This window comes from Paramormyrops kingsleyae, chromosome 3, assembly GCF_048594095.1.
Source record: "Paramormyrops kingsleyae isolate MSU_618 chromosome 3, PKINGS_0.4, whole genome shotgun sequence".
Taxonomy (NCBI): Eukaryota; Metazoa; Chordata; class Actinopteri; order Osteoglossiformes; family Mormyridae; genus Paramormyrops; species Paramormyrops kingsleyae.
Window position 1 is genome coordinate 37,485,635 of NC_132799.1, and position 71,401 is coordinate 37,557,035.

The window sequence follows — 71,401 nt, forward strand, 5'->3', positions numbered from 1 at the left end:
GTAACTCCAAGTCAGATTTGCCTTCGGCTTGAAGTTCTGCAGCAATCCACCATAAATATTTATATATCAAATATGTAACAACCAAATATTAGACACTGTAGGCAGTATACTATTTTTTTTTTTTTAAAAATTCACTGACGTATTTCCGCTGCATCAATTCCGTCTTATGCCTAACATTTAGGCATAGATGTACTTTTAAGGACTGTTCTGGTAAAGTGAATGACGTAACCCGCCTTTTTGCGACGCCCCTGTTGCCATAGAGATCTTGACGTCCCCGGGTTAGGGTTGAAGGTTTAAAGTAGAAAGAAGGTGTAGCCAGCTAGTTAAGTAGATTTTGAATTAGTAAAGGGGTCGTTATATTACCAAGTGTGACAGTTGCACCGCTGTCTTCCAAAATATGGATCTGGGCGCTATTTTGTCGCACATCGAGGACGGAGACAGCGACGAAATTGAGAGGCGCCTGCTGCAGTACAATCAGGAGGTATGCCGCCTACGCCTTTCTCTGGCTGCTAGCTGTCAGTGGCGCCTAACCTGTTAGCTAGCTAGCCTGGCTTTTAGCCGGTTAGCCAGCTAACCTGATGTTTAATCTACTTGCTAGCTAGGTTGGCTTTTAGTAGGTTAGTCGGATAACCTGGCGATTAGCCTGTTAGCCAGCTAGCCTGACTTTTAGTAGGTTAGTCAGATAACCCGGCGTTTAGCCAGTTAGCCCGGCGTTAAACCTGTTAGCCTACTAGCCTGGCTTGTTGCCAGTTAGCAGGATAGCCTGGATGGAGATCGCAAGCCACGCAATAAACATTTCTTCAAAATGTTGAATTCGGTCTCTTTTTCTGTCCACAACTGGTTTTAAATTCGGCGAACTGGTGTGCTTATTAGCAAGGGGGTGTCTGTTATTAGCCTTGGTATGAGTGTAACGAGCTTGCAGAAGGATTTGCGTGCATGGGGCTGCGGTATAAATCCTTCATAACGCTAAAAGTAAATTATATGAATCATAATACCCGTGGAAGGTTTCCAAAACCCACCGGTATTTAAAATCTGTTTTTGATGGTTTAAAATTATGAAAAAATAGCGCTGTGCTCCATACGGTTTTCAAAACACAATCGTGTCTGTAATCTGCATATAACTCTCATTCTTATTTTCACCAGAACACGTATTATACTGCGCATGACATTTTACATAATGCCAGTCACTGTTATTGTTTTTGCTTTTCCCCCCCCATCTTTTATAGAATAGTCGCACCTTCACTTTTGACCAAAAAGAAGAGGACAAACGAGTTGTAAGTTGTTGACTTAATTCAGTTTTAAAACGAAACTGCCTTGACCGAGTTGGAACCGAAAGCTGTCTTCCAGTCCATAATTTCTCATACTGTTAGCTCATGAAAGTTTGGTTGTGGGTCCCTTAGGTGGCTGATGGTGGGCTGTGTGCTAAACGCTTTGTTTTGCTTCTTACTGCCCCACAGAGGCTATGTCAGGGTTTGCTGACTGTTCTGGGCAGACAAGTTCAGCCTCGCTGCCAGAAGGCCTGCCTGGAGACATTGCGCATCTTGTCTCGGGACAAGCGGGTACTTGCACCAGTGGCCACAAGAGAGGGCATGCTTGTACTGGGCAGACTGGCGGGACTGGAGTCCGCGGACGAGATTGGGGGCGGCCCAGAAGATGTACAGGTGTTGGTGGAGGCCCTGAAGTGCCTTTGCAACATAGTTTTCAATAGCCAGGAGGCCCAACAGGTGGGAGCCGACATCCAGATGGCCCGGGGCCTCTGCCGGCAGCTGCAGATGGGCCGCGCCTGCTGGCACGAGGTGGAGCTCTTCTCCTTGCGCCTGATCTTCCTGTTGTCAGCCCTGCGAACTGACGTGCGCGACAGTCTGCGGAGGGAGCTCTCCGCCGTCAGCGTGCTTACCCGAGTGCTAGAGGACACTCTGTGCGTTCGCTGGGTGGGGCCCTATGAGGTCGCTGCACCCAGCCCCATGGCTCCTCCCCTCTCAGCTGAGGCGACTGAACGTACCATGGAGGCTCTGAAGGCCCTGTTTAATCTCACACTGTCCAGCAGCACTGAAGAGGTGAGATGACCATCACGTAGCTACACATTCTGTGCATGATTAGTTATTACTCTGGGTTACTCATCCCGTGAGCTGAAGATCTGCACCCATTTTTGTTCCAGTGGAATATTTATAAATTCTTCGCATCCGTTGAAGTCAGCCACCTGCTTTCTGCTGCAGTTGCAGGGGGAGAACTTGCTGGGTTCTGCCCAGTATATGGTAGAGGTTTCTGTAGAGAGCGGAAAGAACCCAAGTCAGTTCTTTGTTTATGTTTAGCTCCCTTGCAACAGACTGCTAATGCAGCACCAAGGAGGAATCGGGCCTCACCATACTGCACACCTTTCAGTTAGCAGTTCATTGTTGGAGTCGCTCTATGGGTTTTTTTTTTATTTCAGTTTTCATTGGCGTGTTAAAGACAGCTGCTTAAATTATCCCATTGTTTTCAAAGCCTGAACCTGATGGGTTGTAGGATACAGACCGATTCCATTGTCTGTTTTTCCCCCACATGAGCTGTGTGCTGAGTTTTTTTTATTTTTTTGGTATTTTTTCCTGTAAGATTGAAATACAAATGGACTTGTTCTAACCAAAGGAAAAAACTTTCACCTAATATATAATTCATTGATGTGACAGTTCTTTTTTCGTTAATGTATTATGCACAAATCCAAGTAACAGAACACCGCTTTCTCTGGTCACCAGAGAAATGGGGCACAGATCTCATGAACTGTCAGCCTTTCCCTTTCTAAACCTTGTCCTAACTGATAAACCTCTTAATAGTACCAAAGCTGCCTGACCTCTGTTAAGGCTCTCCTGCATATCTTGAGCTCATATTAATTGGCTGAGAGGGATCAGGAATGCCGTCTGTTGTCCTTCCCACTTCTCCTTTATCCATAGCATTTAGCCCCAAGCGTCTCCTTAGAAGGTGCTGTGCGGATGTTGGGATTTGCGGAAAACTTGCATTTTGCTCTGCTGCTGTTTAACGAGGTTGTGCAGGAAGTGGTACCGCAATCACCAGCACTGGACCATATTTCGCAATTTTAATTCTGCAGAAATAAAGATCTGCCTTGGGGGCATTTTAAAAAATAGTTATTTGATTTTGTGTTATGTAGTGTTACCCCTTAACTAAACAGGGTTGCAAATCGGTCAGATGGTATTTCCAGCTTTTATTGTCTTCAGTTATTTTTAATTTTCTAATTTTGACAACCCCATGATTTTAAACGGAGTTGTCATTGTAAAGAATTGTCAAAAAAGTGATTGTATTTCAAAGACGAAAATGAGAAAGGAATTGCAAGTGTAAGTAATATCTCTGGACATAAGTGATACTTCTGTACTTTGTAAATGTGTGACGCAGTGAATGACCATACAAAATAACCTAAGTATGTGTGTCATAAATATATTTTTAAGTTTTTGAAAAATGTTGTCCTCTAAGGAGCAGCAGGATCTGAATTCAAATCCGTTTGGTACATAGAATTACAGTTCACATGTTGGTGTGAAATGTGGGATTGATATGATGGGATAGCTAATTCTTTACATAGATCTTATCTTAACTTGTCCCATTTTAGCTGAGGAATCCTCAAAATGGTTCTGTTAGCTATTCTCTCAGTTCTTGTTTGCATTTCAGGTCTTTGGTTACCCAGGTCTTTGAAGGGGTAGCCATCTTAAGTTGAAGACCCTTATGGTTTAGGAATTCAGGATTTGTCTGCTGTCTGCCCTACAAGATTAGTAGATGAGCAGCAGTAGTGTTTTTTTTTGTCTTTTTCAAAAGAGTTGGCACCAGTTCTTTAAAGCTGTGGGTGCCAAGATTTTTTCTTTTCTCCCATGATGCCAGGGATGTATTTAATGTATGGTAATGGCAGGCTGTATGTGACTTAGCCATGGGAAAAGGTTTATCTTAATGCTTCAATTTTCAAACGTTGTAGTAGGTAGTCTGTGAGAGTCCTTTTTTAGCAGCACAAGGAATTAAGTGTTTTTGTGTTTGTAAATCTGTCTTCCAAGCGGGTCAGGGTCACAGACGGTGTAGGACACACGGCAGCGGTCCACCCTGGACGAGATGCCAGTCTTTCACAGGGCATCCACGCATAGTCATGCTTTATGCTAGTTACCCTAAATCCATGTCTTTGGAGTGCAAGAGGGAACTGCAGTCCCCTGTGAAATCCCACACACACACACCCCCCCAGAGAAGTCTGTTTGCTTAACTATTTTTTGGCTGCAGTAGGAAACTCGCATAATACAGGGAAGATGCATAGACTCGTACATAGCATGGGGGTATATAAAATTTATGATAAATGTATCATCATAATTATATGCTCATGTAATGCATTTAACCATATGTTATTCTGACACCACAAAGCTAAATCATCAGTAGTACTGTTAAACGTGGAATCAGCCTCCTTTTTATATTCAAGTAAACTGTCAATCACTAAATCCCCATAGTTCATTCTGTGGGTACGAGAGGCTTGTTGTAGCCTGCAAGTGTGATAGTCAGCTAGCTGCAGTTATAGTGTTTAGTGGATATTTTATAAAGCTGTGTATTGCTGTTTAAGTGACGTGTCAGCACTAGTCTTAGTTAGGGCTACTGATGCCTTTCAATGTGATGTCAATGAACATCCCAGGTTTTGGCTGAATCCTCCCCTTCCTTACCTGACCCCTCCCCAGCCTTCCCCTGCCTCATCCCTGTATCCTATCCTGCCTATCCCGCCACCCCCCTCCCCCCCCGCCACACACACACATTCTGACTACTAAATGTCAAACTGCTCTAAGGATCACGTTTTACATCCTTCGTTTTGATAGGATGGTGCCCACCAGCTCCGCCGCATCTCTGCCATCATGCGGCATGTTTTGATGCTAAAGGCTCAGACAGACGACAAAACAGAGGAAGCTCACAGGTTGGGACCCTTTTCTCACAACAGTACGCATCCCCAGACTTTGCATGCAACTGCGATCGCGCTTCTTATACTGACGCTCTGTCCAAAAAAAACAAGATCTTTCCTGTTATACAGGCTGAAGTGTCATACCAGTGCCACATATATAATAGATACTTTTTGCAGTCTTTTGCTTAATTTTTGCTCTACATTATGCATCTGCTTACAGTAATTTTATTTTTGAAATGGTGCCCTTCTTGGCTGATTTTTCTGTGCTATCCGTGCTGGGACAGAACTTCTGGAATCAAGATCGACGCAGAAAAATCCGCTAATAATATAATGGCATAATGACTTTTATTATCGTTCCCTTTGCATCATTTAACATCTGAGCCATGATTTTGTCTGGTAATGCTTTAAGGGAAATGAATTTGGGTTGCAGCTGAAGGATTTGAGCAAGGAGGAATGCGTGAGGACGATTGTGAGGGAGTGTTCACATGTCAGTGCTGTAATGGCAGTGGAGGGGGGGTGTCAGGGCGCTGGCTGGCAGATATGGAGGGGAAGGGGGGGGGTGGGTGTCATCTTGTAGTGATTAATGACGTCCCTGACCCACCCGTGAGTGGGACCGTGTGGATTCCACTGGCCACCCTGTGAGCAATCGGGCCGGCACCCTTTGTGAAGCCTGTCCGAAGCCCCTGGCCCTTTGAGCCCTGGGGAATGGCCCCAGCGACACGGTGCGGACCGAACAAAGGCCGCCGGGACACCGGGAGCCCCGGCTGTGCTGTTCACCTGAAAGGGCTAAATGGAGCACGCTGGGATGGGAATTCCTCAGCCAGCAGCACCAATGACCCCAAGCACCATTCCACACTTTGTTTCCCTCCCTTTTAAAAGCACACACTGCGTCTCTCAATGTTTTACTGGACGCAGTGGTTTTATGACCAAATGTAATTTTTTCAGGATTTTTCTTGGAAAATACCCACTGTCAAACATCTAAGTTTTGCTGGGTTTTTCTTTTTCATGTTGACATTCTGTCACCAGCACCCACTTCTCTTTTCACATGGTACATAATTATGTGGGATTTTAATTGTATGATTAATTTTACCGATTTACTTAAATACCTGCATAGATAGGAAGCAATTCATCGCTTACTTGTCTGTTTTTGGTTTTTAGTGTGTAGTTGTCATCATCCTGAGGAGTTGGCCATCATCCTTCTGTACATGTGGTTTGGATGGCGTACATGCTGCTCTCTGGTCACCTAGTGCTGCCTGTGTGTGACGTCTCCAGGCCAGATCCACACAGGCTGCTGTCTTGGAGGGTTTTAATTTAGTCCTGATTGACACCTGACGCACCTGTCAAGCTACTTGAAATAATCTACATACTTTGAGAGCTTCCAGGACTGTGGATGGGTACCAGAGGCCGGAGCCTGAGTGGGCAAGCCTGGCATTGATCTACCTGAGGTGCTTATGGCTTTGCCATCGGATCAGTTGTTTAATTCAATAAATATAGGTATTCATATACGTCTACAAGATCTTACAGGATGAACCTACAGAACCATGGCAGTCCTGGAAGATGGTTGCCTGACTGTGCTCTGAATACAGGCTGCCCTGTCATTCCAGCTTATGAAAGGCTGCTTGCTTTGCTTTGTTATGTTTTATTATGGAGTCATACCATATATAGCTAAATATACTGAATATGTTTCTGGTGGGAGTGCATTGGTGCGCCATTCAGCCTCTGTCCCCCTGCTCGTGTCTCCCCCCTCTCCCTCTCTGGATGCAGCAATGCCATTAACCTGCTGAGCAACATCACTGTGTCTTGTTTGGACGTGCTGATTGACGTACCAGTCCAGGATGGCCAGGCGCAGTATGAGGGCAGGAACATGGAGGCAGTGTGGGTGCTGCTGAAGTTCATGGAGAAGAGGATAGACAGGGTAGGTGTTGTGCCTGGGGGTGTAGCGTATGGGATTCCTGGCATTCCCATACAGGGCAAGCCTGCTCCTCCCACACATCCCTTGTGTGTCCGATTCCGCACAGGGTGCGAACTATAAGGAGGGCCTGACGCCGGTGCTCAGCCTGCTGACCGAGAGTTCGCGGCACCACCGAGAGATCCGGAAATACATCAAGGCCCAGGTGGGCTAACGGACACCCTCTCAGACCCTACGAAACAATACCCCCTTAATCTTTCTCTGCATCACATCAAGTGGTACCGTCCGATTCCTGCAGGTCCTCCCCCCACTGAAAGATGTGAAGAACCGGCCCGAGGTGGGATCCACGGTGCGAAACAAACTGGTGCGCCTCATGACTCACGTGGACACAAGTGTGAAGCAGAGTGCGGCAGAGTTCCTCTTCGTTCTCTGCAAGGAGAGCGGTAAGAGAGCCGACCCCAGCACCTAAGCCGGGCTGAGGGGGGACATGGGATGGAAACTAGCAGGTCCCAAGCACATTCTACTGCTATTATTTCTAACCCTCAGTTAGAAACCCTCAGTGTCGTGACTGGCTAATACAAACTGTCCCAAAGATTAGATGGATGTGGTTGTCCAGATGCGAAATATAGGAAAATGATGGCATTTATTAACATTTTTGGACACTAAAGAAGAGACGTATCACATTCATTTGTCTCTTGCTGTGATGTAGAGTGAGTAATTTGCAGATTGTGAACACACTGCTCTGTGTCTCGCAGTGGACAGCCTACTGAAGTACACAGGCTACGGGAACGCGGCAGGACTCCTGGCGGCCCGTGGATTGCTGGCGGGGGGTCGTGGGGAGGGGCAGTACTCTGAGGATGAAGACTCTGACACGGATGAGTACAAGTCAGCCAAACGTTTGTGAGCATTAGGGTTTGGAGTGTCCTTTTTGAGAATGTGTAATTTAACATAGGGCTACGTACTGTGATGTAAGTAACTCGGAACTATATCATGCACACTATCTGCAGATGATGAAAAAATATTAAGAAGCCTTGGGGTCAGATCTGAACATGTGCTAACAGTTTAACAAGAATAGAATATTAAAGATGTAAGGAATGAAGATGATGGACATGAGCTCACAGAGATTAGGAATATGATTCCACATTGCATAAAGTAAACTGTAATTTTCAGCATTTGGAGAGAAATAGTGCCACATACTGGATTGGACTGGATTGACTGGCTTGCTTTTGGGTTCTTGAGCCAGACGAGTGTGACTTTGGTTGTATGTTTTGGGCCATCGTCTTGCAGTCTTCTCCCGGGTCTGTTGTGAATTGCATATGGTCTTCCTGCCAGATTTCTCTGTTTCCATTTTGCCTTCTGTCTTCATAAGTCCTGATTGGGGGGGGGGGGGATGCCTCCCCGAGTTGCCACTAACATGCTTTACTGGGATTGTGTGTGGTGTTTAGATTGGGCCATATATCAGCATCAAGGCCAAAAGGACCAATCTTGGAATGATTAGTTTTGTTTGGTCTTGGTGTCCCAAATACCTTTTGGACAAAAATGGTTGTGTGTGTGTGTATGTCTGAGCTACAAAAGCTCTGGTTTTTACTAAAATGTCCTCTTCTGGGCACATTTTCAGGTGTGCTGTTTTTCCCCCATGCCTTGATCAAGGACATTCATTTGGGCATTTTTACTTGGAGCTTTTCCTGCCTGCCTGCCTGTCTGTGTCTCATGGGGTATAGAAAGTGCTTTACAGTTTCACAGACATTTTAAAGGAAGAAAAAGAAAGAAATTAGAATAAGACTACAATAAATAGCAGTAAGCACAAAAAATGTAAACATGGAATACATTTAAAAAATTTAAATAACAATAATAAAATACCACCAAGAATGTGGGACTTTAACCAGCCACATTCTTGGTAGGGGCCCCTAGCACACACCCGGGCCTAAATCCTATATGCCTAAATCCTAATTGGTGCTACAATTTCATTTAGGGTGATGTCACGCATACAATCTCTCATTGCAGCAGAAATAACATTTGCGTAGTGTTTCATCGTAACAAACATCCCGTTAATATTCCTCCTCGCCGAGTTCACTCGTCTCCTTGTGTCTTCTCAGCATCAATCCCATCACCGGCCACATTGAGGAGCCTATGCCAAACCCCGTGGAAGACATGACCGAGGAGCAGAAGGAGTATGAGGCTGAGAAGCTGGCCAGCATGTTCGACCAGCTGTCGAGGTGCGGCTCGTGGCTTGGGCGCCGTCTGTCATTGGTCCATCACCGTGACTTTTCTTGATATTGTGTCTCTAGTAACATCCATCACGCTCCTGATCCATCTTTCTGACTCCCGTGTACGTGTGTGTAGGTTCCTTGTTCATACTGCTTCGATCAAAGTTTGTGAAACAAGCTCGAGGATCACTGTACGACTGTTAGAATAGAATGTCGATTGGTGTGAATGGACCACTTTCCCACATAATCATTCAAGTGATGCATATGCATCTTGGATCAGAATTAGTGACTTTCCAGTGGGAGAAGCTCTGTGTTGTGGCTAACTCAACATGCGCGCAGGTGGGTGAGCGCGGGTCGTTCCTGAGCGCGCTCCCTGCCAACCGCTTACTCAAAGCAAGAATTCTCGCATCTGTCCGGCCAAGAGCCACTCCTCAATTACCGCCGCCCTTGCCGAGCCACTGCATTCAGCCGGAGTCAATAGAGCCGCCCGGCTTACCGGCTCGCGCTCATTACAGGCACTGCATTAATTACCCGCTAATTGGTGCACGTGGTGGGCTGGGGAGGCAGCTCCCTTTATGTCTCATGGTTCCTTTTTGATAACATATACATATCGCCCCTTTGTATCTGACCCTTTGTCTGACAGAAATGCCAAACAATGTCCACTAACAAGGAGAGGACCTGGACACTAGCTCAATTAGATGAGGGTTTCATTGATTTGGAAGGCAGAAGAGGGCAGCGGCTATTGTCTGGTGGGGAGAAGCGGTAATGAGAAGCACGTGTCGGGGAGAGGTGGACCCCCCATCACCGGCACCAGCATCACCCCCCCCCCCCTCCTCACTGTGCTGGTGTGCAGTCCTTCGCCAACACCCTGCTCCCGCCTCTTGGGAGACCTGGTGCAGGCGAACAGGAATGTGCTTCACCTGCCTCTTAATTGCAGGTCGCAACCATTTTCCAATGACTTTACTCGCCCCCCTCCTTGTCTGAATGGGGGAGGGCCGCTAGCAGAAGCTACGGTTTGAAAATGGCATCGTCCCCTGGGCTGTTTGTATTCCTGTGGACCCACCATCTCCTCTGACCTTATTATGGCCTTGATTCTTTCTGATCTTGTTTGCTGACAGATGAGAAATCAGAGCTCTAGCTTACTGTTGCCTCACCTTTGGGACCATGGTTCAAGTCTCCGCCATGGCTCCATGTGGCATTTACATGTTTTCCCTGTGAATTGTAGTAACCAAATATGGATGGATCAGAAGCGTGGGTGCTATTAGGATGATGCCCCCTTACCCTTGTCGGAACTTATTTTATATATTTTACATTTTTAGGGTCCAGGCTAAGGTGTTCACTGACATCACAAAGCTTTTCTCGCCTACCAAGCTTTTTCTTTTAATTTTTTTAAAATCCCCATGAATCCTATTTAGGATAAAGAGTTAGATGGAGGGATGCATCTCCTTTTGTCTCATACATTTGATTTGTTTCCATGTTTTATTAACAAAAATGAGGAAACCCCCCCCCCTTCCCTCACGTACAAAACTATTGAGGTTACCTTTGAAAATTAATCTAATTTCAGTTTTTCACATGACTTCCAAATTGGCGCAGGATATGATGTCAGTGCAGCATCAGCGACTAACTTAATAAATAATCTAGCCTACGGAGTTCTCTTCATAACGTCATGTCTGGGCCAGGAGTGGAGGTCATTTGATTTCCGGCCCCACAGTGGAGATTGCTCAGTGTTCTGCAGCTAGGTCCTCTTGGATGTATGAGGGTAAGCAGGGGCAGAGGAACAAGATGTGAGGGGGCAAGAAGGAGCAGAGGAACAGGAGGTGTAGGGGGCAAGGAGGAATGAAGGAACAGGTGGTGCAGGGGGCAGGAAGGAGCAGAGGAACAGGAGGTGTAGGGGGCAAGGAGGAATGAAGGAACAGGTGGTGCAGGGGGCAAGAAGGAGCAGAGGAACAGGAGGTGTAGGGGGGCAAGGAGGAATGAAGGAACAGGTGGTGCAGGGGGCAAGAAGGAGCAGAGGAACAGGAGGTGTAGGGGGGCAAGGAGAAGCAGAGGATGAGATGAGCAGGATCATAGAAGCAAGGTAGTGAGGGACTGAAGCAGAAGAATAGGAATTGGAAAGATGATTGCACTATGAACATTACAATAGTCTGTGGTCTGTTAATGATCCACTGTTCATAAAGTGGGGTGTGGTGGAACTACATAGCATTTTATGGTGATTTAACATGTACCTGCGGAAAGTGTCCACAATTCCATCTTTGTAAGCTATGCTGGGCTTTAGATGACTTTGCATTGCTTTCATTTTACCGTTCGAATGAATGCAAATGATGGCTTTGATTGGGTAATTCGTTGATAAATCTTAGGCTGCGCTGGTGCCACACAGTGCAGATATAATTGGATTAGCATTGAGGGGCCGCTGCAGCTTTGAAGAGATTAGAATGAGCGCTGATCCTGTAATTAAACTGCCGGGAAGAATGGCCACCGGGCTGGGGGTGGGGGCCTGGGGGGGGCATCCAAGGGTCCTCAAGCACCTCTGAGGCGGATGTGGGGGTAAGAAAGATGTCTCCCGGAATAATGGGTCCCATTTAAAAAAAAAAAAAAAAAAAAGAATTGGAGGAGGTTAGTGGGGGTGCGAAACGCCAACAGCAGCGGTAAGAGACGCCTCTTCCAGCTGCAGGTGGATTGCAGAGAGGGAGCAGCACAGAGGCGCAGCCCCCACGGGTGCAAAGAAGTACACCTCCTTTATGTGGACTGACACGGTGGCCTCCCGCAAGCCTTTCAGATCACTTCAATTCCATCCTCTGTGGACCGTTAATTGGCTTCAGAGGAGCAGATGCCTTTGTCTGTTCCGTCTTGTTGGTACACACTTCTTCCTGCAAGTAGAGTTTTGTTTGGCTTCGCATTTGTTAGCTGAAAGCTGCTCACACATCTGTAGCTAATAGTCTTTTGAAAGCTCAAGTATAGTGAAATGACTCGCTGATTATTTGTTTTTTTTTTTCTTTCTTTTTAAAGAGATCAGTTGTTTTTAAAGATATAATTTTCTGAAGCATTTCTTCTGACAGGAACTTGTATTCCTTAGCAATTTTGGTATGTAAAGTGTTTGATATCACTTTATGTTCACTTACCATATACTTATTGATTTGTGTTTCCAGACAGGAGCTGATAAAACCGATGGGTGTAAGGCGAGATGGCACGTTGGCTCCCCTAGAGGAAACAGTCAGCAAATGCACTGTGGACAGCAGCAGCTCTGACTCAGACTAAAACGGAAATGCATGACTCCTCAGTCCTTCCCATTCTTAAACGCAGTCTCAAAAACAGGAAATTGGGAAATAAAACAAAACTGTGTACATGTCGATTAGGAAATGTACCCAAACAGAGGCCTGCATATATGCTGGAAAACTTCACTATTGGGCATGATAGAGAATGATTTGAAATGTTTAAAAATACCTGTTTTATGATCGTTAATAGACGTGTTGTGAAAAGTATGATACAATAACCAAAGGTCAAAAGATATTCTGACCAAAGGTGAAAAGTGATGTTATGACTTCGGCCCGACCGATTTTGGAGACCTTTGGAACGAAAGCATTCCTGCACATTATTTGTATGTACCTAAATAGCAGGGGTGGGGTGGGAAATCATTTGTTACAGATTCTTTGAGATTTAAAATTTGAGTTTCAATATCCATTTAAATGTAGGTTACTGTAATTATATGGGTCACTTTTGTTCTAATATATTTGCCTAGTTGAACAGCGTGATTTTAAGAGACCGACGTGTGAGTCTGGCTTGGTGCTGTCATGAATGAGCAAGTGTGTTTGCAGAGACTTTTCCACCACCATCTCAATTTAAATCCAGACTTTGCGCAAACTTTTTATTCTGTTAAGTAAATGGACATCTAGACATGAGTACAGCTTCTTGGTTTTGTGGTCCGGTGCAGTTTCAGTACACTAGAGAAACTAAATATGTTTTGAAATGGTTAAAACTATAAACTCAATGCAGAAACAGTTGTAAACCAAACATGAGACGATGTGTCGGTCGACGTGTCTGAATAACAAACCCTGAGATGCTCATTTGCACTGTAAAAATGTTAATTCAAAAGAATAATCATAATGAACTTCTGAAATTATGTTCTCTACTACCATAAGAAATTTACAAACGAGAGGAGGCCATTCAGCCCATCAGGCTCGTTTGGGGAGACCTTAATAGCTCAAGTATGGTTTGCGTATCTGTAGCGTTAAACACTCGTATAAGCTTGTATAAGAAATGTATTATTAGTTTTGTTGCTATTCTGAACTGAAAATGATGTAACCAATTGGCACACAAATACAACCCTTTAAATGCTATTCAGCAAACACTATTAAAAAAATTGCGATACATATCGAATGGCAAATATCGATATACTACTGATTGAGGACAGATCTGCCACTTGCCACCTCTATGGAATACTGTTGAAATTAGCTGTGTATAGAAAGAATGAAACAGGATATATATTGTACACAGCAGCTCATAAGTCTTGGGAAAAGTGTCTTTTACAAGGGTAAATGTAAGTAGTTGGTACATGAAATCATGAGGTTCAATTTAACACTGACTAACCACCACAGGCTTAAATTCTCAACTGCTCACTCACTCTTACCAAAAATGTTTGCGTGCGGTACAGTATAGTGTGTCATAGATGGTCAAATAGAATTATTACAAAACATTATGTAGTTTTGTTCACAAAACCTTTGTATGGGCAACTTTTTATATATTGATTTTGTTTTGCATGGTTAACCCTGGGTTTGGGATTTTATTCTTGTTTTTTCATAAAAACTGTTTCAGTGCACTGATAAAGCCCTTTTTAAAATAGTGCTGTAATGTGTGTTCATTCTAGGCTTTATCCGAAGTAGTGTATTTTCTATCCATCAATGAGCCTCATTCCCCTTCTGGCCAGGGGTGTAGTTCAGCTCTCTTCTGTAGTACCCAGGAGCCTGACAAGTCCAGTGGCATTTTATTTGAGATCTCAGCTGCTGAAGATAAAGGTTACTGAAAATAAACAGGGCTAAGCCTCTGTACAATAAGCACCATAACAGAACATACAGAATTCACAGTCATCTTCCCACATCTGCATTTTTCACTGGAAACAAAACAATGTGAAATTGCAGCATTGCTGTACAGCTCAATTTCCAAAAGAGCTGGGATGCAGTGACAAATGTAAAGAAAATATACAAATCCATATTTAACATCAAGACAACATCAAATGTTGAACATGAGAATTTTTTTTGTATGAGAAATATATGTCCAATTTGAATTTGATATCGGCACCACGTTTCACAAAAAATTGGTACGGGGCAACAAAAGACTGGAAAAGTTATGTAATGCCATAATGGAACATCTGGTCGAATATCTCATAACTAATTAGGTTAATTGGAAACAGGTCAGTAAGATGACTGGGTGTAAAAAGAGCCTCCCGGAGAGGCAGGGTCTCTGTGCAGTGGAGATGGGGAGAGGGTCACCACTCTGTGCAGTGGAGATGGGGAGAGGGTCACCACTCTGACACACTGCGTGGGCAAACAGTGCAATAATTTCAGAATAATGTTCCTCAATGTGATATTGGGAAGAATTTGGAAATTTTATCATCTACGGTACATAACATCATTAAAAGATTCAGAGAATCTGGAGAAATCTCTGTACGCGAGGGACAAGGCTGGAAACCACTATTGGACAGCCATGATCTATGGGTCCACTGGCAGCACTGCATCAAAAACACAGGATTCTATAATGGAAATCACTGCATGGGCTCAGGAACACTTCAGAAAACCATTGTCTGTAAACACAGTTCCTTGCTGCATCCACAATTGCAGGATGAAACACTACCATGCAAAGAAGAAAACATCTACCGGTAAATATGATCCAGAAACGCCGCTGACTTCTGCGGGCCTGAGCTCATTTAAGATGGACAATTGTCCTGTGCTCTGATGAACCAAAATTTCAAATTACTTTTGGAAATCATGGACATTGCGTTCTCTGGGCTAAAGAGGAGAAGGACCATACAGCTTTTCATCAGAGGACAATTCAAAAGCCAGCATCTATTTTGGTATGGAGGTGCATGAGTGTCCATATGTTGGGTGGCTTGCATATGAGAAGGTACCATTAATGCTGAACGATATACAGGTTTTGGAGCAACATCTAGTGCCATCCAGACAACATCTTTTTCAGAGAAGGCCTTGTATATTTCAGCCTGACAATGGCAAACTGCATTCTGCACATATTACAACAGCCTGGCTCCGTAGCAGAAGAGTCCGGGTGCTAGACCTGTCATCCACTGAAAACATTTGGCACATCATGAAACAAAAAATACAACAAAAGGAGACCCTGAACTGTTGACCATTTGAAATCCTATATCGGGCAAGAATGGGACATTTCACTTTCAGAACTCCAGCAACTGGTCTCCTCAGTTCCCAAACGTTTGCAGAGTGTTGTTAAAAGAAGAGGTGATGCAACACAGTGGTGAACATGCCCCTATCCCAACTTTTGAAAAGTTTTGCTGGCATTAAATTCAAATTGAACATAAAATTTCTCAGCATTTGATGTAATCTTTGTTCTATTTTCAATTAAATATGGGTTCATACGTTTTGTAAATCACAGCATCCCAATTTTTGGAAATGGGGTTGTTTATAATGAGTGAAACCTCCATATGAAAATCTAGTTTAAAAGCAATTTTTATTAAACAGTCAAGTTATTTACTTTTACATAAAAATAAAATACAAATACGCACCTACATTAAGTCCAGCACAAAAAAAATATTAAAATTCCACGTAATATGGCAGATTGCAATTAAACCTCTGAAAACAGTTTCTGTCCAAACCCAAGTGATTGCCCTACACACACTGACAGCTCTCAGCCTCGCCTCTCAGAGAAAATGCCCAAAGTTAACTGTCCCAGGCAGGATATTGCAGTCCTTTGTTGTGGGACAGAAGCATTTATTAGACTTGTGGAGATAGCCAGCACCCCCCACCCCCCGCCAAACTGCCGAGGTCACAGCGCCTGTGAAAACACACAGCGGGGCCTTGCCACACTCAGGAGGCCGTGCTTCCCATGCTAATTTAGCGCCGTCCGCCCCGAGGTGGGCCCTGCCGTTGGCTCCCGCTTGTCGCCACCTCCCTCTCCTCCTTATCGGGCCCCTCGGTTCTGCAGCCTTTCATCCATAATGGGCTGCAGCACAAACCCGTAAACTTTCCCACCTTTCAAACTGCCCGTGTTCACTTATCAAATTTTTTTGGTAGCCAGTAACCTCATTATTCCTTATCTGTGTTCTGCAGTCACAACTAATTTTCCGTTTCAGATAAAAAAAAAAAAAAAACTACAATCATTTTCTGACTGGAAATTCTAGGTCCTTTCTGGACTAAAATCAACATAGAAAACAGTGTGACTTTGCAAAAATTTTAAGAACCTCACAATTGCATTGACTGGCCAAAGTGCCAACACAAATTAGAAATGCAACAATTACAGAGAACACATACAAAAAGAGAATGCACATGATCGGTGTCACCATAGGAACTGGATTTTAAGAAGAAAATATTGGCACACGAGTACCCTCAGACAGCACAGAGTTTGTTCTCTCCTGTCCAGGGCCAGGTGGCCAAGCTCAGCTGCTGGGGGCAGAAGATTCGGTGCTCTTGCTGTCCGCCTCTGAGTCGTCGCTGCTTTCGTCGCCACTACGGCCACTGGCCCCGCCCCCTGGGTGCTTCACCTCTGCCAGAGTGAGACCCCAGCCGCTTGCAGAGAGAGCGCCACCTGCCTTCGCAAAGTGCACAAGAACGGGAATGAGAAACACTTCATGCTCACATCTATTTAAATCTATTACTATCAACTTCATTTCAAGGGTCAAGTTTTATTATCATATGTCCCGAGAAACACAGTGGAATTCTTGTCCTACAGTTGCAAGGGAAGGGGACAAGTTCATGTGGGGACAATAAGACAAACAGCAGTGCATTAAAAGACACAGCAGTGCAAGTCATAAGTGACATTTGGGCTCCCTTTCACATTTAAATAAAATAAATGATGACTGATCTTCACTGAGAAAATGAACAAATTAACCCTTTAAGGACTTTTCATTTTACTTTGCAGAAATTCATTTGGGTTGTTCCCCGATACCTTCTGCTCCTCATCTTGAATCAGGTCACAGATATCTTGGTGCCAACCCAGGATCTGTGCCAGCTTTCTGACAGAGTCCAGCAGGTCCCCCAGCTCCATGTAGTCCCCTCTGCGCAGTGGAACCCTCTGGAAGGGGCCCACTGGGTCCCGGTTCAGCAGCAGGCGGGGAACCGTGGACCTCACTGTGTTCACAAGGCTGGCAAAAGGCTCAATCTGCAACAGGAAAAAAGCCAACTCTGTGTCAACACTAGCATGGCACACACACACACACACACACACACACACACACACACACACACACACACACACTTATAAAAGTGTGAATAAACTGTACAAGATAAAAATGTTGTTTTGTATGTCCCAACTTCGTTTTCCACATTTGGAGTAAAACAATGGCCAATTCTCCAATGGTAAACAATTCTTCAATGATGACTGAAACAAAAGTAGGAACAACTGACCAGGCACTATTTGGACACAACCTAAAATGCTTAATGACTTTCGTAAATGCAACACATCTAGAACCATTTATTGTTCATTTATCTAAAACTTATCTAAATAAAAAGAAACAACTTTTATATAGATTTACACTGTAACCACATCTCTGTTATAAATTAATGGATGTTTCATAACAGGAATACACAACCTCTTTTAAAGATTAACTGCATAAACATGAATAATTTCATGTCATTATTATCACTTATAAACAAACTTCAACATCTGTAGCACAGGATTTAATTTTTTTCCCCTCCTTCTAGAATACTGTACAATAAAAGTATTCAGTTAAACTGAAGCAGTTATATTAATTATGTCTGGTATTTATCTTCTTATGTGAATTCTGATGAACATCTTAAAATTCTCTATCCCTGATTTCATTGCCAAAGCCAGGGCACTGGCCTGTATTTCCACCAGCCAAGTGGTCTTCTGTAATGTAAAATCATTCAAGTCACTCATAAGAACCTGCAAGGATCACCGGACAGAACAACGGCACCGTTTAAGCCAGTCAGCCGTTGAAATGCATACAGCAGCTCACCTGCAAAGACGTGCCCATGATGATAAGCAGGTCAGCCTTTGGAAAGTCTTTGATATGCTGGAAGTAGCTTTGGGGGAGATCCTCCCCAAAAAACACGATATCGGGTTTGACCGTCCCTTGGCAGAATGTACACAGAGGGACCCGGTCAGTCATGATGAATTTCTTTAAAATAAAGAGAGGGGGGGGGGAAAAAAACACTTATTTGAGTCATATTAGGCTGAATACGATAGATTTTAGCATAGTCTGACATCAGCAAATCGATAGAGTTTTCAAAGCAATATGAGGTAACTACACCCTATGCAAAGAATACCCAAGCCCCCCCCCGCCCCCCTGCAGCCCCATACTGTATAAGGGGGAAATTCCTAGAAGGCAGTGCCCAGATTTTCGATTCATCAGCCTCAAAACTTTAAAATCATCTAATGATCTAATGTGTGAAGAGGAAGTGTCACAAATTACAGACGAGATATAGCCTGTGCGTTCCTCCACCTTGGCTTCTTCAGCTGGAAACGGTGTGTAGCACAGGTGACAGGAAGCCGAAGCAAAGCTCCCGTGGGCCTCCACGAGCTTCTCCTCCGGAATTCCACACACTAGGTACATGGACAACACATCAACTGATCAATAATTGGTATCTATAAATTGTCCATATCAGGTCTTCACTATTTTACAGGGTCAACCACAATGAAGAGGGTCCTGAGGAATTAGTTTGTTTGAGAACTTGCAGAAATTCATGTTCCTTCAGTGAGGCTGACATGAGTAGGATGTCCGGTGTGTGGCCCTCACTCTGCTCCAGGCCGTCGATGTTCTGCGTGTACATTCGGAGCAGCAGGCCCTTCTGGTGCAGCATGCGGATGAAGTAGTGAACGTAGTTTGGCCGGTGGCGTCCAGGGTAGAGTTCTTTTGCCAAGGAGAAGAAGGGCCGTGGGTCGTTGGAGAAGAAGTCTATGTTGAAGATGGCTTCAGGGAAGGGGGTGTGGTACCTCTGGAGGTTCGCATACAGCCCAGTTCCCGGGGTTCTTTTTGGAGAAAGTCAGACGGTTAGGACATCAAAGGAGAAGGTGACGGAAGAGGCGGGGGACATGATCGCATGTGTACCTGAAGTCCGGGATGCCGCTGGCCGTGCTGATTCCCGCCCCCGCCACCACCAGCACGTTGCGACATCGGCCGAGCTTCAGTAAACGGGCTACAGAGTTCAGGGTGCCCCGGGGGACGGCTGTACGGATGGGTTTGGAGGCCAGCCTAGGGGGGCTGCGGGAAGACTTCATGCCTGGGGGGGTTCTGTGTCTGGGGGGAGCAGTGGCCTTCAGCTGTCTGCCTTTCCTGATAGAGCAGCAACACCACCATTCAAAAACAAGTAATTTATTCAAATAACTGGTTAATTAAGCCTCTTACTTGTAGGTCAACACTGCAGCGGAACTGAAAATGCTGAAAAACCCAAATAATGGAATTCCTACTGGCAAACTGGAAATCAATTTTGGTTTGATAGGACACTAACATGTAAGACGATGACGACTGGATCCTGAGTGCATCATTTTCACTCTCTATGGACCTATAGATCGGAATATATATGGGTCCTTCTCATTGTTTACCATAACATACCAATTAAAAAAAAAAAAAATTAGTTTGAAGCCAGATACAAATTATACAACTTCAATGCCAAATTTCTGCAATAAACAAAAAAATATTTCAAACCCAGGGCAAGGACAAATTGTACATTTTTAACTCATCCTAACTAAAAAGTTAAGGTGATGTCAAATATTTTGCACAAAAAACAAAAACAAACTGTATTTCACTGTAAGGTGTTTTTCAAGTTCCTCTTGTTTGCACGCTGACTGAACATTTTTTAAAAGCAAAGGACTGTGGGAAAAGTACCCATGAGGGATGAAGCCTCACCTGGGCAAAGTGGCCTCCTGCTCACTCATGCTCATTAGACTGAGGTCCTGGGCCAGGGCCGAGTCGGCCTGCCTGCCACGCGGGGCGCCCTGATTGGGGGCCATCTGTGGGCCTGCTGATGCATCCTGTGGTACGGTTGGGTCGCCCTGCCTAGCTTGGGCAGAGGAGCTGCGGGTGACCCTGGAGAGCGTTAGCGGGACGGGTCTTCGTTCTTTGCTTGGTTTGGCCTTGCTCATGCTGCCCTCTACGAAGGAAACAGTCCAGATCTGTGAGACCACCCATCATGTTTGATTCTCTGTCACCATAAAGCTGCTCACAATGACTAGAATGAAGACATTGGCTTATTCCAAATCGACAAACATTTAATAAATCATAACTGGGTCATCCTTTAATAAAAAGAAACAACTTTTATATAGATTTACACTAACCACATCTCTGTTATAAATTAATGGATGTTTCATAACAGGAATACACAACCTCTTTTAAAGAGGTTAACTGCATAAACATGAATAATTTCATGTCATTATTATCACTTATAAACAAACTTCAACATCTGTAGCACAGGATTTAAATTTTTTCCCCTCCTTCTAGAATACTGTACAATAAAAGTATTCAGCAACGTATGAACAGTGACACTGCTTGGTAGTTGAATGTTACTCTTGAAAAACACTGAAGTGTAACACATTCTTACACTTACTTTAATCCTTTATACATACACACTAAAACACTGCTATCATCCAAGGATTTCAGGTATTCGATACAACACAAGAAATTACAAGGTAAACACTCTCGCTCTGTAGATATGAAGCACAAGGACTGACATATGTACTGCACAATGCATTTTTTTATTTTAGAATTATGCTGGTTACGAGAGCTTTTACTGTATCTCTTCTTATTAATGCATCCCGGTAACTAAAAGTATAATTAGAATGCATTATTCCTGTAAATCAGTTCTTTTTAAATGTCTAACATTTATTTTGCATATGATACAGACCACCGTGCCTTAGAGATAGAGCATTAGTAGTAAAATACAAGTAAGCACAATCACCTTGGCTAAACAGATATTAGTCTTGCAATTTACTGTGGAGACTTCACCAGGCCTTTGCTGAAGGAGTAAAATGCATCCAGGATCACAAGTCAGGAAAGTAAGTGGGCTTCATGGACATGCCAGGCTTCCTGAAAAAATAAAATGATGTACTTCAAACAGCCAGGCAAAGTTAACGAGGCAATGCTGTTGACTCAGTAGTTCTGAGTCTGTTTTTACACAATACCATGTAATTTAGTATAAAGTGTCTGGATCAATAGACATTACACTAATATATTACATAAATTAGCCACAAATTATTGTAAGATTAAAATTGAGATGCACTTTATTGAACCCACAGGAAAATTCTGGTGCATAGCAGATTTCCGGTGCACAGACGAACATACACATAGTGCCAGAGAGAGAGTGCAAATACAGTACACATAGTACAAACAATCAACACCCAAGTAGAACATCCTAAAAACTAAATGATATTTAAATACAATAAAATAATAATAATAGATAAACAGTTGTATATGTGCCATTGAAACAGGTAGCAAGACCGGATGCTTCCTGGGGCGCTGTGGCTGGGGGTGGGAGTGGCCTGTTGGGAAGAGGCTCTGGTGTGTCTGATGGCAGCAGGTAGAGACGTTCCTCAGTAGCACTTTTGATGACCAAACAGCATTGCGTTTCTCTGCTTGTCATACTCAACTTTTATAATAAATCAAGAATTATCAGCTATTCAACAATAATCAAAAATAAAAACACAAGCATGCTTCCATAGAACAGTCCATCAGTTTCATTAATTTATTTTAATTGTCACTACTACCCGGCCAATCTGCCTTAGTACCATGGCTTGAGTCAGCAGACAGAGTCTAGCTGACCTCGCTCCAGGCAGTTCTGAGCTTCTCTTCTACACACTTAAAGAAACATTTTGGATTTGAGGGCACCTCCCAACAGCTACCTGACCCATATTTAAAAAGCCGTTACTATACAATCATTACAATGCACATTTGTTTCTCTGCCACTGACCAAAGAAAAGCCGAAAATGTTTTAAAACCGTCACCTCCACACAAAAGGTAATAGCGGTAATATATTTACACCCCCTTACCCCCCCACCTCCTTTGGTGGCTTTTCAAGGCTGCTATGCTAATACAGTCCACAGCTGTGGCAGCTTTATAGTTTAGGGTGGGAGGTGGAGGCAGGAGGGTTGGGAGGTGGGGGCTGGTTTGGCGAGTGAAGCGAATTTAAAATAAAATAAAAAAAGGGGGGGGGGACCCTAGATTGACTGTGTGTCAACAGATCTAGCTGGGAATGAAAAGGGGGAGAGTCCTCAAAGGTACCACAAGCCGAAGAACAACGGGTTGGGGGGGGGGGGGGTGACGAGGAGAGATAAATGATGTGGAGGTGAAATTCAATAAACGGGTGCGGAAGAGAAGGCGGACGGTATGGGGTGGAAAGCCCCCCAGATTTGGGGGGGGGGGGGGGGGGTCATTGCTTACACTCATGGGCTTTTCTGTGCCTTCAAAAGACTTCCAGGAGGAATGAGCAAAACTGGCCGGGGGGAGAGGGTCAGAGCAGACAAAGAGCTACAAGCCGTAAAACAAGGCTAACGTCAGAGCGTGTGAAAAAAGATAACAAAACCTTTTCAGGGCACCTTATTGCCCCAGGGGGGGAAGGGGGGGGAAGGGAAGGGAAGGGAGGGGGGGGTCATTAAGAAATTTTAGGTGACAGTGATGATGACAATAAGCCCATCAATATAGTGCAATAAAACATTTACTTTGGAGCGGGACAGTCAGCTGATAGGAGGGCTTTATGTGCCTCAGCGGAGCAGAGAGATCAAGACACTACAGATTAGCGGCAGAGCAGGAATCATATGAAAGTGTTAATTCCGGGGACTATATTAAGAATCATGATCAGCGTACTATATTATAATAATGTAACAGTAATAAACTATATTACAACTATATTATGAGCCAAATTGTAAAATGTATTGCGACCTAAAATGTTATACATTACTTGGAAAAAAATAATAAGGCTCTTTAACAACATAGCGACAGGAGGCAGCTTGCGGTCTTTACGCCCACTCATCCATCTATCCATCTATCCATACGCTCATCCTGATCAAGGTCACAAAGGGCTGCAGCATAGGGCACAAGGCAGAACTATACCCTGGACTGAATGCAGGCCATAGCAGAGCATACGCATATACACAATCACCCACTGCAGGAAACCTGGAGTAGCAGAGGAAACCTGCGGGGATGCGAGATGACAGAAAACCCTTCTGAGCCACCATACTGGTACCACATTATCAGGCAATAAATAATTAACATCAAGGTTAATACATGACTATGTATTATAATGACATTGCATCAATATACTAAAAGGCAAAGTGGAGAGAATGATCAGGCTCTGACTGCATGAAATGTGTGTGTGTGTGTGTGTGTGTGTGTGTGTGTGTGTGTGTGTGTGTGTGTGTGTGTGTGTGTGTGTGTGTGGGGGGGGGGGGAACCATTTCTCAGAACCATGAAGGAGGGAGCTCATTTGGTAAACATTATTAGCACTAACAAATCTTGAAGAGTGGAAGTTTCCCCCAAACCACTGTAAATGTCAGACAAAAAAGGCAGTAAATTGTCCATGCCTTGAGGTGCACTTCTGATGAACGTGGGAAAATGACAGCCCAGACATTACATTTTTAATTTTATTCCTATTATTTCTGAAAAGTGAAGGCTATCCAAGTGGTTAACACTGCATACTGTGGCAGGAGCAAGTCAATGAAGCGGCTGGGCAGGACACATTGGGACGCATCACACACAGAGAAACACACACGCAGGCTACGTCAGCGCAGCTGCAGATTTGTATACTTGTAAGTCACCATGCATAAGACAGTAAACAATGCAAAGAGTAGCTAACATGCCCGAATGGTGGTTCTATTTTTTTTTTTTAAATATATATTTTTTTATATATATAGTCTGCATGAGAGAAAATGAATCTGATATTTTACACATAGTGCCCAGCAGGCCAGTGGAAAACAAATGCTGAATAATACACATATAAATCTTTCAGCAACAACTGGCGTATGTGCACCAGACCGACGATCAGTGAAATTTAGAGGACCAAACTATATATCATTTTTGTGCACATTGTTAGGATTGTATTTAAGAATCTGCACTTCCTCTCTCTCCCTTACGCACTCATCTTCCTTAAATAACGTTACACCACTAAAGGATGACAAGAGCAAATATCTGAGTCTCAGTTGGTTTGGTACAGTGTACTTAAGTCTATGTATAAGATGGTCTTGAAATGAATAAATAGACATGTTTGTCCTTGCTGGGACGATGAGCTTAAACATGTCACCTGAACGCCCCCTAGCACAGTAAGGGGGTAGAGCAGTCGTCTTACTAAGAAAGACTTAACTAGCTTGGGCAGGGGGCTTAATGACTTCGGGGGGAAAAAACCAACACGGTTGCCAGGGCTGTGGGAAACCATGGCGAGAAGTGTAGCAACGGCTTGTCAGCAGCAGAATGAGCCGCCAACAGCTGCAAGGGCTGGGGACTGTGCAGCGCCGGGCCCGGCTGGTCCGATTGTTGGCCCTGATGTAGACAAATTGACTCAAATTAGTTTAGCATGGGCCGCCTGGCAAAGGGAGCACAACTGGGGAGGCTGATGGCTACCTCAAACCCAGTCACAAGATTATGGACGAGACCAGGACTATGTATTCCTGGATGGAGGGATCACGTACCATGTAACAAAGTGCTCCTTCAAGATCAGAAAAAAAGATAAGCATTTCTCCCAACATTAACTCAAACTGAAGCTTGCTCCCTAAGCCGAACAGGAAAAGAAAGATTATGAGGTCATGCGCTGCCCTGGTACAGCAGTCTGGATGGAGGCATGATGCTCTGCAAGAACTCAGATTCACAGCATTCAAAAGTGTAGAGCTGGAGTTGTCCCCTCTGCTCTTTGAGCTCTCAGTATAAATGAGTAAAATCTGACAGCAAAAGTAGTGCCAAATACTCCGGTCAACCTGGATTTACATGAAAAAAAAGTGACATCATACAAAGATGCACTCGCTTTCTGTACCAGAGAAGGTGGACTGACTCCTGAATGCGGCCGAGCCAACAGTCCTGGGCGATCTTGACACCTGGGGACCACCAAGGGTGCCGCATCTCCCTTTGCGTTACAGTAATCTTATTAGCCCTCGGCCCACAATGCAGTGTGCCGCCCCAGTGCTCGCCACGGCCCAGTCGCCCAGGCCAGCCTTAATCCTTTTCAAGCACCAGTTGTGAGAAAGGCAGGCGGGAGAAGAGTCTTTTCCAGTAAAATGGAAAAACACACACACACACACACACACACAGCAAGAGCCAATGTTCTAAAATTTGGCTTGAAGTAAATTGCTGCTTGTCCACTAAACCAATTGCCTTTATATAAAATAAACCTAAAGCAAGTGTCAGAAAAGCAGGTAGAAAAAGCCACAAAATACCGATGACTCAGAAAGCAACCCTGCCAGACACAGTAAGTGTTGTCCTGAAACTATCTGGTAGAGCTCCTGACAGCTTTAGACTTTGATCACTGCTGCCCCCCCACCCACAAACTTCTTAGCGGGCCAGTTGCTATGGAAACCCAGCCAGTTCCCCACCAAGGCGAAGCTAATTGCCACTTCTTTCATTTTCCAGCCATCTCTAATAATACATTACCAAGTGTCGCATCTTTGTAAGGATCTTCAGGTGACACAATACAGCCAATTTGTGTTGAACACAATGTTTGCTCAACAGCAAGAAAACTTAAATTATGGAAGCACCTCACTGCATAACTTCATTGTCAAATCACAGATAACCATACACCTAATCACCAAGGATACTTTTGTATACTACCTGCCCTGTTTACAAAACAACATGAATTTTCTGCTAGTGATTATGAATCATGTTGAGAACAGAATGAGTGAATATAGGTGCCATTAGTTAACAGCCAGTGTAAGGGAAGTGAGTAGCAGGGTAGCACAAATAACAAAAGGTTCAGTAAAATGAATGTTTAAATCATGAGAAATGGCAGGGATGCAGCAATACAGATACTAGTATTAGTAGTATCTGTATCGATTCTCATGTACTCAGAAACATGACAATGCGCAGATGCCTATAACCAATACAACCTAACGTATCAGCGATATCATTATCGAGTAAAACAAACAGGACACAATGTCTGAGGTGCGTAAATACTTCAAGATAAACAACAAAAACCAAAGCATTATGAAGTGCAAACAGTGCTCTGTACACTCTGAACGTTTCTATAGGCTACCTTAATCGTTACACCGTGAAGTTTGGCAAGTTTTAATGCTGGCTATTTGGCTGAATACTTTAGATATTGTCATGCTCTTTAGTTGGAAAAAATGTACTTGCTTGGTGCCACGTGCATGGATGTATGCAAGTATGTATGTGTGTGTGTGTGGGGGGGGGGGATTATTTTCCTGAAGTTTCTGAATTAAAATATTGCATATTATTTTTTAGGCATCACTGAGCCTTAATTGGCATTGGTAATTACCAGAAAGTGAGTATTAGTACTTGCATTTGGTCTGAAAAAATGGAACTGTTGCATTTGTATAGAAAAATTAAATGATAGCTTCAGGGCAGTTTGAGTGTGGATGCATTTACTGCATTCTGAGATGGCCAAACAAATCAGTAAGACAGAATGATTAATGTAACATCAATATTTGCAAGTGCAGTTTCATCAATGTTAATGGGCATATCAAAACTTTGAGGAAGTGAGTGCCATCTTTAAATGATTACAACACGAGTAGATAAAATGTTACTATAGCAGCTCAGAGGGTAATCTTACATGAGAAACTTCCACAGTGACAAGCATACATCAATGACAAATGCTAACATTTACCTCATCATTAATTGTCCCAAATTGAGCTGTTAACACAGCAGCTAATTCTGACAGCTTAGGTTCTTTTATTTACTTATATGGCTTGACATATTTTTTAAGGATGTGCATTGCTCTTAAAACTACATTTTATAACATGTATTCATATATGGACATGATAGGATTAGAGTATATTAATCATTTTATACATGTGATACATTAAAAAGCGGTGGTGGGCTACTGAAGGGACAAGAAAGTTCTGCCATTATAAAATAAAAAAAAACAGAAAAACTATATTAATCCCAAGGCTGCCCCCTGCTGTAAGGGCCCGATATTACAACAAACTCTGCAAAGGCCCAACAAGCTACACAACTTATTAAATGTTTTCATTTTACATGTAATTACATCACAAACAAAGTACAATTGGAGTTCACAAGTTCTCCCCATTTCTACACGGATTTCTCCCCACAATCCAAAAGCATAAATATTAAGCAAGCTGGTATCTCTAATATTACATATGATGTATGATGAAATTACCCTTTATTTGCCATTTGCACAAGTAGGTGTACAGGTAAATTACAATGCTTCTTGCACATTCCATCATACTGTCCTGTGAGACAATATATACCACATGACTGTGGGCAGTGGTGTGTTCTCTGCAATGAGCTGGCATCCCACCCAAGGTGTCCCATTCCATGTGCCCTATGATGCCTGGCATAAGTTTACTCAGACCCTGCACTAAATGAGCAGCGACAGAGGATGTATGAAGTATAACAATCTCATTTCAGATGCAATATTTTTTCAGCTCTCTGCATAACTGATTCACACGGAGTTTTGTGAAACATTATTTCATTATTTTATTTCATTGGATAAAACAATGAACAGATGATATCGCTTTATTTACAGTAAATCTTACTATTATAATAATTATTATAGCATTATGATTGAATTATTCTTCTTGACGGCTCATTAGTGGTCCAGAGGAATGAGAGCAGAATATTAAACCACGCATACGTATTTTAATTACAATCAGTATAAATCCCAGTAAGGACAAAAGACAAAAGTGGCAATAGCACAGGGTGGACACCGTTATAGAAAAATATCTATTGATTTGTTACTTATTACCGTTTTCCGAAGCGGTTGGTAATGGCAGAAATTCCGGAATCTGTATCAGATATCGGTAACTGAGAAACCAAGAGCTGGTTTTAAAAACAATTTAAGTGAAATTGAAACGCATATGTATTGATATATGAAAATAAGTATATGAAAAAAATAAGCTCATGACTACACTAGTACGTAAGTACGAGAAGTCCAAATTAAGCTACTCAAACCGAAGAAAAAATTAATCAGACAAGAGATTTTAACGAGAATAAACACTTACTTACATGTTTGTGTTTGGAATGCATAAAATCAAAGTTTGTCACTTACTTGGATATAAAATGTAACAGAATGCGCAGCGAAAAAAAGATTTAAAACACAGGACGTCTCGGTTAAGTTACCTGTCCTTTCTGAAGATGCAAGAAGTTTTGAAAGTTCGTGAATTGCAGAGCGGGTCATCAGCGAATATGAACACCAGCCGGTGATTTTCTTACATGCAAAAACCATAAAATTACCATAACGTTTCCCACTTAATAACGTTCTCATCAACGAACAGCGATATCTTGTATTAACGGCATTTTATAGTTGTTTAAACAGAATTTGTACTATTTCTCTCCACAGCAACGACTTGTAGCGTCCAGGAAAAGGAAGTGCGTCATGTCGCCAGCAGCGCTGCTTACGTCTCCAAACTACCCGAGTAATCAAAAAAATCGCGCCAAAACCGTCCCGCCAAAACGATCCTGACGCACGAACGTTTATCATATTTACAATAAGATTCTATTATAGGCCTACTGATAACTGCGTTATCTGTGTGCCACCTGGTTATAAATCACTAAACAATGCTGGTCTGGCAGTGAAAACAACAATTTATTGTTTCAGAATGAAAATGCTTTATCAATAAGAATAACGATGTGAGGAACATTTTTGATAAATTGGGGGTGGGGGGTGGTGAATAGTGCCACATTTGAATTTTATAAATACCCGAAAAATTAGGGAAAATTCATCTGTAATCCCAACGAACAGTGAGCGGTCCCAGAACTTGGCAAAGTTGGCAGAGAGCATTTTTGAACGTTGTTTCTATATTTTATATTTTACCAACAGTTCTGTATGTGTTAGCCCGGTGGAATAATTACCAGAACATCCTTTTAACGTAATGTTGAAAAGACATTTTATAATGAAATGTTATTTTATAGTAGTGCATTATGTATACACTGCAAAGGCTATGTACAGCCTTAAATTCGTGACCTTAGAAGTATAAAACCACAATGCTGCCTTCTGCTCTACCATGCCCTTAATTTGTTTATGCTTTATTATTCTTAGTTGTAATAGTGGGATGACATTCTAGTAACACCAAGAAAATCGGGCACTTTGGACATTTCCATAAGCTACTTAATCATAATGTTTGATAACTTGATAGCCTAAGTGGGATATCCATCCTAAAATTTAAAAAACTTAATTAGTTGGATTTTTTTTTTGTTTTGTTTTTAAAAGAGTAGTAAATTTTATGTAATATATGCTTGGGTGGAGTGGTGGCTCTGAGGCCAGGGTTCTTAGTTAGCAATGGGAAGGTTGCTTGTTCAAATCCTCTAAATGCCATGACTGATTCCAGTCTGTTGGGCCCTTTGTCCTGGATGTGCTGTTAACCTACATCCATCCTTGTAAGTAGATCCTTTAAGGGAAAACTTGGGGGTTGGTAGCAGGATTGGTACTCCAGCTACCAGAAGGAAATCTTCATACTTGTCACGCCCAGCTCATCCGATCCTCGTGTGTGCCACACCCCCTCATCATCCACGTGTGCTTCCCCGATTGTGCCCAGCTGTTCCCAGTTATTTTGGCTTGTCTCATGTATATCACTCCACGTCTTCCTCAGTTGGCTGTCCGTCATTGATGTGATGTGCGTCGCTGTCGGCCCTGTCTCCCCAAATAAACCCTAGTTTCCCGCAAACCTACCTGCCTGCTTCGTCCTTCGCCGCTTCCTACCTGCTCGTCCGCCACATACGTGACAATACTATTCCATTCAAACTTATGTGGTGCTGTGGCATCACCCACTACAGGGCTGCACTCAGATTCTCATCCCTGAGGAGGTTTGTCATGTGGTAGGTGTGGCAATGCACTGTATCAGCTTGTGCTCCTTATCCTCCAAGTTTCATCTAAATCTTTTAAAATATAAAATAAATAATATAGTAACAACAATTCTCATTCTCCAATAAATGCTTCTCATTTCAACTGCATTTTCATTTTTATTCTATCCAACTTGATTATTGTACATTCATTGGGAGACATAAAGTAGACATAGGTAAGGCAGAGGAACATAGGTAATTTCAGACAAACAAGAGCTACCTTGCCAAACTTCACTCAGTCTCATTAATGAGAAATACTGGAGCTAGTATGGGACAATATGAAAGTTTAAAAAATTACACTTTTACAAATGCTGAAATATTCATTCATCTTCTATAGTGCTTGTCCTTTACAGGGTCACAGGGAGACTATTCTGGAAAGAATGAGTGCTGGAAGGGAATAGCCCAGGATGAGGTGCCAGCCAATCTCAGGACATGCACACCATTCACATACAGTATATGGACAATTTGGCAACTCATGCTTACCTTAGCAAGTTTTTGGGCTGTGGGGCAGGCTGGAGTACCTGGGGAAAGCCCCATGGCAGCATGAAGAGAACATACAAGCTCCAGATGTGTGGAGCTGCAGCACTGACATCACCCATGGTCCCAGAGGTAGGAGGCAACTGAGCTAATCATGGTACCACCTTGCCACCACCCCCCTACCTCATGGGCAAGATACCTGGGATCCAAGCAATTATACCCAAATATGGCCTTGAATTTGAGGATAAAGAGAAAATGGACAGACTAGAAAAGGATAAACTTTACTACTACTTGTGTATAACAGTAATTGATACTTTTATTGATTCCTGTGGGGAAATTGTCTTTACACCTCCCTCAACTAGCTCTTTGTAGAGTAAGCTGTCCATGAAGAACAGCCACCCGTAGCAGCGCCCAGGGAGCTGGGGGTTAAGGGCCTTGCTCAAGGACCTACATACAGGCATGCTGAGGCTGCGTTTGAACCAGTGACCTTCTGCTTACAGGCACTGAGCCACACACTGCCCCAACTATGTACTACGTATTAGTAACTAGTAACTACGTATGTAGTTGTTGCAGCAGTATGTAGAGTAGTGGAAGCAGCATTTGTAGCAGTTGAACCAGTAATTGAAATAATTAATGGCGTTTAGTACAATTTTTTGTTGTTGTTGCACGAAACAGCACAGACAAAAGTCATTTTACTATTTTCTGATTATAGGAGTGCCAACTTTGTGCAGATATTTGCTGGGATGAGAATAGATTGAGTTTGTAAAGAGAGCTTTGTAATTTCCCCACCATAGGTCAAGTCAAGTCAAAGTTTATTTATCAAATGTATAACAGTACAGCAAAATGTTGTGTATTTGAAAAATAAACTTTAATTTGATTTCATTACTTTTAAAGTTGAGACATTTCAAGTTGAGAGAGTCTGAGAACTATTTTAGAGCTTTATGAGATCTCTTTAGAAACTTGAAGAGAGGCGGATCTGAGATTTTATGTCTTTTTGTTCAGAACAAAAAAAAAGAAAAAGAGAGACACAGGAGAAATAAGGAATTGTTACATTATGGTTTGCATAGGACTGGTGGGTAGGGGATCCATCCACCTTCCATACCTGCTTACCTTATGCTCCGTCATCGGATCTGGAGCCTACCCTGGTAGGTATGGGTGCAATGCAGGTAAGAACCCAGGATGGAGTGTCAATCCATCACAGGCACACTCACCATTCACACACTTATTCACAAATTGGTGATTTCAATTCACCTTAGCATGTTTTTGGACACCATGATGATATTGATAGAACACACAAACTTTGGGCCAAGGCAAAGACGGGAACTCCAGTCCCAGAGGTACAAGACAACAATGCTAACCACTGCACCGCCCTGAAAATGCATGACTAATGTATTCATTACATGGATTACATTTCCATCCATCCATTTTCTGTAACTACTTGTCCTATTCATAATAATAATTAATACTTTATTGATCCCCATGGGAAAATTCTCCTTTCACCTCCCCCAACTTGCCCTGTGTACATGAGAGCAAGCTGGCCACGAAGGGCAGCCAGCCATTATGGCACCCAGGGAGCTGGGGCTTAAGGTGCTGAGGTAACCTTCTGATCACAGGCGCAGAGGTTTAGCCCACTGAGCCACACACTGCCCCCTGGGTTGTGGGGGTCCAGAGCCTGTCACATGGCACACACACACCTACAGGCAATACCAGTGTGCCTGTGGTATCAAAATATCCTCAGGAAACCACATGACGACATGGGAAGAACATGCAAACGCCACACGGAGAGCAAGGATTGGAGTCTTGATTCCAGAGGTGCAAGGCAACAATACTAACCACTGCACCACTGTGCTGGCTCAGGCTACTACTACTACTCCAAAAAAAATGATTGTCATTGTCTGACACAGCTAAAATGACCTCTATGTGAGAGACAGATGCATACTGTATTTGGGAGTGAACAGCTAAAATTAATAAGGAGGAATGTTTCTTTAAGTAGAGATACAGTCATTATTTGCAGTTAATTACATGCAAAGATAAAAACATTACTGTGAAGTGCATATTGTGACAGAATACAAAGGAACTTTCCACCGCTGTAAATTCAGCCAGCAATCTGCTGAATCACCTAATAAGACTGTAAGCTAGGAGGTCAAATATCTGCATTTTTTAGAATGGCATTTATTATTTATTATCTCTCTCACTGTTCTACTCTCCCAAGAATGTGGATTTTCAGAAATGTTCACAAACTTAACTTGAAATGAAAGTTTCTGTCACACGAATAGGAGGATGGCAGAGTAGGAAACACAGATGGGGCAGAAGATCGAAGAGGGGGACGGTGATGAAGCTATTGGGAGTCAGGACTGGAGGAAAGTGTCGATAACTGGGGAAATATGATGTCAAGACGGGACCCGGTGCACTGGGTGCCGGCTACAGGATGACAATGCTGTAACAGTTTCACATTTTCATTCATGTTGTGTGTTTTTCCCCTTTTGGAAGGGTAGTCAATTAAAGTATAGAAAAGACAGTATTTTAAATGAGCATTTTCCATTTTGTGGATTCACAGGGATTTTAGAGAGTGACTTGAAAGTAACTAATAATATGATTACTTTTTTCAGTAAGTAATCACTTAAGTGACCTGATTACAATTTGAGACAAGTAATTAGTATCTGTAATGGCTTACTTTTTTGAATAACTTCCCTAATGCTGGTACCAAGCAACAGCATTCCTAATTACAAACTCCTGCCCAAAAGACCCCAGAGAGTTAAAGTGCCAGAATGCTTCCTATAGAAGAAGCTGGTCCCCCCCCAAGCCAATCCAAATCCTGAGGGCAAAACCGCAAAACACCTATTAACAGACACATATTGGAAAGCAGTCTGTCAAATCAATTCATTCCTCTTATTCCATAAAAAACTATTCTTGTAATCTGAAAGTACACCAAATAGTGGTGAAACTGATATTACGTTAGAACAAGAAATGCTTTCACCTCTTCTGGAAATTGGGTTTCATTTCACATCCCTCAGAGCATTTTTAACACAATCCACGTCTATATATGACAAAGGTGAATCAATCAATTAAATATTTGACTGGTTTCCCCCAAATGGATCCTAAGTACCCAGATTATGCAACCAACAATTGTTCCACCGAGGTCCCTTGTCGGGGTCAGCGTCCGACCCTGACCCTGCAGGTGTTGCTGACCATCCTGTTCTCACACCCTGTGACTGGTCTATCAGCCCAAGTGTGTTCATTCCTTTCCCCTGATTGCCACATGGTTCATTGGGTTGTGCTGTGTGGCTCTGTGAATGTTTACCCTTTGGTCATGAATTTGAGGCCAGTCCCCTCTGTTAAATTGTATTTATTAGAATTTTGTTACCCAGTGTTTCTTTTCTATTAGTTTTCTTGTTCCTAGTTTGTGGTGTTCTATTTTGGTTTTTACTTTATGCCTTTTGTGATTAAGTATTACTTGTCTTTGTTATATTCCTAGTGTTTATTGGATCCACCTGTTTCCCTGTGCCTCATAATTGATTGTTCTACCTGATTGCTCGTTGTCCTGCTCCCTCTCTGATTGGTTAATTGTTTGATTGGTCACTCCTGCTTCTTTGTTACTTGGTTCAGTTGGGTATTTAAGTGCCTGCCTTTGTCCTACTGCTCATTCTGCCATTCTGCCATGCAACTTTGGACCAGTATGTCTTTGGAGATGCTACATCATAGCTCCTAGGATCACAGAGGCATAGAAATCCCTCCACCATGACAAGGTGGCATTCATAGAGGAGGAATCCTGTGAGGAGTACTTCAGGAGTATGGGGTAGGGGATTCATTGTTGCAGGCCAGTATGTCCCTGTAGAAATGGTGCGAGAGTCTTGTTTGCATCACCATTAGTAAGTCGTTCCAAGTGGGTGTTGGACTCTGTCAGGGCTACCCTTTTCCACCAATTCTGTTAATCACTTTTATGGTTGAATTTCTAGGCATAGCCAGGGAGCAGAGGGGCTTGGGTTCAGGGGCCTCAGGATTGTGTCTCTGCTTTTTGCAGATGATGTGGTCCTGTTAGCGTCATTGAATTATGACCTGCAGCATGCACTGGGGCTGTTTGCAGCTGAGGTATGAAGTGGCTGTGATAAGGATCAGCACCTCCAAATCTGAGGCCATGGTTCTTGACCAGAAAAGGGTGGCTTGCCCACCCCTGGTGGGGGTGGAGTTACCACCCAAGGAGGAGATTAAGTATCTTGGGGTCTTATTCACAAGTGAGGGAAGAAGGGAACAGGAAATTGACAGGTGGATTGGTGCAACATTGGCAGTAATGCAGATGTTGTACCAGTCTGAGTGTTGGCTAGAGTGTTGTATCACTCTAGCCTTGTTGATTTTGCTTCTGCTGTCTGCATCCATCCCTCCAGTGGTATCCACAACACTGCCTAGGTAGGTAAAAGCTCCTATCTCCTCTAGGACAGTGTTGCTCATGGAAATGTGGTTGCTGGTTTTGGAGTGGCTCTTGATCACTTGTGTTTTTGTTGTATTGGGAGTGAGACCAAGTTTTATTGCATTTTGTGTAAGTCTGTCCTCTTGCATTTGTGTCTGTGTGTGTGAAAGAACTATATCTGAAAATTCCAGATCATCCAGCTGCTCCCACATTGTCCACTGAATTCCATTTCTCTTCCCCTCCGTTGTTTCCCTCATGACCCAGTCAATTGCGAGGAGGATGAGGAATGATGAGAAGACATCCCTGTTTAATACCTGTCTTGACTTCAAAGCTCCGGGAAAGCTGACCTGCATGCATGACTTTACATAAGGTGCCCTCATATGAGTTCTTGATTAGGTTTATTCCATAGTGTTCCATAAGTTGCCATAGTAATGTCCAGTCTAAGCTGTCAAAAGCCTTCTCAAAGTCCTATGAAGTTCATGTACAGGGATGTGTTCCATTCAATACTGTTCAAGGACTGTTCCTCTTCCATCTTCAGGAAGCTGTAGACAAGAGCCTCCGGGATCAGCAAGCAGGATTCAGGAAAGATCACTCATGCATAGATCACATAGCAACGCTATGCATCATCATTGAACAGTCTTGGGTAGTGACTAAACGAATGATGTTGCGGATACAAGCGGCAGAAATGAGTTTCCTTCACAGTGTATGGGCTCAGTCTTGGATATGGTGAGGATCTCGTACATTCAGGAGGGCCTCAAAGTGGAGGTTCTGCTCCTCTGCATCAAAAGAAGCCAGTTGATGTGGTTTGGACAGCTATGTAGGATGCCTCCTGGATACCTCCTTGGAGAGGTGTTTTAGGCATGTCCAAATAGGAGACCTTGGGGCAGACCCAAGGCAATCTGGAGAGATCTTTCAGCTAGCCTCGGAATGCCTTGGTATTCTTCTGGGGAAAGGGAGGTCTGCACATCCCTGCTGCCCCCGTGAGCAGCAGAAAATGAATGGATTCTGAGTAATGAATTTACCTTTCCATCCATCTGTCCATGCTTCCTCCAACTGCTTATCCTGGTCTGGGTTGCAAGGGGGCAGCATAGGGCACCAGGAAATGGATGCCAGTGCATTGCAGTCCACTCACATACAAGTTATGGATCTATTTCTTGATAGTCAAATGATGGATCGAGAGGTGAGGAGGGAGATGAGGGTATGTGAATGGTTAAGGAGGCTTCACTGTGGTTCCAAAGATATCCAGGTCCCATCTCTCAATCTTTAATGAGTTTTTGGTTTTTAGTTATGGGGAGCAGGGTGTAATTGGCCAGCTTTGTGTTCCAGCTACTCATCCTTGAGATGTCCTCACTTCTGCAGGAAGCATTCCGGCACTTCGACTTCCTGGGATTGTTTGGGTGAGTTTGGGAATACTGTTGCTTGGCACCCATACACCACCATAAATCATTGATGGATCCAGAGCATATTCAGGTCTTAACAAATTCTTCCCTATGTAGCCATATCTGTACCAAGACATTAATTTTCTTTTGCTTGTTCACGCTACTTCCTGGATTGGCTAATTCTTTACTGGATAAGCAGTTACTGAAGATGAGTGGATGAATCGAACAATTTTACCTCCATGTGGTGTTCTGTCACCTAGGTGTGTTATTTTGTGGTTTCTTTAGTTTGTTTATTTTTTCATGTTTATTTTTGAACCCCCATGGTCCCTTTTTTTTTGTGCTTTTCCCCCGACATGTTCAGTTTTATTAATAAACCCCTTTTTCTCGGAGCCGCTCCGTGGATCGTCACCTTTCTTCCGCCTGTGCCATGGCACACCGTAACATTACATGGCCACATTCAGATCTCTAGGAACAAAAGGACATTAGTTAACCCACCAACAATGTAACATTTATAAACAACATAAAATTAATCAGCACTTCCACTGATGCCTCTGATATGCAATAAGCATCAGGGTGCCAGTGCCCATTTACTAGTCTATAATCCAATGGTGCTCAACCTAGCTCCTGGTAATCTACTATCCTTCGAAGATTGAGCCTAAACAGGTCAGGATACCTTAAAACAAAAAAAGCAATGGCCATCTAGTGTGTAGATTCTTCTATAAAATTTTATTTTGTTATCAATATGGTAAGCTTTTCATTAGATTGCAGAAATCGCACCTGAAAGTTCATCCACAGGTGTGATCGAGTTGGATGGTAGGGCACGGCGGAGAATCCATGCCATAGAGATTCTGGAAGTAAAAAGCAGGATTAAATTTGGCAAGAGGAGGGGGGAGACCCTAGGATAATGTTTGCTGAGTTGGGGGTACAAACTGTAAATGGAAAATATAGGACAAATCCTTTAGTGAAATCCTAGGAGCGCCCCTGATTCATTTGACTGACTTGCTACAGCATAAGTTCTTCGGGAATTGAGGAAGCCAACATATGATACAAATGGTACCATTTAGATTTGCTTTATACACAATGTGTGATTCCACTGAAATTTGCATGTTACATTAAAAAATAAATGTAATCTTTTTCAACACAATCTACTTACAGATATTTACCTATACAAAATGTGCATTGGTTAATCTCAAGCAACTTACATTTTGTGGATGGTGGTTGCGTTTTTCTCAGTCCTGTTACCAAAACCTCATGCAACTGTTTAAATGACATTTGAAAAGCATTTCGATTAGTTCTTCTGCATTCCCCTCAAAGTGTGCATTTTAAAGAAATGATTGGTTACATGTACATGCATTTGTGGTTACACACACAATATATGTGTGCAAGTTGTACTCCTCAGAAAGAAAGAGAAAGAAATTAAACAATAAGTGGTCAAAACAGCTTAAATGGTGTACCGCTTTTTACAGCTTAATTCCTAGACTTGATCATGTGGTACATCTTCATCTGCTTTTTCCTTCTGCACTTTTCCCCTCACTAATTTGAATTATTTTCCTGCCTGTATTTCTGATCTTCCCTCTTTAGGTATTTCTCCCTCCTCTCTGGATTAGCATCACACTGAGCATGATCTAGCCGTGCACTTATATACTTAGTGGTGGATTAGCTCCTTGAAAGTAATGTTTTCACATTGTAAAATTGGTTTTTAATGTCAGCACCTTCAGTAAATTTACTATTACTCTTGATTCTCAGTCTGTTTTTCAGTCCTGTTACTCATACATACACACAAGTAGGCTAACAGGACTGAGTTTTAGCAAAAACTTAGCAAATCCATGAATCATACTGTAGCAACATGTCATCAAAGCTAATGGCATGATAACACAGAGCACATTCAAGTAACTTACCAGAAATGCAATTCTTTTAGAAATAAATAAAACTTAAGAAATAATTTGGCTAAAAAGACTGAGCGTTAAGACGACTACCTGAGACATACTTACATTATCATCAAAAATACACAAAAGAAAGAGAGAGAACATACTTTTGGTATTTCTGTGGTCTTCAAGCGACTGAGATGATGCAAGTTCCTGTTGAACTTACCACTAGTGGAATGTGCCAAATTTTTCAGGGGCAGACATGTGCTAGGGTAACAGGGCTGGGTGAAGCCCTGGGGACACGTGAAATGTGTATTTTAACTCGCATATGATTGATTCACCATTAGCAAAATGTATTTAAAACAAAAATGGGAAACACTGCCACACAACAATACAAAATTATATTTTAATCATATTATATTCCATTCCACCATTATATTCCATATATGAAAATGTCCTGGGGACAGAATTTGGTGGAATGGCCCTGGTAGCAAGATGCTTGTATTAATCCAGAAGTTGTTTGTCACTGTTAGGATGAAGACCCATATAAACCATTCTGAAAGGAAAACTGTTGTTACTTCACAAATTATGTCTGAAATCTTGCATATGTGTAAAATAGCTCTCACTGAAATATGATTACGAATAGTTATGCGTAATCACATTTCTTTTTTTAAGGATAGGTTTTGTCTGTATTTGAAATAATACAGGGTAGGGCTGTCACAGTTAACACTAATTTTCAAGTCATAATGTGTTATTATAATTTCTTTGATTGCCTTAATGCATGTGGTCTTTCGACACCCAAATAGGAGAATCGTATCAGAAAAGAGTTTTAATAGAGAACTATAGTATTCATTCATGGTTATGCACTGTGGGAAAGCTTCGGTCCTGACATTGTTCTAAAATCCCAGAATTCACAGCTGAAATCAGAACATTCCGTTACCAGCTCACAGAGAAGCAATTGCCAGGTGGCTCAGAGGATAAAGATGTCGTATTTTTCCTTCTTTTTTTTTGACGGCTAGTACCTTAAAGTGAGGATCTTTCCTGTTATTAAGGGCACTTTAAATTGTTTTCTGGCTTCTATTTTTAAACCCATTTGCCAAATAGGTTTTAGATTTAGTCTTTTGTTCTGAAGCATTCACCGTCTGTTTTTCTCCAGCAATGTCATAAACTGAGGCAAAAATAGTCTATTGGTAGACAGAGGGGAGTAAAATGCATTTATGTTGTAGCTGCTTTAGTTGACCTATGCAACACTGACATAGGTATTATTTATTTTCGTCTTCATTTTGAAACTTCTGTTTGGAATAAATTCATTTTGATTGCGAATTTACAGACTATAAAATATAAAATATTTTGGATTGTACTGCAACATGATTGTAAATGTGATTAATTACCAAGGTGTGTCATTGATTGCATTAAAAATTAATCATTTGACAGCCCTAAATATAATACAATGCCCTCTGTTTTATAGTGAGCTTTACTGATCCCAGATTTCTTATTGCCATCTGTTCATCTAGCCTTTTTGAAAGAATTGAAATTCAGCTTTAACTGGCTTTCAAGTAATATATGCATTGGAATCTGTACATCCCAAGTTAAATGGTTAAATATTATAATATATTTCCTTAGTGTACATTTTGCATTAATTTGGGGGTTCAGTATTAATGGTGCAATGATTCTGAAACCGAGACTGAAACACAATACAAACGTTCACTATCTTGACATCCCCCCACAACCCACTGCCACCGCTGCAGGTGCATCCTGTTGTGCTCTCATTACGTCACAAAATACATCATTACGCTACAAAACTCATGTTCCATTTCACAATTTACACCATAACACATGTAAATCATGCAATTATTATCCTATTTAAAGTAAGTATAAGCTGTATATTTTATATATATTACACCAGGGCCATTAACTTGAGTCAGCTGGCTGGCATGGGATTTACAATTCAAGACAAGTCTTCACAGTCACTTACATGTATGTAACAGGTTTATTTCCTTGTAAATAGTACTACGGTTAGCCTTATATTCAATATTCAGTTTTCCGGCTTAAAAAACTTTTAATGGAAGTACGGTAGGACGTTTTTGATGATAGAATTGTGTTGTCCAGTACACAGACAAGTATTCACACCGGTTAGTTTTGAAATTTGAGCCATTTCATAATTTATGCTAAATCTTGTTAATAGCTAAGAAAATAGGTCATTTCAGCAGTAATGAGATATTGATTTAGCATTTTGGTTTCATGGCAACTGTTGCATACTCGATGGTTGTCCAGATTTCTTTACGGGCGAATTTCAATTAATTTCTGAATGTCTGCATGCATCTGTATAATGTGCAATGGGACAATACGGGACTGGGTTAATAACTTCAAAACTAGACAAGACAAACACATCTAGTAGAGTGTAGATTGGTTAATGGACTCTAGGGAACAATGCACACCCCTTGGATTTTCAGGTTATTTTTGTCTGAAATAGTTATTAATTAATATATTGTATAAATTTAATATGAAATGGTGCAATGCACAAATGGGTTAATAGCTCTAAAACTAAACCAGATAGGCACATCTAGTAAAGTGTGCATTGATCGGGTGGTTAACTTTGTCTATAATAGTTAATAATTATTTTTCAGAATGTAGTAATTAATTGGCATTGTTGACACAACACAGCACACAGTGCACAACAACTAAATGTGTTCTCTGTATTTAACCCATATGTGCCCATGTGACATAGCAGGGGGCAGCTAATTCAGCGCCCGGGGAGCAGTGCTTGGGGGCGGTATCTTGCTTAAGGTACCTATTATATTGTATCCATGTAATATGCCTTTGGGGCAATTCAAAAATGGGTTAATTGGTCTAAAAACCAAATGATACAGCCATGTCCTATAAAGTGTGATTTGATCAGTGGAATCTATGTCTATAATAGTTATTAATAGAGCTGCGATATGGCAAAAAAAAATTATCACGATATTTTTTCCTGTATTGACCGATATCGATAATTATCAATATTATAGTTTCACAATGCTGTTCCATGTAATAATGTAATAATCAAAATAATAATAATAAATAACCATATTCTGGAATGAATAATGAATACATGGAAATTAACAATATTAGTAAACAAATACTTATTTTCCAACAAATTTTACTTTTACTTTACATACAAAATTCCCTTAAAATTATAAAAGGTTATTGATTTTCAAGTATTCAAAGAAACATAGCTCAAATGAACAAAACCATATAATAATGTAACAATGTGCAAAACTGTATAATATTGCAAATATGTTAAAGGGCGAACATAAAATAAAGCAGGACAAAACTGACTGCAACAAGTATCTTCTTCTATTCTTGGTCTCTTAAAAACTTTTTTGAGGTAGAAAAGTATCTAAATTTATTAAAAAAAATGCCAAATCATGGTTAGATTATTTTGTCTGGCGCTGCAAAACGTCACCACGCGTCACCATGTCACATGGTACAAAATCCTCGCGAGAGTAAGACGACATGAGACAGACCGTGCAGCACAAACTTGAACCGCCACCGTGACAACACAACTTTGCCCTTATTGGCTGAAGATTTTAGTCACACGCATGTTACGTTTGTATCCCAGGAAGTTCCAATGCGTTATGTGCTATTTCTCCCGAAAAGCAGTGAGAACTGGTTTTCAGTTCATTTACCTGGTAAAATAAAGTTTAAATAAATTACATAAATGCTCTAACAGTACACATTAGTTACTGCAATGTTGCGCTGCTTTATTTGTTTAATCGTCCAGTCCGTGAAGAAGGCAATCAAGTAAGAATTGCATTGTACTCTGTACATGACAATACAAACTTTGAATCCTTGAAATATATGTATTTGATCTTTTTCCTGGCAGCTATCTTTTTACACAGAGCCACTATACAAAATAGTTTTATTCACTGCTAACAGTTTGTATCAGGAGTTGGTTATGGTAAAAGAAGTAATGTGCATGCAGGTGATATTTGTATAGATTTATGTACAACCTTCTGGCAGTGCTGCCATTGCAGTCAGAGTAGAAGTTGTCCGACTTGGCCGCAGTCAGTTTATACTCCACCCCTGCAGCAGCCGGAAGATCGCGCTCCTTGAGTCCACGTCGCGTCAGCTGCAGACAGATCTAGCGGGGGGTATTCTAGCCCAAGTCTAACGCACCCATTTCTTCTTTAAGGGAGGATGGGCAAAATTACAACGTCGTCGGTGATTGGCTGTTGTGCTGGCGTTCAGTAAACCTCTGCTCGATAGGCCATCGAGTTGTCCGTCTCAGCGCATTCTCTAAAACGGAGTAATCTTGGTTGATCGAGTTTTATAGTCTGTGTGTATCATCGTGATCGTCCTTATTTTTTATCGATAAAAAATCAAGATCGTTTTATCGCCCTGCACTAGTTATTAATTATTATATCGCATCCATATTATATGCATTGGGTGACACACTAATGGGTACATAGTTATAAAACCAAATGAGACAAGCATGTTCTGTAAGGTGTACTGTGATCAGTAGCCTCTGGGGGGCAATGCACACCCCTTGAATTTTCAGGGTGACTTTGTGACAGTTATCGATTAATACATTTTACTCATATTATATGCCATTCGGGCAACATACTAATAGGTCAATAGCTCTGAAACTAAACAAGATAGGCACCATTAGGAAAATGTGCATTAATCCATGAAGTCTAGGAAACAATGCTCACTTCTTGGATTTTTCGCTTACCTTTGTCTGTAATAGTCATTATTATATTGTATACATGTAATATGAAATGGGGCAATGCACAAATGGTTTAATAACTCTAAAACCAAATGAAACAAGCATGTCCTATGAAGTGCACTTTGATCAGTGGCCTCTGGGGGACAATGCCCACACCTTTGATTTTCATGGTAACTTTGTCTATAATAGTTATTAATTATTACAACTGCACAAGGCAGCTCAGCTCACAAACGGATGTCCCCAGTGACTTTCTGCAACTCAAAGGGGAGACACCTGCCGTTCTGCCTGCTGCCTCCCTGACACTCTGTCAGCTCCTGCTCAATGAAGCAAAGGTTTTAAAAGTAAGCTGAACCTGCACAAGATCTCATCCTTCCCGGCCCGACTCTGAGTCTGACCCCAAGCTTGCTCTCCTCACTACTGCTGCTCTGCAAGCACCGGCCCCGGTGAGGCCTGTCAGTGCCTGTGGCGTCCCCAGGGAACTGGCCCAGGGAAGGGTGTCCCGGCTCAGCCCCGTGGGCCTCGGCGTGTCCTGTTGGCTCCCACCTTGCCGTCTCCTCCTGAGGTCCCAGTGGCTTGACTCTTTGCTATTTCCTGAGGTACTGTGGACACCTGTGTCATCACTGTCTCCTGATGTCCCATCAGTACTCTGTGCCCCACTGGCACCTGCTCCGTCAGCCCCTGATGTCTCGCCAGTGCCTGTTTCCTCTCCAGCCATCACCCGCATGTCTGTCTCACTCTCCGCAGGTTGCTGCTGGTCCAATGCCCAGCGCTCCTACTAGGTGGAAAGAGACTGGGGTGAAACCCAGCCTGAGGACCTGGGATGGGACCCTCTCGGTGGGGCCTTGGGGACCATTACCTTTGTCCTTTGTACACACCACCCCTGGTCTAGGCAGAAGGCCTGGAGTGGTCAGTGGTGTAAGTGGGGGCCCAGAAGAAGAGCGGGCAGAGTTTCTGTGCCCAAGAGGAGGAAGCAAGGACATGTAATCCAGGCCTTTTGCCTAGATCAGGGACTGCCCATCACTGTCTGTCCAGATCTTGCAATCGGTCCTGCAGAACCCTCAGTGCCCTCCGGTCCTGCAGGTTGCTGTCCGAGGGAGATGAGTTGCTCCATTGCTCCACAGCTACACTGACATTGTTCCTCATGAATCGTGCTCTCCGGTCCTACAGGTCCCTCAGCGCTGCCCGACCTGGCAGTTCTCTCCGTGCGCCGAGTCCCACTAACCCATCAAGGCACAGGAAGGTCCATGACCCAGGGTCAATGCCTCGCTTCCTGAGGTCCAGGGGACCCCCTTGCCAAACCCCATTCCCAAGAGCCTTACTTTTGTTTTGGTCCCCATGCCTTGTCTTGTTTTTTCTCTCCCCTGTGGCCCTACCTGGTATTCCTTACCTGGGTGTCCCTACACATGTCTGCCCTGTTCCTGTCTCACTGTCGGTCCGGTTTGTTGTCCCTGCTATCCCTCGCTCTGCCTGTGCCTACTTCCTAGCCCTGGTAGTGCCCTGTCTTGTCTGCCTGGTGTCTTGTCCCATGTTGTGACTCATCCATGGTCTTGTCCTGGTGTGTGTTGTGTCTGCAATTCTCCTTGCTGTCCCTGGTCTGTTGTGTCCGCCCTTTTGTTCGGTCACCAAGGTCCCCTCCTCATGTGCTTTGTTGACTTAAGTGCATGAGAAATTGACCCCACAGGAGAGCTCAAAATAGCAAATTGAGACCACAATAAAAGTAAATCCTACGCACAGCTTAAGGATTGTGTGAGCTTGATTTAGTATTTTGTGGGCACATTAAGTACATTGAAGTATATGTGAATGGTTATGCCTACAGGACTCTGTAGGCATAACCAAGTACACAACAGAGTGTGTCACACAAGTTGTACCCTGTGGTGTAACACCCCAACCATGCCCCAACACGTCTCCCATGTCAGAGGTATTTCGGAAATAAGAAAAACAAATGAGTGAGCGAATACAGTGAAAATACAATTACGCTGGCTGCAGATGGCCTTTAAACCCAATTGCTCCAGAGACTGGCTGACCGTGCTTTCTCAGTTGTTCACTCTTGGGCAAAAAAATGGGCCATACCCTATTGCACAACATTAAGTTTTGGCCTTTTTTCCAGGACTGTATGTCACTTTGGATAAAGGTCTCTACTAAATAGAGTAGATAAATAGATAAGCTACTGCTAGGCTTACTGTGGTAGCGAAAATAGCTTCAGAAGTTAGCGGCTGAAACAGGACAATGTTCCTGGGTCACAGATAGGGCCTTCAGGGGAGGGCTGAGAGCCAAACATTACCTTGCCAAGAATGGCATCTAGAAAGTACTGCAAAGATGTGGCCAGAAGTTTTACAAGACTAAGGTGGAGCCTTTTGGCCTAAATGGGCAGTAGTATGTGTCGCAGGTCAAATTGAGTCTGCCCATTAAAACCATTCCCACTGTAAAGTATGGCGCTAGTAGTATCAAGTCACAAGGATGCTTCTCAACAGCGCGGAGTTGACTACATTACAGATACTGCAAAACTCTGCCCTAAAAAAGCTCATTACTGTGGAAGAATCTTGTAGCATTTTGCATGGAAAAAAAATTGGGAAATTATTGCTCCATCTTGGTGTACAAATGTAATAGAGAATTATCCAAAGATAATACTTGCTGTAATAGCTGGCAGCTCATGTTCATCTGCGTATTTACCAAAGGGCATGAGTATTTATGAAATTATATATATAATATATAATTCAGATATAATGTGGACATTTTAGGTTAGTTTGTGACGCACAAATGAAAATGATAAGACAAAGCAAAATCCAGGCTGTGAAATAAAGTGCAGGAAGGTCTGAGTATTTTTAAAGGCTCGATGAAAATGTTCAGGGCCTATGATGTTACAAAGAAAATATTTCTAACAACATAATATGTTTCACAGTTTATTTTTTAACTAGTTCTAAATATAACAGTCCTACATGTGACTTTGGTAAAATGTTTAAGTCATATTCATTTCATCTAAGCAACTGAAATTACTTCAGTTAATGCATTTCTAGGAGGTACTGAGTTGGTAACAACATCTAATCTGTAATTTACAGTCTGTTTTATAATTTATTTGGTGAGGCAAGTAGCCAACGGCATGTGGCTGACTTGTTCTACAGGTCGTGTTACCTATTGAAATACTTTGATATGCATCTATTTTCATTTCCTGATTTATTAGGCCTACTGCTTTCTTTAAATAAATAAAATCTACATATTTTTTTCTATAATGCCTTGTAAACCCTGCCTGTCATGGGGTGAACCCAGGTTACCAGTCGCATTGAAGCCGTGAAGGTTTATTTCATAATATTCTGTTTTCCAGAATCTATATGCTATAAATGTATGACGCTACTGTGTGCACAAAAGTTGCCCCTAGAAACAACAATATTTATCTAATCTAATCTAATTTAATTTAATTTTGAATTGATTTGCATAGCCATTCCCTTGCAAGGTTTATTTCATTTCATGTTTTAAGCATAATTTTACATTTAACCTCACACTGCCTTTTCAATTTCAACAACGTAACATGTATATTCAAGCGGAAATAAGATAATTAGCGTTCCTGCACCTACAGTAGTTTGAGCTCGAAAACACTCACCCGGATCGCCTTGAGCCTGTTTAGCGCAATTTTTTGAACGTCACTTCCTGTCCCGAAGCATAGGCTGCTGTCTATGGAGCGCCACGTATGCGGCAGGAAAGTCAATCGCACTTAGGAGAGGGAAAGTTTTGCTGTTTGCGTGAGAGAGTTATACCGAGCGCAAACCGCCGTCTAAATGGTTTTATTTAACGTCGTAATATTTTTGAAAGGGGTTTTAGGAAAGTAGGCAGTCCAGTTTGAAATAGTGCCTTCATAGACGTGTAAAGAAAGAAGTTTGGTGAGTGCTTTGCATTTTGTTGTTTCGCTTAATAGCTGCTGTAGTGCTTCATGCATTTTCTGTTTAAAATACTTGTTTATTTTTGGACTGTACACATGCAATGCAATGAGCAGGCCGACTCGGAATACCTAGCACCTTTGTACGGTGTGTAATTGATGGCCCTAGACGTAGTTAACATCTACTTTGCTGCATATTAATTACAGCAGTCAGGGCCAGTGCTTGGCTGCATTTCCTTATAATTGATATTCGAAATGACATGGTTGCAAGTGATTTTAACTTAAAATGATTAATAATTATGATAGTACTCCCAGTGAATATATTTGGACACCTTTTAAGTTCAGTGAAGTGATAGAAAGGACAGAATTGACACTCTCGTATTTCATGTGAGTCATTTCTGCCAAAATCTACCCAAAATTTGAATGCGCGTTTGCCGTCTGTCTACAGCTCACCAAATCACACTGCTTTCCCTGTCTTGTTATAATCACAGCGTTATACGAGAGACGATCCACTTTCCATCGTACTAATTAGCAATTTAGTGCGAGTTAGGAGTATTTTATTAAGCTCAATATATACAATAAACACCACTTGTGCGTGTAATGTTTTGGTTGACAGATGTGGGAGATTATTCACTGCATTGGTTGGTGCTATATGTCACTGTTTATGATAATTTATGAAAATGCTTGTGTGAAAGGATGTTTGCTCTCTCTTGTAAGGTGCTAGATGTATTTCTGCAAATATTCCTTGCCTGTCAAGTGCAAATAACTGGTAACTTACGTGAAAGCGGTTTAGATTGAATAATCCAGGCTTCATCACTATTGTTTCTCCGTGGTGGCTGCTATCCACTTTGAAAACTTTGGGTGTGTATGTATGTGTGTGTATATACACGTATGTTTCAAAAGAAAAAATATACTCCACACTTTTGTCAAAAGCCTGATTCCGTCATACCCCCTCCTGCAATTGCGCGCAGATGGTAGTCATTTGCTGACAGGATTTGCAAATGTTTGGGCGTCGACCTGCAACTCTGTTTGCACTGTAGTCTGTTCTGCAGGTTCCTGTCCCTACATCTCATCCAGGCACATGCAAACTTGGGGCGGGAGCTGCAAGTAAACCTAGGGGGTACACTTCTTAGAAGGAAATGGATATCTTTTACACTTCACAGTTGCATTAAAGCTGTTGCAGATGTAGCCTACAGCTGCAGGTGCCTGGTGGTTTTGTGTCTTAGATTACTATTGCTGATGGTGGGAGGTGCTTATAGGGTTTTCAGTGGAAGAGAAGCATCCCGGACATTCACAGTTAAAATGAGTTTGTGGATGTTCCAGAATCCGGTGGCCTTGCAAAAGTGTTCTGTGATGGGAAATAATGAGCCGACATTGTCTGGAGAAAGTTTTTTTCCGCTCGATAACCCTTGAAATATTAACGTAGCTTTTTCTTCAGGGAGAAGATGAGTCGGGCAGACGACGGGCAAGACGAAGTGCCTCTGTACCTTCAAGATAAACCTCCTGAAGGTAATTGTTCGATGTACAGCTATGAAAGGGTATTCGGACCCCGTGTGTGAATGGCGGCTTTGTCGGAAAGGAGAATTGGTGACCATGGGTGACTGTGTTGATGCACTCCATCTGTCCTTTCATTATTTGTCTTGACTATGAAGCGATGTCTCCTCTTAGCTCTGGGGCACTGCGTCTTATATTTTCCACATTTCTTGTCCCGTCCTTCTCACGCAGGTGTCGTCAGCTACCCTTTCTTCTTTTTCTTGGAGCGCAGGCTTTGCTGAATGATGTGGCATGCCCAGAGGAGAGCGCTATTCACTCTCTTCCACCCCCTACCCTCTAGGCACATGGCTGACACTTGGCAATCCTCTGTAGAAGAACCGGTTCTGTCCGGTTAGTGCACTTGGGGCCTACTTACTGCATAAGTAATCTGTATGGCAACCTTTGCTTGGACCGGGATATTACTGTGAGCCCCTCAGATTCGTATCAAGGTGCTTCAGCACACATGTTGTCGTCATCTGTGACATAATTTTGGTAACTGTCGAATGGAACACATTTTTGTGGCACGCTACTTTGGCTCTTGGGAGTTTTACTTTCTCAGAGGGCAGAGCGAAACATGATTGGTTCAGAGAGAGAACTATTTAGCTTGTGAGGTGAAGAGGTGAGTTAAAGCACCTAGAGGAGGTGGGATCAACCAATCAGATGTCTTGGTCCCAATTCCTCTAGTTACTTGCACCCACCTCCTCTAGAATCTAATTGGCTATCTCTCTGAACCAGTCATTTTTCATTCTGCCTTCAGAACATTTTTGTTTGTGTAAAACTCCCACGAGTGCTAATTTGGTTTGTATGCTGGCACAGTGAGTAGCACTGTTCTCTTACACCACCGGGGCTGAGGGTTGGAATCCATTTTTTTGTAGGTAGTTTGTATGTTTTATGCGTGTGGAGTTTTTTTTCCATGTGTTCTGGCTTCCTGCTGAGTGTGTATGAATGCATGCACACTATGCCCACAGTATACTCCTGCATAGTGCTCTCTGCTACATGAAATTGGCTTTAGGTCCCCCCCCCCCAGCTTATCTTGACCAGGGTAAGTGGTTGAAAAATGGATGGATGTGGATAGTGAACATGGTAGGCATGATATTGTACTAATAAAGAAGTGATACATTGCCCAGGTTGTGGGTTGAGTGCCTCCTTGGGATGATCAGAGATGGTGAGCTAGGCTATTCCTAACGACTGTAAGCTCAATTGCTTGATATTAGTCTTCAGCTACTTCATAATAAAAGTGACCCCCAGAAATTAAAGTGACAGCTGCTGCCCACTAGAGGACACTGAAGTACTTGACAAAACACTCTTGGATTTCTTACTTTACTAGGAGGAGGATTATATTACATTGAGTGGGGAAAAATTGAGAATTGTTTATAATAATTGTGATTTTAAACTTATTAGTCAAGGGAGATTTGATGGAGTCATTGTAATCGTGCTGCTTTGTCACTTGTTGACTATGTGACATTACAGTTTAATCAGTGCCTGGGCACAGGCCACCCTCAGCCTTGCCTTTGTGGAGCAGAGCCATGAGAACCGGTCACGGGTTGTCATTGTTGTGAAAGAAACCAATAGAAGAACAAACTCAACAAAGGAGAAATGGTGGGATTTGCCTCTAGGTTTTTTCCTATTCAATTATGCCCTACATGACGAGTCTGAGTACAGACACCCCCTCCATTATTATTGAGGAATGCATTTCACTTTATACTTGTTCATTTTTCCCATTCAAATAATCAACGTCGGCGACTCAACACGGCACTATTTCTGATAAATTTTTGGCATTTTGGAAGTTGTATCTTTACACAATTCTCTAATCACTGATTCACAACTAAAGTTCAGGTTTGTCTTGTGATCAGGAACAACATGTAATTTTTCTATAATGTTAAGCATTCAGCAAACACTTTCTGTCCAATTTAAAGCCTGAGTTTAGGTAAACTCCTTCCGACAAATGTGCTGCACATACTGTTATATTGTTTTTAAACCCAGAATGCACGCTGCCCTTGCTGTTGATTTATGTGTATATGTATCTGTATAGGTAATGACTGAGTGAAAAGGGTATTTCAGTGCATGTTTGTGGAGTGAATGACACGCTTTCAATCTCAGTGGGTATTTAAATCCAGAATAGCGTTTTGACACCACAACTTTCCTCAGGTGTCCGTCATATTTTTGTGGTCTTGGTTAATGTTCTAGTTCTAATGTTCTAATTCTTTCTGTAAACGCACAAATCTGTCAGTCAAGCAGTTTGATTCAAGAGATTTAACCAAAATACTGACATCACATGTCTGACAGACCAGGAAGCAGAGCTGGGTTATGAAGCACGTCCCATGTTACACCACACGGGGGGGCTGTTTACTTAGATTCTGCTCTGTCACTTTCCAGTCGTCAGTGGTTTCTGCATTTTATTTTCCCCTTTGGGCAATATACGTAATATAATGCTTGGGGAGATTGTTGCATTTCCAGGTTGCTGTTGAAAGCAGTGACTCCAAGGTGTGATCTGTTGCTGAACCTGCAGATCCAAATGGCTGAGACCCAGATACACTGCACTTTGTAACTGATGACTGCACTGTGCAGCCATGGACATTATTGTGAACAAAACAAAGTCTTAGACATGGAAAGTCAGTCTTTTTTTTTTTTTTTTTTTTTAATCCATCCATCTGTTTTTTTTTCTAATTATATTGCTGGGTTGGGGGTATTCTATTGTCCTTTATGGCCAGTTCAGTGTCTGCGGGGAATGTGGACCATTTAAATTGCAGTGTCCCCCCCCCCCCCAATGTTAATAGAAGTGTTGCCATTAACATTTTTGTAACTTTTACAATTATATAGAATTACCTTGGAGATTAATGAAGCAATTTTGTCATTAGCAGCCGAGTTTTTAAAAGTGCTGTCCCCAAAGCATTAGGTTGATGACCAGTGGCTCACCGGTTATGATAACCGTTACAAAGCATGATGGTGCAATGGGCCACTGGGATAATGGATGCCTGTACACTTCTCAAAATGTATGGAATGCTCCCAATTGGGCTGTTTGTCGAGTCTCTTTTTGGCCTAGTTTTTTCCTCCTCTACTTCAGAAAATAAACAGGCTAATGAGTCCTTTGTTCTTGCTGCTCCACTCTTTCTGTTCCGGCAGAACCTCCCTGCCGCTCTTTTGCTCTCACAGCACAATACGCACATGCAGTGGAGTCTGCAGCAGTGATTACCGTGTCTGTGGCTTCGTTTGGGGGAGGGGCATGGTGGCATCATCAGAATCTCTCTCTTCACATTTATTTTGATGATTTTCTTCCCGGGTCAGATTTGTTCCAAGCAATTAAACCTAATTAGGACTTTGATTGAATTATGACCACAGTGTGATATTGTATTAGAATTTTTCTAATGATATAATTGATAAAATATGTGAATATATTTCTTACTTATGAGGCTTAAAGTGTAAAATCTAGTTTTTGAAGTCCTCATTCAGGACCGAATGGAACTGACGTTTAATTCTCAGTCTGTAATGTAAATGATAAATTGTCTGTGTAATTGTCTGTTTTGTTTTGAAAGCATATATAACCCAGGAAAGGACTGCCTTGTTTGTAATTTTTGTGTCCAATCAAGTTTAATTATGCAGTTTATATATTAGCTGAAATAAAATAGGTGTCTCTTAGGGCTTGGATTCTATAATTGTGTAATTGTAATTATTACTGTTATTCTGTATCATGCATTTTCACATGCATACATTTTCACGTTTGTCCTTAAGCATTTTTCTTTTTTCTCCATTTCCACCTTTGTCTTCCAGATACTAATAAGGACCAACCCGGCATGTTCTCCAGGGTGGCAGGCGGCCTCTTCAGCGTCACCAAGGGTGCTGTGGGGGCCACGGTGGGCGGGGTCACCTGGATCGGGGGCAAGAGTCTGGGTATAACCAAGACGGCTGTCACCTCCGTGGTTGCAGTGCCAGCCGCAGGGGTAGGGCTGGTGAAGGGGGGTGTGTGTGCAGTGGCGGGTGGGGTTTCTGCTGTGGGCTCTATGGTCGTGAGCAAGGTTCCACTGGGGGGCGCCAAGAAAAAGGACAAGTCCGACTGAGCCATTCAGCCTGGGAGGGGTGGGGTGGGGGGACTTCTCCTGGCTGGTTGCTCTTTGTGAGTTTTAATGCACAGCAGTGAGTGGACGGCTATTGGAAAACAGTGTCGCCGGAGGCAGTCTGCCTCTCTGGACCTCCATTTCTCCTCTGGGTCAGCTGCCTCGTATCTCACTGACTTCTGGTTTGTGTTTTGTCACCAGTTGGGGCTCCAGTCAGAGCACCAGCATGATGCTGCAAGGGAAGTTCAGTACGGACAGATTTCCAGCTAGCATTTCAAGCGATTTATATGTGGGAGTTATTTTTTAGTGGCTGGAAAGGAGGAAAGGGCTGTTTTTGGTGAGATAGGAATTATCACCCTTACACTTAGTGTGTCTTCCAGTTGTCTGTTGGCTGTAATGCTGATGGACATGTGATTGGTTGGCACTGAGCATGATTTGTTGCTGGGGCGGGGCAGAGGGGAACGAAGAATTCCGGACTCGACAATCTAATGCCAATCCCTGAAGACTGATGTCTCCATGGACCCAGTCAATGTGTTTATGCCTTACCAGTTTAGGACAAAACTGATTACCCTGCAAGACCAAGAAATGTATAAGATTAAACAGCATTTCTATCTTGTTCTGTTAAATGTGTTGTGATGAAAGTGAATGACAGATCCGCCCATTGCCTTGAGTGCCAAACTGTGATAAACTGAACAGCCGAAATGAACCTATTGTATTTTTCAACACTGTTATGAAATTCAGGTGTAAGGTTGTGACTTGACACTATATACGAGTGTTTGCGTGCTCTCACGTGTGGAATTTAGATTTTATTTGAGGTTTTCCCCACTTCGTATTTACTCATGTCGCAACATTGATTTTATTCATGAATTTGATGCATATGATCCATGAGGAATCGTTCTCTGGGGGGATCCATCACAAGAGGACGATGTCTTGAATAATATTCCGTTTTCCTCGGTGTCTCAGTGCTTCTCATCTCAGCATGACTTCTTTCCTCATACAGCAAAGAGATTGTTAAAGACTTGGGGGTTTGTTTTGCTCTCCGAGAGGATTTAACCTCTGGCTCATTGTCCCCCAATGAGAAATTATTAGATGCAAACAAAATGATCTCTCCTGCTGATATTTTTATTCCTTTGTTTCTTGTTTTGTGTGCCATTGTTGCTGCCATGTTAAAATACAGTATTCTATGTTTAATATCAAGTAAATGTTTCATAGTGTGACTGTTATATCCTATTAGTTTTTTCCCCCTATTGGTATAATAAACATTTCTTGTCATTGATTCCAGTAAAGGTCTGCTTGATAATCATGTGATTTTTTTTCTTCTTCTCTCATTCATTTAATCTGAATTGCAGCTCTTCATGTTGTACTACCTTGTGGGGAGGTATTTTTCCCCCATGGGGGTGGGGTGTGACTCCATGGGTGTGGGCACTTTGCCTCCGCTTGGAAGGTCGCAGGTTCAATCCCCAGTTGCTCCCGGCATGACCCTGCTCTCTCAAAAAAGTCTTTGGTAAAAGCATGTGTCAAATGAATAAAATGTAAATGTAGTTCCTGTTCACTGTTATGGTTTCTGCTTAAAGGACACCACGTCCTGCTGTTAGTATTTCTTCAGAAAGGAACAGAGTTTAACGAAGGACACGATTTCCGGTGAATTCTTCACTGCTGTACTGTCACATGGCTGAATAAAAAATAAATCATTATAAATCTATGAAAAGTATCAGCTAAAGAACGGAAGCTGTAAATGTATGTTTGTAGTCTATCGTAAAATGGGAGCGGGGGGACTTATTTAGAAATAAATCACAAAAATGTCCCCTGTCTGATTCCTTGGAGCGACACTGTCTTAATGAAATTTGAATTTCTGTTTTTTAATTTTTTTTAAATAGCTCTGTGTGATTTCCTTGCTAGCATAAGTTGTCTAATTCAGATGTAATGAGATTGGTATTCTCAAATACACCCCCCTTATTAGGAAAGCACAGGAGAGCTTAGAAAACATCCAAATTATGTACCTGACAGCACACTTGTGACTAAGGTTTACTTTGCGTAAATCCTTAAAATTAAGATCTCTACTCTTCAAAACTTAGGATGTTGCATTGTAATAGAAATAAACTGTAATCTGACTAGCTTTGACATAATATAACTAGATCGTCTTTGCGATTAGGGGAAATGTATAGTTTCTCCTTCAGGCACTGAGGCTGGGAGGTGTTCCCCCAGAAATCACTGACTGTATGTAGCGCTTCAGCGTAACCAGGCCTATTTCTGTCCATGGGGGAGGGTCAATACGGACTGAGGTGATCTCCCACAGATCTAAGAGTCTTGAGCCTCACGCTTGATTGGCTAATGGCAGCATATCTTTCACCCCTGGTATTAAGAAACAAAGATGGGCTTCTCCTCTCTGTTAACAAGGTCATGATTCAAAGACCATCCCGAAGAATCGATAACAAGTCCTCACTCAAACTGTTCATGAACCACAGATTCTGCATTTCATCACTGAGTTAGAAGGAATGGGTGCAGAGGTTTTTTTTCCCATCAGCTCAAAATGTGTGTGCCATACACAGAGACAACAAAAAATGCATTTAATTCTGTGCATACTTCAATTGAACCTAAACATAACGTAATGCTCAAATAACACCTTACAGAACTGAAGGAAAGGCACAAGCAGTGGTTGATAATTGCATTTTACTCATTTCCATCCTCCAAAAGGCTTTAAATAGTAATTTCCACAGCAAAGGCAATATATTAAACATATGCTGGGTAATAAAACTCAAAAGGGCCTGATGTTCTTGATACTTGTTAAAAACTCTGCTTGAAAGGTTAACGTGTTTACTTTTAATTACATTGGTACAGGCTCATTAGCAAATCGCACCTGGAACATTCTCATATCAACACTTCTGTGAAAAACATCTCTAGAAAACTGTTTTGAAACATTTCTAAAAAAATGTTTAATGTGCACCTTTTCCTATATGTGGATGAACTGGTTCTTCACTGATCAGCCTGGAGGTCTTTTCAAATATTGTAAAAGTAGCCCTTTGTGAAGTCTGATTTGTTCTGCAGGAGAACCAAAGTTCAGCAGTCACTTCCAAGAGCCTGATTTACCTTTGGCAGCACGGGAGCCCTTGGTGGTCTTTGAGAATCTTTGGTGGTCGCTAACACGGTTCCGAAGGACATGAATATCATACTTCTGCCTCTTAATCGTCTCCAACAGATCAAACTTCTCGGCATGCAGTTGGTGCATCCATTGCCAGAGGTCCATCACCTTCTCAGCCAGCTTCTCCTGATTGAGATGGTCAATATTCAGAGGCTTCCGTCTCTCCATCAGGACCTTGGTCTTTTTCTCCCTTTCTGTTAGTTTCTTGCCAGTCTTCTTCTCCACCTTCTGCAGATAACCGCCAAAGGCCTTGTTGGAGAACACCTTTTTCTTCTTGGCTTCCTCCTCGGCCCGGAGTTTGGCCGCCTCCTCCTCCCGGCGCTGCTTCTCTTCAGCCAACCTCGCCTGCCTCTCTTTCTCCCTCTCTGTCCGGACACGGTGCTGCTCAGCACGGTCGGCGCGCCGGCGCTCAATCCTGCTCCGCAGGGCCACGAGCTCCTCCTCCTCCTTCTGCCGACTCTGGAAGTGCATCTCTATGAGGCTCTGTAGCTCGTTGAAGTCCTTCTCCAGACGTTTGCGATGGAGGTCGTCGAAGTCCAGCTTCTCACCATCCGGAAGTTTGGGGGGTACGATACTAGACATATACGGCTTGGGCTTTGGTTTTGTGTCTTCCTCTCGCATTCCCTCATCCTCTTCCTCCTCTTCCTCCCCTTCCTCATCTGCTACCGCTTGGCTGTCCTCCGTGACTTCCTCTGGTTCCTCATCCCACTCTTCCTCCTCCACCTGATTGTCTTCCTCTATTTCTTCCTGGGCCTCCTCCTCTTCTTCATATTCGTCTACAATTTCCTCTGAGTCTGACATTGTGATCTTCGTGCCTCAGTAGGTCCAATCAGATCAGAGTTGGGTGAGTTAGGTTGTGCAGTGGTGCCTGCACAAGCAGGAAGAACAAACTCAGGAAAAGATCCAAGAATTTAAAGTCAGACCTTGGTCACATGATCTCTGGTGAAGGAGTCTTTTGGACAGATGGACGCATGTCTATTTTCTACCTTCTGGAGTCTCTCTCCCCCTTGAGACCTCAACCCTGGAGTTTCCACCAACCATTCCTTTGTATGGCCTGACAAGAGGAGCTATTTCTGAAGAGGAACAGATGGACCCACACTTGTGCGTCCATGCCCTGATAACACTAACATATTTCAGTGTCACCTAAGTGGAAGAATATCATTGAAAATGTCGAATTCTAGGAGCAAGAATATGCCAGTTGGGAAAATAATTAGTACTTAGTGTTAATTTAATTAAACAATCTACCAATTTTCAGTCTCTTTTTTTGTAAATCTCAATGGAAATATGGATGTTGCAAAATGTACAATGTGTAAAATATACCTTTTATATACTTTGTATTGCAGTATACCTTTTTTCTCTCAGCAAAGTAAGAATGTAAACTACATTAGGTTTATGTTTTTTCCTGATATGTTTTCAATGAATTTTATTTCATATTAAATGAAAACAACTGGAGAATAGTGGGAATATTAATGAAAATACATATACTACTGTTTTAAAATCAGACAGCTTTATGTAAATTCCTAATTGTCTGATAATTTGCTTCTGTCAACAATGTATATAGTATATAAATATATAAAATTGGTTAGTAATTTTAATATAATAATTACCTTGGAATAAAACACTTCACGCTAATTGATTGGGTTCCTATGAACAATGTATTAAACAGTGTAATAAACAATCAGGGCAGGGAATGTTTTATCTTAAGTTAACTTTCATTGTTATTTTTAGTATGTATACAAATGAATTAGCATAAGACAGAAGGTGATTGGATTAGAGCAATAACAGAGCTTACAGCTGACTGAATCCAGACAGGCATTCCTTTTGTGTACTGATAGTGACCTCATTCTGAGATTTATCTATCTGTCCTTGGCATGTAATATCTATCTCCATAAACATAGCAGACTTTGAAAATTTGAATGTACTGGATATTAAAATGTTTGTTTTTAATAATTGTTTATTACTTTTCATATATGTAGAGTTATGCAGATTATTGTTTTCTGGCAGTTAAATCTTTCTTTGTATTTTTTTTTTTAACCATACGTTTCTTGACTAAATTATAAATGATGTGAAGAGACTGGCAAGTCTGCTGTCTAGGGGAAGCTCTCAGTAGAAGGTCTCAGTTCCACTGAACATGTCTCAGCAGGGCCTTTGCTCAGCCTTCCTCGCATGTTCTGGATGACAGTCACACCTCCCCCGTTAACACTGCTGTCCTGCTGTATGACTCTCTGCTTCTGGGGGAGGTGGAGGTCAATGAAATCCCACGGCTACAACGGAGGCAGTCTGTCCTCAAGACTGCTCAACACACTCCAGCCAGCCAGCATGCTTACTAACACTTAGGCCAAAATGTTTGTGATGTGCTGTCCAAAGCCTGGCAAGCATGCTCAACAAAAAAAGGTCAGACTTGGCTTGTGGGCCTTCTTGGTGCTATTTGTTAAGGCTAGATACCAGGTAAATTTAACTGCACTGAACTGACTCACAGTGTTTTGTGTACGTATAAATATTTTATGTTCTTAGGACTTCATTAAGCTATTGTGACTGGAGAGCAGACTGACTCATTGGGTGGGATGCAGTCCATTGAGCTTGACTTATCAAGGGTCAGCTTGACAGTGTCTAAAGATAAATGCCTTTACGGGGAAGTGTAACGGAGGGAGGTTTAGTCCTGGGTATTTAGAGCCTCACTTTTTTATCATCTTTATAAGGCATGCTTGTTTCGTTTACTAGGAGGCCTTGTTGTTTATGGGTGTGGGGTGTGGCTCATTAGGTTAGGCCTCTGTGCCAACAATCAGAACGGCACTGCTTGAAATCCTGTGGTTGGAGAAATGTTTTCGCTCTTAAGTGAATCCCTTAACCCCAATAGCTCCAGGCACTAGCTGACCCTACTTTCTCAAATGTACGTTGCTTTGGATAAAAGCATCTACTATATAAAAAATGCATTTACGGTTTACGGGGATGTCTGCCTCAATTCTTCAGTATTGAAATGAAAATTTATAAAATATCAAGGAGAATCATGCATGGAAAAATGGCTTTTAGCTTTTAATTGCTGCCAGATGAGAGATGTAGGGCGACCCTGACATCACATTTGCGGATATTATTTTACATCTGCAACTCAACTGTATTTACCTTTAATGATAATGCCTGATATAGTCATGTGACAGTGTCAGGTACGGGCCCCCACTGGCTGTGCTATTGGTTTCTTTATGTTTGTCTTCCTGCGTTTCTTCAGAGGCCGAGCACACAGCATTTGCCTTTCAGTATGTCGTCGTCGCTTCTGGAACATGCAGAACTGAGGAGAACGTGAGAGCGAGTTTGCCGCCTGTTTCTGCATGAGCTCTTGTCCGTAACGGGAGGCAGGGGGAACGTGATGGAGCGTGGCGACCTCGTTGACGGCCGCTGGCAGCTTCCTCGCTTCACAAGTCCGGCTCATCCGCACAACCTTGTTCTTTCTGTTTTCAGTGAAACCGAATTGCAGAAATGAATTCCTCACTGTCAGGGTCTCCCTGGACTGTAAAAGGTGCCTTTGCCTTTTAGATGAATTTGTCTATATTCATTTCCCAGCCTCACCTATTCCGCTTGGGACAGGCTCCAGCCCCCTTCTCCCACAACTCTGATCCCGCGATTGGAAGGTGGATGGATGGGTTCATGCTTTCGGTCTGTTTGTCCATTTGTTAAAAAAGCGATAGCACTATAGCATTACTATACAACCATATGAATACTCATTTTTTTAATTTCGCTATAATAACACATAGTCCTCAAGTCCAAAATATAATTTTATACTAATCATCCCAGGAAGACCAGTTTGAAAGCTGAAAGACTATCAGGTGGACTCTGTAGATTAGGACTCATGCCCATGATCAGAAGGTCATTAGTTCCAATCCCGTGGTGATTTCACAGTTGGGCCCTTAACCGCAATCGCTTAGCTGCCTCAGCTTTATGTCACTTTGGATATAAACATGACCTGCATAGATAAATGTCATGTAAAAGTAATTATGCTTGTTGCCGCCATGATTAGTTTCTTTTTTCCTTCCCAGCACCTGAAGCACGAAAGAGCTTGCTGAGTGTAATAGACTACGAGGTGCGAGGTGGCCACGGACTAGTCTTCCTTGTGTGTTATTTTCTTCCCTTGAATCCGCAGAGAAAAGCAAGCGTCTTTAAATGGGGGGGTGAAGAATGTCGAATCGAATGCTTTTTTTTTTTTTTTTTTGCAGGCTGTCCTTCGCATTGAGGCTGCGGGAGAAAATGCGATTTCGTGCACAAGGGAAGATGAAAGCGAGATAAGGGGCAGATTCCTGGCTCTCTGTTGAAATGCATCTAAGAATGGGCCTCATGACAGGCTGCGAGTCCCTGACCGGGTCACCTCCGTGACAACGATGACAAGATTGGTTCTGCTCTTAAGAATCCCTTTCTGGAGGTGGGCAGGACAGCTTGGTAACTGACAGGAAGGTATTCGCTTTGTTCTGAGCTGTAGAGACATTTGCAGATCTACACTTTGTAGATTTGTTAATAAAAGTTTTCCTTGAGTGGTTACATCTTCCCCAAGCTCATTCTGCTGGGGTGGTTATTTGCGACTAGCAGGTGGGGCTTCTTTTATTTAATCCAGCCCTTTGTTTGACCTCCGGGTGCAGGACACAGCTGTGTCTATCAATAGCTTCACAAGAAGACTCCTATTAATAGCTACTTCTCTGGATGCATTCCCTACGTTTTTCAAAGGACCCTCACCCCATCTCCTCACCATCCACTGTGACGTAAATCGATTGTGACCTCACCTGCTAGTCCCCATGCCAATATTTGTAGTTATTTGCTTTTGTTTTTCAGGTGGTCCTGCCCAAGACTTTGGAGAAAGAACGCCATATACTGTAGATTAAAGATGTTCTGTAACGAGGTCAGTCTCCATGACAGCAGAGGTAACCTGAGTTTGTGGCATCAAACTGGAATGACACGGTACAGCTCCTGTTAACATCAGCTGAAGCAAACATTTGAAGCTGATTCAAGAAATCAAATAATCTTCTCTCGGTGCATACCTTTTGGAACAGAGCCTTATACTTAATCTTATTAAATGGCAATTCTCAGTGCCTGTAAGGAAAAGCCATATCTGATTTATTTACCAAGCTGACCAATTCAATCAACTTCAATGCACACACATCCACAAGGAATGCATACAGATACTGAATGAGATGAAGATTCCCTTTTCTTCAAAACAAAGTTGACGAGTCTGGATAATGGGCAGTTTAATGGTAAATGAATGACTCTCTAAATTAGTGGTTAAATGAAGTTTTTTGTATCTACATTGTCTTTTCTCTACTTTTCAGTCCAGCTGAAATGAATACTAGTGATATTATTTCACCATTTACTAGTTGTATGCTATTATGTTCTTTGTAGTACATTCACCCTTTGGGAATGAATGAAAGGATATATACATTTGTCCCGAATGCTCAGCTATTCCTTATCCATTGATGTGTTGACAATAGGTTGGCGGTGGATTCAGGTGACATGCCACTTCTTTATAATTGCAGTCCTTCCAGATGGTGGCCCTACTGGCAGTCCTGTTTAATCTTACCTACTGTACAGAGCCGAAGGTCTGAGTCTCAGCCACAGATGTTTTTTGGGATTTCTGTTTGTTGTGTTCTAACAGTTTCATTTGAGTTTAATTCCACAGAAGACTTATGAGCTATTTAGTTCAAGCATTAGGCTAAATTTCCCTTAATGAGTTTGTCTGATTTGGAGGGATGTGGTGTCCATCCCAAATGTAGCTTGATGGTAGGTCAGGGTAAAAGTTTAATGAAAACATGTACATGATTTATTAGGATGTCTATACTCATATAGACCAACTCAATACATCATAATGCATCTGTCTTCGCATATATCCATCATCCTCAAAATCAGAGGAATTTAATACTATTCCAGCAGCAGACATGTGATGGCAGTAAATATGTGATATTTGCTGGTATCAGTGATGAAGCAACTTTTAATATATTGCTTAGAATTACATTTGTCATTTTGTGCTTTGATACAGAAGTGCTACGTGTCTACTTCCTTCAAACAAGGTCAGAGAATGATTTCCGGTTTTTCTCAATATTGGCATTTTTATTGGCCTCTGAGGTTGGGGGTTCAAATCCCTCCTGGCATCCCATCCAGGGTCTACTAGAGCCCTGTGTCCAGTGTTGCCTGGGAGAGGGTCCAGCCCACTCATAACTCTGACTAGGATAAGCAGTTGGAGGATGAATACATTGCATATTTTCAGTTTTTTTTTTTTCCTCTTGAAAAGTTACTTTTAACCACTTCAAAGTCATTTCGACTTGTAAAAATGTGATACACTTAAAAAAAATAACCTTTTTCATCATAGTGTGGCATCACCCAGGGGGGTGGTATGTGACTCAACAGGTTGGCCTGTGATTAGAAGGTTGTCGGTTCAAATTCCAGGATCGGTAAAATGATTTTCACTGTGGGGCCCATGAGTAAGGTCTTCAACACGCAGTTGCTCCAGAAACTGTGTGCTATCTCAAAAAAGAAAACAATATCGCTTCAGATAAAATCATCTGCTAACTAAATAGGAAAAACGTAAAATATATATAAATCTATATATATCATTGGATCACAGACTGTGTCTGACTGTTTAATGTAACATATGAGGCATTGTGCCCTTAGGTCAGTGAAACTCTGAGAAATTTTCACCGTGACCCACCCCTCATTTCATGAGAAATTCATTGCATCCCCAGAGACAGTTTGTCAATGAATTCTTTGTACCAAAGGAACAGAGAAAATAGAATATATATATAGAATGTGAAAGACACAGGATGACATTTCCTCCCTTTTCCCTTAACATGTAATAGAAAACCCAAGAAAGGGTGTGTTTGCATGCAATATTTGTTTATAACATCAAGCGTATATATTTTTCATATTATTACATTTTTAACAATGTTGTCCAGAGGTTATTTTTGTTTTTTTTTTTTCATTTTGAGTAGCACAGATAATGGCAGACAGGTAATTTGTGTAACACTTTTACTTTGAGGCTTGCTAATGAATAATAACATGGTTGTAATGACATTCTGTGGACGATGCTCATCCACACACTGCCATCACAAAGCCACCAATATATTGGTTTGAGGAATCACTCTGGAGATACAAGCAAGTTCATATTAATGGGATTATATGCATTATGTGTAATATAACAGAAGTCACTCTTTTGTGTGAGTACTGAAATACACCGACATGGAATTGCCTTTGATTCTTATCGGTGAAACACAATTTGGATTTGGGATAGATTGCTATAGGTATGTCTATTCTACCAAACCAGTAATGAAGCTAAAATCTGTATTGGAATACAAAACCCAATCCTGACCCTGGGCCCAACTCACGCGCACAAGTTTTTTTGCTCATGAGGAAATGCTGAACAGGGTCTGCTAAGTTTGCATAAACCAGGGAAAGGAAAACCTCAACACCATCTCAAATGTGTAATTTCCTGCTGTATTACATATATCTGGGTAGAGAAATTCTCATGTATCAATTTCAGGTCATTAAGAAATGCGCTTCTAGATGCTGTTTAGGCAGGCTTCAGCCAGAAATGGGGACTCGAATCACTGACTCATGACTCGACTCAGACTCAAGTTACAAAAGGCAAAACTGATGGAAAAACTTTGACCAGACCCTATGATCTGAGATTATAGTCCACCCTCTGGATGCAATAACGTTAATTTTATAATTTATGTGTATGTTCTCTGCATTTTCAGTTGGCTGAATGCAAGGTCTCCTGAGATAGTTAGAAAGAGGCTTCCCTCCTTGCATATACATGGACGTAAAAATTATGAGAACTGTGACAGATTAACCTTTGTCCTATGTTAGTTTTCTGTTCCTATCTCTTATGTTAAAGGAGTTGGTGCTGACCCATGTCTTAAATCAGCCATAAAATACCTTCAAGACAATTATTTATCATCCAATTTGTTTCTTACCTCTTGGTTAACTTGTTAAGCTTCCTTATCCATGAAAAGATTGGCTTTAGTATTTTTGGTGTGGCTTTCTGGACCTTTCTTTAGACAGCATATCTCTCGTTTTCAATAAAAAATAAACCTCAAGAGAATTATATAAATAAACTTAATTGGTTTTATCTTGCCTTACATGTATGGGCATGCCTTGCCTTTATTTTGTTTTAATTTATTTTGTTTAAATAGAGATTTCTGACAAAGTCAAAAAGCCTTGATGCAGTACACAAATCTATGTGGTGCTTTTATGCATTTTAAACTTAAAAAGGGGTTGGTGCCGACCCCAACACCAAAGCTGTTATAATCTTGACCAGAGCATTTATAATTTAGTGAAAGTTTTTTATTTTATTTTATTTTGTTTAAATAGAGGTTCCTGACAAAGTCAAAAAGCCTTGATGCAGTACACAAATTTATCTGGTGCTTTTATGCATTGTAAACTAGTACTGTAGTTCTCGAGACCGGTCTTGATCTCGAGACCGGTCTCGAGACCAATTTTTTGTGGTCTCGGTCTTGTCTTGGTCTCGACTCTATTTGGTCTCGGTCTTGTCTTGGCCTCAGACATAGCGGTCTCGATGGGATTGGGAAAAAAAGGGAAAACAGCACATCCTCACAGAAGAGTATCATTATTTATTACGCACCTCAATTCAAATGCAACCAGTCAGATGCATCTGTTTTAAAAATGTTACATTGTATACATTTTCTCAACAGACACTGCCAGTGCTTCACAGTCCACACACATCATACACATCGCATCATGGCGAACTCGGTAAAGAAAATGTCCACGAAGTCTATAGCATAGTTATAATTCAAATAAATTAGGTATTTTACATTCATTAGAAAGCATGGTCTTGGAGGTGCAAGTCAATCTGGAGGCTCATTCTCTTCAATTCAAAGCAAAGGATCATTACATAGCCGTATTCATAGCTTACCAGAGGCCTCTGTCCCTGGTATAAGAGACTTAATATGAACATCTTTCTGGTACATCCCATCTCTTTCCCTTGACGAGGTCTGATAAAATGGTTATAGGAGAGGATTGCTGAGAATATTATTTTCCATCAAGCCTCGTAACTATGACAAATCTGGGAGATTTTAAATGAGAGACATATGGACATATGGACAATATAATTGAAAAGATAACATGAATTTGATTTAACGAGTAATGACACTTTACAGCAATGCCTTTTTTCTCTACAGTTGATCTGAGTAATGAGATGTTGATTCTAGCCCTAGTCTGTTTTCGGTCTTGGTCTTGGTCTTGGTCTCACCTTAGTGTGTCTTGGTCTTGGTCTTGGTCTTGGTACATAAGAACATAAGTCTCGGCAGTGTCTTGGTCTTGATACCCTCCGGTCTCAGCAATGTCTTGACTACAACACTATTGTAAACTTACAAACGGGTCGGTGCCGGCCCTAACACCATAGGATGGTTAAAGGTAAAAAAAACATTGGTAGGGACTCAAGTTACATGACTCACAACTTGATTTGGACTCTAGTTACAAATTTGATGACTTCTAACTTGTCAGTAAAAATGATGGAAAGACTTGGACTCAATTTAGGCTTGAGGGCAGATGACTCAAGACTTGACTTGGACTCGCCAAGGAATGACTTGTTCCCATTCCTGGCTTCAGCCACTTTGTCTAAAACATGTCATACATTTTTTTCATACATAATTCACATACAGTGAATATGTATGTAATCATTTATGTACAATACATGCATACAATTTTGAAATTGTGTGCAGGATCCCCACCCCGGCTCAGCAAATCTTATTGTTTCGGACCCTGCAGGGTGGGGGTGGGGGGTGTCACATATTTCTTCAGGTTGAAAATGGAAACCATACTGGGGGCTGAGCCCTCCTGAGGGTCAAATCCTAGAATCACCTGTGATGATCACCGAAGCACAGCAGTCCCACTGTTCATATAGACTGGCAAAACTATAACATATTTATTTACTAGCTATTTAAAGATGCCATCATGCCTTTCATGTTCTAACCACTTATTCTAGTCAAGGTCATTGAGGGCCTGGAGAAAAATCCCAGGCAGAAGAGATGCCATGTTCATTGTAGGGCTCATGCATACAATTTCAAGATGATAATTTTCCTAAATGCATGTCTTTGGACTGCAGGGCAAAACCTGAACAGCCACATAACATGGATAAAACATGTTATGGACAAAATGGTGGGATTGAAATATGTTTCGTTATTGAATGTGCTGTGGGGGAGCAAGATTTTTCTTTGAATGGGGGGAGGGGGCGAGAGGTCGGGGTGAGGGCCTCTCAGTTCACTTCAGCAATCGGTGTAGTCAGACAAGCGCCATGATAAGCTATGTTCTAGCTTACACAGCCCCTGTGTGTATTTTGGACAAACGTGTATATACTACAAGTATGAAAATAGCAAACCTCAACACCAAAGCCCAGTAAATCACTTTTTTTTTTCTCTCAGCAACACAGTCAAAACAACACATTTGCTAAGCACAGCTCTATATCTAATTTAAAAATAAAATTTATTTTAAGATAGAATTTGATAAAGCTGGCAACTTGTGGGATTATGTGCGAGAGCAAAATACAAGACAGAAAAGAAAATGGCATTTCTCACACCTTTACAGGGTAAATAAATTAATAGAAGCAGCATAAAAATGCACTTACTACTGAATCTGATACGAAATAATGGATATGAAGTTAATATATCAAATGTTAACTTCACTTCTTCAATGTCAATTGTTCTGTATACACATGGCCTCAAGATCTCCAGAAAATTATTCCATTATCATGATAAAACAATTAAAACATTATGATGTGATACCTTTCTTGGCTTAGGTAATTTACACATTTTACAGTCATTGTAAAAGAAAAAAAGAAACCAGGTTTTTGGGGGTACTGTGGAGGTGCTATGGTGTGGGGGGGCTAGAGCCCCCTAAGCTCCTCCCAGTACCTTCACTGCACCCTGCAAACATGTTGATGTCAAGCGATATCCATCCATCATGCAACTGTTTGTCTTTTTCAGGTTAGCAGTGATCCTAGAAGCAATCTGAGGATGCACATGCCACAAAGCTGGGGACACCGTGGACAGGACACCACTGGCGAATGACAGGGCAATCTCACACACGATGACACGTCAGAGTGAATACAGAGACCTCAATTAGCCTAGCTGCCTTTTTTTGGACTAAAGAAGGAAAGCAGAGGAAAATCCATACATGCACATTCACACACACACACACACACACACACAGTAGAGGCACGCAGAGACACTAACAATTCACTCCATTCATTTTTATGGGCATAACCCTAATCCCAACAATGACATCCTTACCCATTACCCAGCCCTAACTTTAACCATAAGTAACCAAACAAAATACAAGACTTTTGACATTTTCATTTTTTTGATTACAGTCACAGATAAATACAAACCCACACACGAAACATGCAAACGCAAAGAACTGCAGAGAGGGAATCAAACCAACAACCCTAAAGCTGTCACTCCACACTGCTACCCAATAAACCACCAGGCTGCAATATTGGGACCCTGGTATACACATAGTGTAAAAAGGGGAAAATATTGCCAAAATAACCCTGTACAAGGAAAAATGGCTGTTAGACAATTTAATAGAATGAGTTGCTCAAAAAATAGGAAGTATGTAAAACAAATCTTTTTTAGCAGTGGGGTGGCTCAGTGGGTAACATGGTGTCCTCACACCTCCAGGCGTGTCGGTCGGTATTTCCGCAGTGCCCCCTTTTGGGGGAGGGGGGGAGTGTTTTACAATTGCTCTCCACGACATTCCATTACATTTTGTCAGGCTATGCGGAAGATGGAAAGTGCTGCATTAAATTCATTAGGCTCTCGTCACAGTACGTTGTTTTTGCCACCTGACCTCATTAGCCTGGAATAGCCTGGAAATCAACATTTGCTTTCTGCGGACAATGGTGGACTTTGTTGCCCTGTCCCATTATGTTTCTGGTCATTCATGGCTGGGGATAAGGTCAGGATTTTTTTAATGGTACAGAGTTCCTTTAAAGTAGCAGTGCTCAGCCCCAGTGTTGGATGAGTGGAGTATGCTAATTCAGCTGAATTATTCATTAGGAAAACATATAAAACAGTCTGATTATGTATATCTTCATATAGGCCTAAGTTAATATATCAATAATATATTTTTTTCCCCATAATTTATCATTTAAATAATATTGTATGTATTGCAGTTATTAGTAGGTAAATACCTATTAAGGGCATATGAAGTCCATCCTTTTCCCATAACCAATGAGGAGACCCACAAAACGCAGGGAGAACATGCAGAAGCCACACATAGACACAATGAGGATCAAACACACACAGTTCTGGAGGTGTGAGGCTACAGCCAAACGTGGTGAGCTGCCACTGCTCCAGGTTATGAAGTCCTGAATGGTTATTTGATTAAACATATTTAAGCTGATCACCAATGATTAGTATAATGTTATGTGACATGGAAGTAAAATAAAGATAACATATTTTACTGAGTTTGCATAAATCAACATGAAATACGCCAGCCTCCTAAACCGCTTCTATTTTGAAGGACGTAAACAATAATTCTATTCAGAAAACGGCACTCAGACGTGTGGCCATACAGAAACATTTTGTCAAATGCAAAAAAACAAACAAAAAAAAAAATTCTGCAGTGACTCTCTTGTCATGACCACTATGCTAGGAGTTAAAAACAGACTTTGAACAGGTGAATGTTCAGATCCGTCCTTGAGAAGGAATGCTATTTCACATCACTTACATAATTTGAATTACATTGCTTATATCTAGGGTAAGACCTTTATCATTTCAATTATTTATGTATTTATTTTCTGGTTATTGAACCTAATATAGTCCGTAAAATAATACACAGAGAAAAAAAAATTTCATGTTAAAAGGTTACACTTATTTCTTTGGTCACGCACGATACTCTCTGATCCTAACCGATCTGCATGGTAGGAGTGGGGCAGTTCAATAAACTGAAAAATATGTTCAGAAATATGTTTAATCCACTCCATAATTTTTCATGCGGTGTTTTCAGACACCAGCTGATATCGATGAGCAGCAGCACCTCAAGGACTTGGTCTCAAAGCGAGAGAAAAGCGTGAATGAAATTAGCTACCAAAATTACTGCAAGCCAGACAAATGTCATGGCTGCAATTAGCCTCTTCTAATTAGCGTTGATGTAGATTCAAATTCTGTTATTCCAAACATGCTCCTTTTCTGTGTAGTAATTAACGACTGAGATTTTGACTGAGTTTTTCATTTGTGGCAGATTGCGTTTTGTTATTAAAACTGCACTATTTCAGAAAATATCAGTGAGTCCGACGCAGCCTTGATAGATGAATATTAGAATCAAAGTTGATGTGACGGGCTTGGTAATGCGTTTATAACAACCAGACTGAAGGTTATCTTGACAGAGAAAGGAAAGTGATATAATGAATGAATAATATTAGGCCTATGAAAATATATATAAAAATATAAGTCTATTAAGGTATTTTTTTAAATCATTGTAACAAACAGATTTCAGGTTCAGATCCCAGGAGGGTTTGACCTGCTATTATACTTTTAGAAAAGTAAATATCTGTCCTTGTATAATTTATATTAATACTATTGCTTTAGGTACGGAAGTTTGTAAGCAAATAAATAATGTATAAGTTTCTGGAATGTTGCTAAATATATAAGAAGCTCATAGGCTCGATAGAAGGCGAGTCTAAAACAAATGATTTTGCATTTATGTAAATGAGCTTTTGCATTTATGGAGAAATGCGAAACCCGGGATGCATTTTTAACCAGCGTGCCTTTGATTCAGGAAGAGAGGAACAAGGGCTTTGCTTGCTGCCAGCATTGCGCTGAATAACCAAAGTTAAATTAAACCTCATTGGGGCTGACTGCAGCAATGCTGAAGAGGTCAGGTTCATCTCACCTTGACACTGGCACTGCGGTAGTTTCATTTTGCTCGAAATGCATCCCCCGCAGCAAGTATCTAGCACGTTAATAATTTGCAAATGTTTCTGTATAGGATTAGATCATTTAAATAGCAAAGTATGTAAATCACTATTCCTCGATATGTGTTTTGGACTCTTTAATAATATGCCGTTTGTATGTAGAGACAATGAATATCTTGTAACTGTAAATATTTTGAAACAGAGATTCACTTTAAGCAGTAGTTTCACACCTCCAAGGTTGGTGTTTTTGTCCTGCCTCTACTCTGTGAGTTTGCATCTTCCCCCCAGGTGTGTACAGGTTTCTTCCTGTACTTGTCATCCACGGTGTCTCCTGCCCTGTGATTCCTGGCATCAGCTCCAGGCTTACATACCTCATCACTGTCCCTGGTCCCTGAAGCGCACCTCATTTGTTGATTTTCACTCAGCTTTTATTTTATTTATTGAAGTAATAATCAGGAAGAGCTTTGACAGATATATCAAGCCTCAATCAGTTTGACATCCTGTTCAATTATGAATCTGTTATGATCCTCTGATGTTTTCATTTTGACTCTTATTTTTTGTTGTTTAAGATCACTGTGATGAAACATGGATGATTTCCTTTGTGACAGAGACACGATGCGTAAATATGGTGACAGAATTGTGCATCAAAGAAAATGGAAACATTTTGTTCTTTCCGTGAAGAAAACAGCCACCTGTGTTTCAGTTCCCATCCTCTGTAAGATCTGTTTCCGTTAGATCATCGTATTTCTCAAATGCTACCCAGGGAGTCACTGTCCTTCTTAAAACAATCTTGGTCAGTAAATTCCTTTTGTATTGTGAATGACATATGAATTAAAAGAAAAGCAGCAACACAGCACATAAGTTGTGACTTTGAAACTCAATAATTCATTACAACTATTTCAACTTCCTTTCAAAAGAAATTGTGGCAAAATCACAACTCAATGCAAAGCTTTAGAGTATGAAACAACACTAAGCTGTGCACCATGGCTAGGTTTGAATTCCACTTCTGCTTTCTCTTACTTTCACGCCTACATTTTCTTGATGTCCTCAATAAGTAACTGGAAGACAGAGACACTTTTTTCCAGAATAATTAACAGCATTTAGCAGGGAAAGGAACCAGTCACTCCTTGGTGAGTGTGAGCCAAATCTCGAGTCAAAACATTGCAAGTCCATGTCAAGTCTCAAGTCATGTGCCCTCAACTCCAAGTCGAGTTGTGAGTCGAGGGACTTGAGTCCCTACCTATGTCAGTTTTTTGTGCCTTTAGTTATTAAAACTTGCTGCAGCAAAAACCCACCACAGTACGTTGTAAGTAAAATCCTTCATAGGTTGAGAGAGGTTGAAAAAAGAGTCTTCACTCTGTCACAGTTGTCCTCATTGTTATGATCGTGGTCCATCAGGCAGGCAGGCGAAGATCCAGACACAAGGGCTTATTGCGGGAAACTGGGGAACATCAACGACAGATCTGGGGAAAACGGACTCAGACGCAGACTAAATACACAGGACGAGCCGAAAATAACAGGCAACAGGTGATCACAATCGGAAATTAACAGGAGGTAACGAGGGGGGCGTGGCACACAGGAGGATCGGACGAGCAGGTCATGACACTCATACAGTTGTTACGTATGAGTTTTTACAGAAAGTGATGCATCTTTCCAACAAACTATCTCAGGAGATCTTGCATTCAAGCAAATGAAAATGCAGACAACAAAGAATTAACATACACTTAAATGACTTGGTCCAAGTCAAGTCCAAGTCTCGAATCATGTACCCTCAAGTCCAAATCAAGTCCAATTGGGTGGATTTGGGGGGGCAGGGGGGCAGTGTCCCTGTGAGAACATGCATGCCCCCTTGTGGCCCCCCAAAATACAAAATACATATCCCACTTGGGTCTGAAATAAATGTATTATT

General features: G+C 41.8%; 4 protein-coding genes and 1 long non-coding RNA gene across 11 annotated transcripts; 2 read left to right on the plus strand and 3 right to left on the minus strand.

Annotated features, from left to right (window-relative positions):
* The first annotated feature begins 241 nt into the window (after nt 1–241).
* Nucleotides 242–13,854, plus strand: ric8b (RIC8 guanine nucleotide exchange factor B). 2 transcript variants are annotated; one of them, XM_072710238.1, is made up of 10 exons: nt 242–481; nt 1,226–1,273; nt 1,457–2,056; nt 4,823–4,917; nt 6,667–6,817; nt 6,921–7,016; nt 7,110–7,254; nt 7,567–7,696; nt 8,908–9,027; nt 12,165–13,854. In XM_072710238.1, the coding sequence occupies exons 1-10, from the start codon at nt 398–400 to the stop codon at nt 12,271–12,273; spliced, it is 1,578 nt and encodes a 525-aa protein (XP_072566339.1). In that variant the 5' UTR covers nt 242–397; the 3' UTR covers nt 12,274–13,854. The 2 variants fall into 2 exon arrangements, with proteins under 2 accessions (XP_072566339.1, XP_072566338.1); XM_072710237.1 differs by having other exon boundaries at nt 243–481; nt 7,567–7,711.
* Nucleotides 13,855–15,689: 1,835 nt separating this feature from the next.
* Nucleotides 15,690–28,715, minus strand: LOC111838705 (NAD-dependent protein deacetylase sirtuin-3). 5 transcript variants are annotated; one of them, XM_072710233.1, is made up of 9 exons: nt 28,445–28,715; nt 21,111–21,238; nt 20,063–20,306; nt 19,265–19,489; nt 18,953–19,185; nt 18,659–18,759; nt 18,173–18,334; nt 17,143–17,355; nt 15,690–16,786 (listed from the first exon to the last, which is right to left on the minus strand). In XM_072710233.1, exons 3-9 carry the CDS (start codon nt 20,296–20,298, stop codon nt 16,634–16,636), a joined length of 1,323 nt encoding a protein of 440 aa, XP_072566334.1. In that variant the 5' UTR covers nt 20,299–20,306; nt 21,111–21,238; nt 28,445–28,715; the 3' UTR covers nt 15,690–16,633. The 5 variants fall into 5 exon arrangements, with proteins under 5 accessions (XP_072566334.1, XP_072566335.1, XP_023657708.1 ...); XM_072710234.1 differs by lacking the exon at nt 28,445–28,715 and adding an exon at nt 28,374–28,435; XM_023801940.1 differs by lacking the exon at nt 21,111–21,238 and having other exon boundaries at nt 19,265–19,453.
* Nucleotides 28,716–36,286: 7,571 nt separating this feature from the next.
* On the minus strand, nt 36,287–47,846 carry LOC111838723 (uncharacterized). Of its 2 annotated transcripts, none has more exons than XR_002836943.2 (4): nt 47,644–47,846; nt 37,627–37,681; nt 37,202–37,272; nt 36,287–36,889 (listed from the first exon to the last, which is right to left on the minus strand). It is a non-coding gene; the product is annotated as an uncharacterized lncRNA (long non-coding RNA). The 2 variants fall into 2 exon arrangements; XR_011989649.1 differs by lacking the exon at nt 47,644–47,846 and adding an exon at nt 46,593–46,616.
* On the plus strand, nt 46,646–53,750 carry tmem263 (transmembrane protein 263). The gene is made up of 3 exons (XM_023801975.2): nt 46,646–46,869; nt 48,304–48,374; nt 52,167–53,750. The coding sequence occupies exons 2-3, from the start codon at nt 48,311–48,313 to the stop codon at nt 52,451–52,453; spliced, it is 351 nt and encodes a 116-aa protein (XP_023657743.1). The 5' UTR covers nt 46,646–46,869; nt 48,304–48,310; the 3' UTR covers nt 52,454–53,750.
* Nucleotides 53,751–55,103: 1,353 nt separating this feature from the next.
* tnnt2c (troponin T2c, cardiac) lies at nt 55,104–56,622 on the minus strand. The gene has a single exon (XM_072710235.1). It carries the CDS (start codon nt 56,388–56,390, stop codon nt 55,515–55,517), a length of 876 nt encoding a protein of 291 aa, XP_072566336.1. The 5' UTR covers nt 56,391–56,622; the 3' UTR covers nt 55,104–55,514.
* Nucleotides 56,623–71,401: the final 14,779 nt, after the last annotated feature.

Bases quoted from the DNA above. Each gene is read 5' to 3' on its own strand.
- ric8b (XM_072710237.1), top strand. From the start codon at position 398: ATGGATCTGGGCGCTATTTTGTCGCACATCGAGGACGGAGACAGCGAC. The intron at 7,017-7,109 runs GTGGGCTAACGG...CGATTCCTGCAG, and splicing joins GGAAATACATCAAGGCCCAG to GTCCTCCCCCCACTGAAAGA. The intron at 7,255-7,566 runs GTAAGAGAGCCG...TGTGTCTCGCAG, and splicing joins CGTTCTCTGCAAGGAGAGCG to TGGACAGCCTACTGAAGTAC.
- LOC111838705 (XM_023801939.1), bottom strand. From the start codon at position 28,589: ATGAGAACGTTATTAAGTGGGAAACGTTATGGTAATTTTATGGTTTTT. The intron at 18,760-18,952 runs GTGAGGGCCACA...CCATGTACCTAG, and splicing joins CATCGACGGCCTGGAGCAGA to TGTGTGGAATTCCGGAGGAG. The intron at 17,356-18,172 runs GTGAGCTGCTGT...TTCCTGTTGCAG, and splicing joins TCATGGGCACGTCTTTGCAG to ATTGAGCCTTTTGCCAGCCT.
- tmem263 (XM_023801975.2), top strand. From the start codon at position 48,311: ATGAGTCGGGCAGACGACGGGCAAGACGAAGTGCCTCTGTACCTTCAA. The intron at 48,375-52,166 runs GTAATTGTTCGA...TTTGTCTTCCAG, and splicing joins TCAAGATAAACCTCCTGAAG to ATACTAATAAGGACCAACCC.
- tnnt2c (XM_072710235.1), bottom strand. From the start codon at position 56,390: ATGTCAGACTCAGAGGAAATTGTAGACGAATATGAAGAAGAGGAGGAG.